The sequence below is a fragment of the Pristiophorus japonicus genome, chromosome 6 (assembly GCF_044704955.1).
Source record: "Pristiophorus japonicus isolate sPriJap1 chromosome 6, sPriJap1.hap1, whole genome shotgun sequence".
Classification (NCBI taxonomy): domain Eukaryota; kingdom Metazoa; phylum Chordata; class Chondrichthyes; family Pristiophoridae; genus Pristiophorus; species Pristiophorus japonicus.
In genome coordinates this window covers 115227249-115299337 of record NC_091982.1, presented here as the reverse complement: position 1 = coordinate 115299337, position 72089 = coordinate 115227249, and the positions used below count along the sequence as shown (strand labels likewise).

Here is a 72089-nt window from a genome sequence, read left to right as displayed (position 1 = left end):
ATTATGAAAGAGCTCCTTAAAAGTCCTCCACTGTTCCTCAATTGTGCCACCATTTAGTCCTTGTTTCCAGTCTACTTTAGCCAACTCTGCCCTCATCCCACTGTAGTCCCCTTTTTGATTACTTTTTTTACCTGTGCACTAGCTATTAACAATTTGTGTACATGGACACTCAAATTCCTTTGCTCCTCCACAGTTCCTAATCTCTCCTCATTAAGCAAATATTACGATTTGCCATTCTTGATCCAGAATGGATGGCTTCACACTTCCCCATGTTGAACTCTATCTGCCACAGTTTTGCCCATTCACTTAATCTGTCTATGTCCCTATGGAACTTCCTGCTCCCATCTACACAATGTACTGTGCCTCCGAACAAAGTGTCATCTACAAACTTGGGTATGCAACTCTATATCCCTTCATTCAAGTCAAAAGTTAAGGGCCCAGAACAAAACTTTGGGGAGCACCACTTGTCACATTCCTAAATCCCTATTCTCTGTCTCCTACCTTCCAACTAATTACCGGACAATTGGAGCACTCGCCATGTTTGGCAAAGTCAACTAAAAGCAGAGGCTGAAGCCAAGGTTTGTATTGGTTTGATCAAAATAGCTATGCAGGATTTAAATTCGTAAGAGCAACCTACATTGAAGCAAATCCTTTCATGCTGAAGGATTCCATTAAGAGGGGCAACCATTTCTGACTTTTTTGTATGAGGGCTTTTAAATTGCAGATTTTCAAGTCTAGGGGTTTTTACTCAAATCAGTGCTTCACTGATAGCATCCCCAAAATGGAGTATTCAAAACCATGCTGATGAACTTTCCAGGTGGTCTGTCAGCAGAAGTGTTTCATCAGTTACTGCAAGCCACAACGGATGACCAGTGCAATCACAGCTTCAATCTCTGATGCCAGCACACAGCATGCTGACTAAGCAGAAACCTACCAGGGACATGTTAGGTATATCAAATTTATACCTGGACTGGTGTGGAGTGCTTGGCTAATGGGTATTAATCTGAAATAAGAAACTGATGAAGCAGTTTTGCACATTCTATTCCACATTAGGACTGCAAATAACTGCGAGATGCCAGCCTGATTAAATACAGTTTCAAGTTTGAAACGACATGCTCTGTAAAATGTTAGAAACTGGAATGGATCTTTTAGTGAATTGCTTGATAAAAGATGATGTTCTTCAGGAGACCAGCAGTGGGGAACTATTTCAAAACTATAGGCAGATTTGAATCATTTTCCCCAGAAGAAAAGTGCTTTCTATTTTCCGCTCCCTATAATATACACCGACATATATAAGCCTACAAAAAGTGTTGTAGATTTAAAACATTCAAATAAGGAAAATAAATGGGTAATTCAGGATCTTGTTTAATATACACAGTATTGAAATGCTTAGCACAAGGTATTTACCAAGATAGGGCTTTTTCCCATTTGTTCAGGATGTGAATGACACCGGCAAGTTTGCACTTATTGTCCATCCCAAATTGCTCGGAGAAGGTAGGAGTCCTGGACCTAATCCTTGAACTGCTGTGGTCCTTGTAGTGACGATGCCAGGTGGAGAATTCCATGATACTGACCTAGAGACAATGAAGGAATGGTGATCTATCCAAGGAAAGCTGGTGTGTAGCTTGAACGTGATGGTGTTTCCATGACATTGCTGCTCTTTGTCATTCAGAGGTCGTGGAGCTGAGAGGTATTGTCAAGGTGAGCTTGGAGAGTTGCAGGAGTGCGTTCTATAGATAAACACACACAGTGTGCAGGGTGTGGATATTGTGTTCAGTGGCAGGGGCTCTGATCAAGCAGACTGCCTCGTTCTGCATGGAGTTTAGTGAGTATTGTGGCTGCACCCATCCAATTAAGTTTTGAGTATTCTTTCACACTCCTTACTATGTCAGCCCGACAATTATGCCCTCCTCTTGGGTGCCACCCTGGTGGACCATGGGCTGAAGTTTTAAAATCGCGAAGGCTCTCCCCTTTAAGTGGAGAGGAAAACCGTGGTGACACGGTTCCGTGATGACGTCATCGAGTCGGTCACTCCGCACCGCCCAACTTCCACCACCATATGTATCCACCCCTCTCGTGTAGTCACCGCCCCCATTAAGAGCGACTTCCGGATTCGAAGAAAAAACCCCAACAAAGAGCGGAATTTCGCTCGAGATGATCACAACCACAGCTGCAGTAAAAACCATTGAACTAGGGTGCGTGCACCCCTTTTCAGGCGGGGAGCAATTTCTACCCTAAATAGTGAAAATAAAAATTTTTAAATTACATCAACAACAATTAAATTCTGAAGGAATGAGACTCCACACTTGTAAAAGTAAATTTTCAGTGCCATAGCGGTTGTTTGGTAGTGATTAAGAATTATCACGCTGATTAAAAATTCATTTGCACTTGAATGGACAAGCCATAACTTTTTCTGGCTGGATTAGTCAGTATCCACCGTGCAAGTGCCCCAACTTCAGGCCATTCCACGTGTTTCACTGCCGAGACTCTCGGCGTGATACTATTACAGCAAAGCTGGAGGAGCAGGGCAACCCGAACAGCAATTTTTTGATTTCCGCCTTGAACTGTGCATGTGCAGTTGCTAGAACTTTTCTGTCGATTTGCTGTTTAATAACAGCACCGATAGTCTCACTGTTATTTTTACTGCAAAATGTGGGCCAAAATACAAGGTATGCGAGAAATGCATTGACGGATTGGTGAAAGCTTTCTGATGTGTATAATTTTAATTCTCTCTGAAATTGTAGCTTATCTTTTAGACAGACCTAATGAGCCTCTATAGAATTATTTTACTTTATAAATCATTGATGGGAATTTCCTTGGGGGTAGTCCCAATCATCCACCAGAACTTCGGCAGAAACAGTTTACATTTGTCTGAGATTGGTGTTGGAAAAGCTGACTTTTATCTTTTTAACTGCCCTTTTCCTGCCTCCAAGGGTCAGTGCTGGAGGGGAGATGGGGTGGAGGGGGGACTAAACGGAACATTAAAGGATTTAAATGTGATTTTGTTTTGCTTTTTTAAGAGATTTTTAAAGGTTAGAAAAGGTAGGATAGATTAGATTAGGTAAAACAAAAATAACATTCTAATGAGGATAAAAAGGACGGTAAAGTAAGCAAGAGTTTAAATTTTTTATTTTTGTATGTTTTTACTAATTGTATTAAGATTCATAATACATGAAGTGAAGTTATTCCTGATGATTTGAATGCGCTTTATCATTGCATTAGTTGAAAACATACAGAACTATTTTGCCCAGGGAAACTAGGATTTCCCTGGACCTGCGAGCAGTAGAGTTGATAAAGATCACGTTGTAAACATCGGATACTGCACGCAACATCTTTGCACTCTAGCTTCATTATAACAATCATTGGCATACTGGAAAATTCCTTTACATTAGAAATTAAGCACTATGACTGATTCTGTATGGTAGAAAATATGCAGGAAGTTGTAGTAATATAGCAATGATAACATCATCCATAGGCAGTCCCTCGGAATCGAGGAAGACTTGCTTCCACTCTTAGAATGAGTCCTTAGGTGGCTGAACAGTCCAATGTGAGAGCCACAGTCCCTGTCACGGGTGGGATAGACAGTCGTTGAGGGTAAGAGAGGGTGGGACAGGTTTGCTGCATGTTCCTTCCGCAGCCTGCGCTTGTCTTCCGCATGCACTCACTGACGAGTCTCGAGGTGCTTAGCACCCTCCTGGATCTGTCTCCTCCACCCAGGGTGGTCTTCGGCCAGGGACTCCCAGGAGTCGGTGGGGATGCTGCACTTTACCAGGGAGCTTTGAGGGTGTCCTTGTAAGGTTTCCTCTGTCCACCTTTGGCTCGTTTGCCACAAAGGAGTTCTGAGTAGAGCGCTTGTTTCGGGAGTCTCGTGTCTGGCATGTGGACAACGTGACCCGCCCCGTGGGGCTGATCAAGTGTAGTCAGTGCTTCAATGCTGGGTATGTTGGCCTGGTAAAGGACGTTAATGTTAGTGCGTCTATTCTGCCAGGGAATTTGTAGGATCTTGCGGAGGTATCGTTGGTGGTATTTCTCCAGCGACTTGAGGTGTCTACTATACATGGTCCATGTCTCTGAGCCATACAGGAGGGCAGGTATTACTACAGTCCTGTAGACCATGAGCTTGGTGGTAAATTTGAGGGCCTCGTTTTCGAACACACTTTTCCTCTGGCGGCCGAAGGCTGTGCTGGCACACTGGAGACGGTGTTGAATCTCCTCGTCAATGTCTGCTTTTGTTGATAAGAGGCTCCTGAGGTATGGGAAATGGTCCACGTTTTCCAGGGCCGCGCCATGAATCTTGATGACTGGGGGGCAGTGCTCTGCAGCGAGGACAGGCTGGTGGATGACCTTTGTCTTATGGATGTTTAGCGTAAGGCCCATACTTTCATACGCCTCAGTAAATACGTCGACATTGTCCTGGAGTTCAGCTCTGAGTGTGCGCAGACGCAGACGTCATCTGCATACTGTAGCTCGACGACAGAAGTTGGGGTGGTCTTGGACAGCGAAGGTTGAACAGTTTCCCACTGGTTCTGTAGTTTAGTTCCACTTCAGCGGAGAGCTTGTTAACTGTGAGGTGGAGCATGGCAGCGAGGAAGATTGAGAAGAGGGTTGGGACGATGACACAGCCCTGTTTGACCCCGGTCCGGTTCGAATGTAATAGATCCGTTGGTAAGGATCACGGCCTGCATGTCATCCTGGAGTAGGCGGAGGATGTTAATGAACTTTTGGGGGCATCCGAAACGGAGGAGGACGCTCCATAGACCCTCGCGGTTGACCGTGTCAAAGGTCTTTGTAAGGTCAAAGAAGACCATGTATAAGGGCTGGCGCTGCTCCCTGCATTTTTCCTGTAGCTGTCGTGCTGCAAAAATCATGTCTGTTGTGCCCCGTAGGGGAAGGAATCTGCACTGTGACTCCGGGAAGAGCTCCTTGGCCACAGGGAGAAAGCAGTTGAGGAGGACTCTTAACAACTTTCCCAGTGGCTGATAGCAGGGAGATTCCTCTGTAGCTGCCGCAGTCTGACCTGTCCCCTTTTTTTGAACCTGGTCACAATCACTGCATCTCTCAGATCTCCCGGCATGCTCTTCTCCCTCCAGTTGAGAGATGAGGTCATGTATCAGCGCCTCTCCGCCAAATTTTAGTGTCTCAGCAGGGATTCCATCCACGCCCGTAGCCTTGTTGTTTTGAGCTGTCTTGTAGCTTTTCCTATCTTGTGCAACGTTGGGGTTTCACTGAGGTGGTGGCGGGTCACATGCTGCGGGATGGAGTCAAGAACACTCGTGTTAAAGACAGAGTCTCGATTGAGGAGCTCTTCAAAGTGCTCCTTCCAGCGGGCCCTGATTGGCCAAGAATGGGGAAACACTCATCGAGGACACCAAGGCAGTGGTGGGATGGGGCCTTGGGAGTTTGGACCGTAGGTGGCCTTGACTGCGATGAAGAATCCTCGCACATCATGGCTGCCGGCCAGTTGTTGTATCTCCTGTGCTTTCTCCATCCACCACCACAGGTTCCGGGCTTTTTGTTGGACCTCGGCCTTGAGCCGCCTGTAATGTTGCTTTGTAGCTCTCGAGTCGGGTTGCTGCTTAAGGCTCAGAAATGCTCTGCGCTTGCAATCTATTAGTTCTTGGATCTCATCAAACCAGTCCTGGTGTTTTCTGGTTGAGTGACCAAGCTTCTCTTCACAGGCACTGGTTATGGAGGCCTGGAAGGCAGACCAAGCGCTGTGGGCATTCTGCGACCCGGATCATCAAGGCACGCCAAGTTAGCTGTGAGGCGCTGGCTGTATAGGGCTCTCTTAGCTGGGTCTTTTAAGTGCCCCGGCATTGACTTTTTTGCGGCACTGCTTCTGCTGCCCCCTCCACTTTGGGGCTATGTTGATGTCAATGAAGAATGGATTAGGCGGTGGTCCGTCCAGCAGTCATCAGCTCCTGTCATGGTGCGATTGCTGGCTCGGACGATGACATAGTCGAGCAGGTGCCAGTGTTTGGAGTGAGGGTGTTGCCATGATGCCTTGTATTTGTTCCTCTGGCGGAACAGGGTGCTGGTAATGAGAAGTTCATGTTCTCGGCATTTTGTCAGGAGTAGGGTACCATTGGAGTTGGCTTTCCCTACCCCGTCTCTGCCAATCACGCCTCCCCAGAGGGCTATGTCTTTGCCGACCTTGGCATTGAAGTCACCTCGGAGGATCAGTTTGGGGGACGCGGGACAGGGATTTTTCGAGGCTGGAGTAAAAGCCCTCTTTGGTCTTGTCCATAGCATCGAGTGTTGGGCCGTACGCACTGATGACTCTGGCGCATTGGTTCCGGGATAGGGTGAATCGAAGAGTCGTGAGGCATTCGTTAACCTCGCAGGGAGAGTCTTTGAGATAGTCAGCCAGTTCATTTTTGATGGCGAAGCCGACTTCGTGAAAGCTGCGTTCTTCCTCTGGTTTCCCTTTCCAGAAAAAGGTGTAACCCTCCACGTTGTTCCTTGAGCTGGCCCTCCCCTGCCCGCCGGGTCTCGCTTAGGGCGGCACTGTCGATGTCGAAACGTCTTAAGTTCCCAGGAAACTATGGCGGTGCGACATTCCGGCCTGTTGCTATTGCAGTTGTCCATAAGGGTCCTGACGTTCCAGGTCCCGAACTGCATTTTGAAGGGGTGGAAGATGCCTGTGCATGAGTTCTTTTAACGTGGGGTGGCCGTTGCACACCCGTTACCACACGGGCTTAGCTGAGCAAGGTCTCCAGTAGCAAGAAGGTCCAAAATGACTGGAGACCAGGCACTGCTGTATAAGCCTAATTACCTGCGGCAGGATGTTGGGCGCAAGCTCGGCACTGAATAGTGCTCTTGATGGTAGGTGGCCTGCTGCTTGATTGAGGTCCAGCTATCGTCAAGTGCATAATGCATTCTTGACTGCCTGATCAGCAGTAATCTGATGTGAATAACTAGCAACATATTTTGGAAAAAGATTAATTTGAGCATGTGGTCATTTTTACGGCTAGTCACTACGTAAGTGCCAGATAATCTGACTCCTGTTGTTTCAAAATAGCAATAAATTTTACTTGGTAACCCCAATTCAATTGGTTTGATACTAATGAAAAAGTAAAGTTTCCATGTACTTGTAAACGTCTGTTCTTCTCAAATGTTACAGCTGTTTGTGCTGGCTAATAAGCGAGTTTTGATAGAATGTTAATTCTGGCACCAGTTGATTCATGCATATAAATTAATTCTGATGGGTTTTGCTTCGTCTCTAATAAATAGACAGTTAGTTCCCACCAGCTTCTGTTGACAATTAAGTCAGCATCCGTTCTACTAAAATACTAAACGCTGTAGCAATAACTTTACTGTATGTAAGCTGACTCCTCGATGCATCAAATGTAACTTGGTTGTAAATCATGAAATGTATTTAATTACTGTATAGTGTTCAGGTTTTATTTCAGAGCACCCTTGGTATGCCAACGAAAAATAATACTGTATCCTGTGCAAATAGAAGTGAACACAGCACAAGTTTTGAAATTGGCCTATCGTATCAAAGAAATTGTTTATAAATTTTAATTGTCTAGTTTTTTAAATTGTGCCTCAGAATTGGCGTTCCAGCTTAGCAAGCTTATTTCCATCTATTTAATTTGGTGTATGATATTGTTTACATATATTTTAGTATAAGATTTTGTTTAATATCTTTTTACTCTTCAGAAAATATAAATCTTTAATTTATTGAATTTTAGAACAGTTTTTTTGGGGGGGGAATAATTACACCAGAATACACTGCAGCAAAGATTGCTTACATACACAGTAGAACATTTACAAATGATTAAAATTACTTTGGATAGACCATTGCAGATTAACATTAACATTGAAATTTGTTATCTATACACAACTTGAGCCTTGAATTTGAAAATTTCTGTTTTCAAACTAATCTCCATTTTACTGAATTTCTTTGGATGAGAATCTCAGTTATTGCAAGGAAAAAAACACACATGGATATTATCAGGACAGGAAATACAAGGCTGTATGTTAAAAAATCAGATTTGGAATGGAGCTAAACCTAACTCTTCAAGAAAAGAGACTGATTCGAGCTGTGTACAGGCAAGTTAGGCCCATCTTTAGTCTCTACTCTAAATGTGTGTGCTAAAATATACAGTCTCCCTTCCACAAACGTTTGACTCCATGTCAAACTATTGTGCCCAAATAAAACTTTGTTAATGCCTGTGTTCAACTACAGTCACTTTATATCTTCCAGCACAGTTTTTCACATTCCTTGAGAAACACTATTAACATAAATGGATGTTGGCTGTTAAATCAGATTCCTTTGCAAGAGCACCAGCCCTGAAAGTATTTAACATTACAGATTTAGGAGGTGGGGTGGGGGGGGGGGGGCGTGGGGAGGGTTGATAGGTATGTAATTCATAAGGTTTTGTTCTAGCTAAATGGAATCCGATTGTGAGTGAGATGTATATCACATTATAACAATAGCATGTGCTTTGTATTAATGTTTTTGAAATGTTGACATTTGCAGATTGCCAAATAACTGCAGAAGGATCTCTAATTTTGTAATCTATTTTCTTTGTACCTTTTCATGCAAGCGCATTTTTCCTGTGTAAATAGTTGGTGTTGTGAAATTAGTGGAGGGTAGTGTGATTAGTGAACATTTTTATGTTGCCAGAAGCATTTCTCCAAGCTTGGAGCACTTTTGTGAATATTTCATACAAAATAGGGAACAAATTTTGCACAGAAATAATAAACTGGATTTATTGTACTGTACTGTTAAGTTAGAGGCTAAGATTTCTTTGTAATTATTAGTTCTGCTTCAAAAACATTTTTCAGATGGGACACCACCAACTTTCAAAACAGAATAAAAATGTTGCTTGTAACAGGTTTTCAGTATTAATTTCCAGTTATGGATAATTTTAATCGTGAGTACAATTGTATAGATGTAAGCTTCAACTGGGAAAATGTGGCAATAGAATAAACGAGGCAAAGTGACTGACACTCTAGGGTTCTGGGTAATGCATAATGCACAATCAGATGCAAAAAATCAAATTATAAATCCCACATAGAACTCGGTATGCATATTTTATGTTGTGGTATTTAAACTTTGCTTTTCGTATATCAATCCCAAAAGTTTCAGATACATTAGCCAGTTTCCCCTACGGTAATTTCCGGGACATATATGCCCTATGATTCTTTTAATAGTCCAATGTACATAGAAATTTAATGTGTATATGGAACATGTTTGCAAACAAAATTTGTAAAAAAAAAAAACAATTTTTTGTAATTAGCATATTTTTATTCATTGAGAATACCTTCACGACACGGACTGCAGCGGTTCAATAAGGCGGCTCACCACCTCCTTCTCGAGGGCAATTTGGGATGGGCAATAAATGCTGGCCTTGCCAGAGACGCCCACATCCTGTGAATGAATTATAAAAAAAAAATACTGGTGGAAACTTGATAACTGCAACTGAAAAAAGGTTTTGAGCGATTAAGAATTTGGTGACGGCACATCATTGATGCAGTTATAAAGCAAAACAAGTATAAAGCTAGTTTGACATGGACATTTGTTCCTTGCAATACAATAGGATTGCCCAAAATCATGTGTAAATAAATGTAGTACAGATGTCCTATTTCCCTATTTTATTCCATTCAGGTAACTTCATGCAGTGTTTTATTTTCAAAACATTTTAATACAAAATTCTGTATATTTCTGTAATTTTAGTTGTGTGTACCATGAATTCAATTGTTAAACTTTCCCAAATATATGTTTTCTCTTATGAAGCCTACAAATGTCTGTAAATAATTTGTATTACATTTGGCATGCATGACCCAACCTGAAACTATGTACATATATGTATAATGTACAGTATGTTTCATAAACTGTTTCATGTTTAAGAAATAAATCGGTCTTTTCAGACAGCTGTGTTTTTTTTCTACTTTTTCTCATTATTCAGTACAGCAGTATTTAAAATGACTTCAAGATATATTCTATCCTTTTGTTGATTGTTCTGTGATTACACATTCCTTTCCTTGATCAAAATTCAGTTTATACCACCACCCATTACTGTGCGCGGGAGGCAGCAAAAGCCTACCTGCGACAGTAAGCGCCGTCGACACCTCGGCTGAAATTGAGTCGACTCTTTGGCAGAGGCACCAAGAGACAACGCTGCGCCGGCTAACGCCACCAGTGTGGTGATGGCACCCAGTGTACAACGCCTCCATCGCGATATTTGCTTTGTTTACCTGCCAGCAGGCGGCTGTACAGTCTGAAAAAAGTGGTGGTTAAACTGCGGTATTCGGGCAGAATTGGCCAGAGAGCAAGGTAAGTTTTTATCTTTATTTCTTCATTTTTTCATTAGTTTTAACAATGGGGAAGGTTGTGTGTGGGTCGGAGAAGTTTGAGGGTTTTTTTGTTCCCTTTTCTTCCCATTTTCCAGCTAGCATGGCGGCAGTCTCCCGATGCGAGATTCAGTGGGCTTCCTGAGCTCCAGCCCGGAGATGAATGTGCAACGCCACTTTTTAGCGCTGTTCTCTCATCTTTGGGTGTAAAAAAATGAATTTGGCAGTTGGAGACTGCACCTAACGCCTGGTGCTAAAATCAGCCTCAAAAACGGCGGTACCGAATTCCAGCACAAAAATTTAATTAACACATTCATTGCTTTATTTTTATTTAGTAAGAGTTTAAGGGGGGATGTAGATCATGGTTTTAAATAAAAAGATTGTTCACCATGGAACCTTGATCACCATTGAGCCTATCTGGATGAAGGACCACCATAAACACTAATCATTTCCTCTGCCGCCTTCCCACATTAGGGACTTTGTCCCATGTCACGGTATTAAGGAAGGAAAATTGGATCAAATACAGTTGGATTTACAATTATACAATGACTATTGGTTCAATTCTGCCGATATTAGGAAAAAAATAGGGTACCATTATCGGATTCCCAATATATGGGTGGGGGGGGGGGGGGGAAGTATGATAGACAACATACTACTGCAAGAAAGAAGGCTGCCTAAGAGTGCAACATTGCTCTTTTTCAGAAGTCTGGTTTAAGGAGTATGATAAGATTGCAGGCTGAATATGGTGAACTTTTTAAAAGAGCCTTGGAATATAAATAAATCTATCCCTTGAGTAGGTGGGATGTCTGTTGCAGTGAAATGTTAATTTAGGTCAATCATTCAGTATATCTAGGATGATGCTACAAAGACTACATTCATGTTGGTAACTTATCAACTTGGGGGAGGGCTTGTTTATTAGTCATATTGCCCACAGGATCATTTTGAAGTGCTTTGTTCATGAATGATGTAAAAACAAAATTCTATTTCTGAAAAAAATTAATTTAAAGATATCCTCGTCTGTTTTCATAGAGAATACAGGGACAGATTAAGGAGGGGGCAGTCGCCCGGGGCCCAAGCCCAGAGTGAGGCCCGTACAGGGTCGGATTAAGGGTAAACAGTATTGACATAAGAGCCGTAGCAAGAGCAGAGCGAGGGCTCCGGCGCATGTTATTCTCGACTTGATGTAAACAATCTTGAAGTACTTTCACCTCACCAATCTCGCTTCAAGAGACCGGCTTGAATCTAAATATCATGGTGTCTTTACTCGAGTCCCTTGTCAATTTTGTCAAGACCCAGCGGACAGCATTTGAGGACTTTGAAGACCAAGGGATTAAACTGTGGCCACAACGAGTACAATTCAACTCGGGCACGTCCGGGTACGCAACCGCCGCTATGATGATGGAGATGCTGAAAAGACTGCTGTCACCCAAGGAGAAATTCAAAACTGAAATGTTCCTTGACATCATTGATCAACTAATCAGTACCTTGAAACATCACCTTGAAGCATACAAGGAAATCAACTGTGAGTTTGGATTCCTGTCCAAGCAAGCCACTCTCTTGACTCGTGTCACACATCTTGCCGGCTCCTATCCCAAAGATCTGGAACTATGATTGAAAGTGAATTCATCCAGTTTTCTAGCTTGGTGACATCCTCAACAGAGCTTCAAACTAAGTCAACAAAGCTGAGAATGTACCAATTCCTCCATACACACGCCCTCACCCAAACATTTTCTAACATTGAAATAGCTCTTCGGATATATCAGTCGGTGGTGGTATCAAATTGCAGTGATGAGCGGTCCTTTTCGAAACTAAAACGCATCAAGGATGAGGTCAGGAACTGACTGGGACAAGATCAACTTAATCATCTTTCAATCAAGAGCGAAGTACTGAGAGGACTTGACTTCTCAAAAATCATTGAGGAGTTTAGCCGACACAAATCTAGGAAAGAGCAATGTAATGTTATACTTGTAGTTGCCTCTGTGGAGAAAATGGAATGGAAATGACAAATGATGGTCTTCCAAAAAAATTGTGTTGTCTTGTTCTAAATTGTTATCGATTTAGTTTCAAAATGTAAGGATTTCTTTTCGTTAAAGCGTGTTGTTTATTGTTTATACAGGGTTTCTTCAAGGTATTGGTTTGATTGTTGGAAACCTATTGGCCCAGAAATCACAGCCTTCCCGGGTCCGTACGAAGTTTCTACCGCCCGGGGCAGAAAAGCGGGTTTTCAGCGCACAAATCGTCATCATAGGTAGTCCCTTGAAATGCGGATGACTTGCTTCCACACCAAAAAGGGATGCGTTCACAGGTGTTTCAATGAAGGACCTGATATTCCAGATCCCGAACTACATCCTGAAGGGTGGAAGATGCCTGTGCATGGATTTTATTAATGTGTGGTTGCCGTTGCACACCAGGAACACACGGGCTTGACAGAGCTAGGTCTTGGTCCAGTGGCAAGGATTACCCACGATGACCGGAGACCTGCTCTGCTGCACGGACCTAGTGCACACACATATCGCAGTGTGGACTGGCCCGTGCTGCACCTGGGTCCTCGCCTCTTCTGGGCCCCAAACTCTCACCTCCTGGGCCCCGGTCACTTCCCTCTACAAACTCTTGCTGCTCCTTCGCCCCTCCTGCTATGTCTGCCCGCACTGCAATCAGCGACCTGGCTTCGCAGCTGTCGCCCTCCTGCAGCAGCACGCACTGCTCCCTGCAGTGGTATGCTGCTGCACGTTGCTCCCTCTAATGGCCCCGGCCTGCTGATGGTCTTGCAGGCCAGGACCGCGCCAATTTCCAGGCCTACAATTAAGGTACATGAAGATGTACAACGATGTCTAACTTTGTAAAGTGTGATATTGTTTAATTTTCTATGACGTAAACTATGCTTTCATATGTTGAAACCTCAACCTGTAACTGTCATGTGGTGTAAAGTAATTCCGCATTTGGGCCACCTAGTAATAGTGATTTTTAAAAAATACATCACCACATAGTGTGCATGCGCTGAAAACTGGCTTTTCCGATCTGTCAAGCTTGACAGATGATTCGCATCTCGGAAGCGAGGACATTTGCTAGGGTAAGATTGCGGGATTTACCCATATCGTATCCAGCAAATGTCCTCAAAATTCTTGTGCCTGATAAAGCACGTGCATAGCCTACTTTTACAGGCGTAAGTGTTTAAAAACACACACAAATATAATTAAATTAAATTAACATTTTATTGTTTAAAAACTCTGCCCACTAAGGTAAGTTCATTTTTAACCCGAATTACAAAACTTAAAAAAAAAATCGGAAAAATATTGTTTTTTTCCTAAGGCATTTATTAACTGTAATTTCAATTTTAATTATGTGAGTTCTGTTTTTTGTTTTTTTTTGGTTTTTTTTCTCATTAATAGCAATGATCTCATTGCTATTAATGGAAAGCTGTGGAATACAGTACTTGATTGGCTGAGCAGTCACAAGTGCCTGCATCTTCTGCGTGGGAACCCTCTGGACGGGAGCACGCTTTGCAGCGTGGGAAGAGAAGCTTCCCCAACGGAATCGCAGGCTCCTCCGGACCACCAGGTAATTTCGTTGAGTCGGAGGCAATTGCCCGCGGGAAGTCTCCGACCGCAATTTCCGGGCCAATAAAATATTAAGAGTGTCGTCATAGTATCAGTGAGAACATGACCTGAGTTGTAGACCCAACCTGACCTTGACCTGATTGATACTCCATATAGTGCCCTATGACTTAGATCACTAATGTCATTTACTGCAGGGTGTGAATGGGAGTAGGGGGCCTATGGCCGGGGTACTTCCCCGGGCCCGAGGCACTCTTAATCCGTCCCTGAGTGAACATGCTATCAAAATGCTATCTAAATGGAGTTTTTAGAAATGGTTTTAATCAGCATAATTTAGACAAATAAAACATATGTTTGTTGTTGATCTGTACTTATTGTTCCTGTACCATTTACCTTGACAAGTATGCACTACGCCAGTGTTTTCAGAGTTCAACAGCCATTTCACCTCTAGCGAGAAAGTCAATGAGGGTTTAAAAAGGGAAGAGGCACAACTGATACGGTCTTTGTAGTCAGACAGCTCCAAGAAAAATGTCGAGAGCAAAATGTAGACCTCAACTGGTCTTCATTGACTTGACGAAAACATTCAACACTCTCAGTAGAAAGGAAAGGGTCTCTGGAAAATCCTCTCCGATTTGGGTGCCCAGACATATTCATTGAAATGGTCAAACAATTCTTTGACTTGAGTGATGGAAGATAAGGCCAATTCCATCTCCTTTCCTATTACACATAGTGTCAAGCAAGGATGTGTCGTTGCACCATCACAACAGCTTTTTATTTGCTGAGACGACTAATGATAAGACAAGATCACTGACGAGTACTTTAAAAAGCTAACAATTTATGACTTGCAGGAATGAGACTCCACGGTTTAAATAGTTCCCTTTCTGGGTCGGAGAGATTGATTATCATTGCAGAAACATAAATCTCAATCCAAAAGGTACATGTGCTATTAAGTAGCACCCTAAGCTTCTGCGACAAGTTCAAGTGCCATTGGCCCTGAAATCCCAGTCCTCTGCTTCCCGCTGGCGCTCGCCAGAAAATGGCTAAAAAGATCTGCACCTATCTTTTGCTGCTGCGCCCACCAGCGATACCGGTCCTGAGACCACGACCTCTCTGCGTATCGGAGTGCGTGCACGTCGGGACGGACATAGAGCTGGAGCTGGAGTCACATGGCACTGGGCAGACAATCCAGGTCAAGTATTTTCTCATTCATAATAATGGGAACTCCGTAAGTAAGAGTTCTCATTATGATTGAGAAACACGTCCCCACCCCAACACCAAAATACCAATTAAAAAAAATAGAAAAAATACATCACATATTTAACATTAATTTAAATTAAAGTTAATAAATGTCTTAGGAAATAAAACATTCCTTCACTTTTTAAAAAATTATACTTTAAAATAAACTTACGGTGGTGGGCAGGGTTTTTAACATTAAAATGTGTTTTTTAAATTTTATTATGTTTTTGTATGTTTTAAAACTCTTACGCTGATAAAACATAGAAAATAGCTGCAGGAGTAGGCTATTCTGCCCTTCGAGCCTGCACCACCATTCAATATGATCATGGCTGATCATGCAACTTCAGTACCCCATTCCTGCTTTCTCTCCATACCCCTTGATCTCTTTAGCCGTAAGGGTCACATCTAACTCCCTTTTGAATATATCCAACTAACTGGCCTCGACAACTTTCTGTGTAGAGAATTCCACAGGTTCACAATTCTGAGTGAAGAAATTTCTCCTCATCTTGGTCCTAAATGACTTACCCCTTATCCTTAGCCTGTGACCCCTGGTTCTGGACTTCCCCAACATCGGGAAAATTCTTCCTGCATCTAACCTGTCCAATTTTGGCAGAATTTTATGTTTCTATGAGACCCCCTCTCATTCTTCTAAATTCCAGTGAATACAGGCCCAGTCGATCCAATCTTTCTTCAGAGTAGGCTATGCGCCTGCTTTTACCATGCGCAAGAGTTTTCAGGACATTTGCTGGGCAAGAGATAGTCAAATACCGCAATCTTGCCCTTGTGAATGGCCCTGAAATTGCGGTCGGAGGCTTCCCGCAGATGCCTCCGACCTGAAACATTTTTTCAAAAGTACCTGTTGGTCCCAGAGGAGCGTGGGATTCCGGTCGGGAGGCCTTCTCTTCCTGCGCTGCGGAGCGCGCTCCCGTCCTCGAGATTCCCACGCAGAAGGTGCAGTCACGTGTGACTGTTCAGCCAATCAGGTACAGTATTAATTAATAGCAATGGGAACTCCGTATCATACGAGTTCTCATTGCTATTGAAAAAAAAACAAACACTAACATCAAATAAAAAAATACACCTCACATAATTAAAATCAATTGAAATTAAAGTTAGTAAATAGAGAAAAAAAGTTTTTAAAAATTATGGTTTTAAATAAATTTAACGTAGTGGGCAGGGTTTTTAAAAATACATTTTTTTTATTTTATTTTTTATGTTTTAAGTGTGTTTTAAAACTCTTACGCCTGTAAAGGTAGGCTATGCACCTGCTTTTATCAGGAGCAAGAGTTTTGAGGTCATTTGCCGGGCAAGATATGGGCAAGTCCCGCAATCTTACACATGCATATGTCCTGCCACCCATATGAGTGGGATGTGTCAAGTTGAAGCCTGACAGCTGGAAAGGCTGGTTTTCAGCGCATGTGCATTATGCACGGAGAACCTGCTTTTGCGTGCCTTCCCTGGTCCGTGCACACTCCGTACCGACCCGGGGAGGTCGGCATTTCAAGGATCAATCAATTCATACGCAAATACAGCAATTTCAGGAAACTCACGGTTGAGATCGCGCTGCAAGCCCCCAACATAATTCGCATTTCATGGGGCATCTCTTCCTGGTCGCAAGTTGCTGCACGATTTACGGATTAATTACACTCGCACTATTAAAATCGCCGTTATTTTAACAGCAACATCTGGGCCAATGTAAGATGTGAGCACGGTTCCTGAGATGTTGAATGCCTGAGTTAGCTTTGAAGTTTACTCTGCTGTTCAAGGACACTAGTCTTGTAGCATGTTTTAAGTTAAAAGATAACGGCATTTGGTGCATCTGATGCAAGTGGAGCAGGTATTCCGTCCATATACCAACAATCACTACATATGCAACAGATGCTTTCATTTTAAACCTGTCAGATACCACCTTTGTATCCAAGGTAAGAACCATATTTAAATTCGTATTACCTGTAACTTATTCTAGACCCAGCAATACTAGGGTGGCGCGCAGTAGTTTTTATATAGCCCCTCCTATACTTTATATTGTAGTTATGGTAGCCTGAACCATTGGCTAAGATAATCGTTAAAAAGTATTGCCACCAACGACTAGATTATATTGCTGCTGCTCATACTCTCTAGTTAACATGCTCAGAACTGACGGAGCTTATATAATTGTTTTAATTGCATTTGCACGTTAATAACCTATTGCTGTGGTGCTACAATCTTCAAATGTGACCCTTTCATAATTGGATTTTCCATAATGAGTCTCGGTATGAATAGATGAAACATGAATTGATTCAATTATAAACTAGATTCACTTTTAATTAGACATTCATTTAACTTTTAAGTTTTTAAGAAAATCACCAATTCAAAGTGGCACATCGCAACAAACATGATGTGGGCGAATAGGAAATGGCAGTCTGGTTAAGTATTCGCTAGACCATGTTTGTCAACAACAAAAATCACCCACAACCGGAAGCCCAGTGGCCAGTGCAAGTAGATTGGAGAGAATGTTCTTCGCCGTGGCTGGGGAAGGGGGCTGCAAACCACGAACATAAAGGTTATATTTTAAGGTAGGTATGTTCTGTATATATATTTTAGAGGATCATTTAAACTAGGGTGCGCCTAATAACACTCAAAAAATCTTGACACCAAAATGGTCCATCATTTGAAATAAAAAGAAAGGGTGTCTTCCTGATGTCTCAATACCACCTGGTTTGACACCAAACCAGACCGATTAGGGTGGGGCCGGAAGGGGGCGAGGGAGGGGGAGGAATGGGGGTGCAGGGACCACCACAGTTGCCTGCTCCTGGTTCTGGTTCAGTGACCCTGCAATATTGAAAAGCCTTTGAGTTGCTCAATTACTTAAGGATAGGCAGGGCATTGGAGGCTGCTGTCTCTAATGAATCACTGCCTTTAAAGGTTGAAGGGAGACGATATAAAGTGCTGCAGTAGGAGGCTCCTGTGTTTTTTGGGGAAGGGAAGGTAGTGGGGTGATTTTAGGACAATCCGTTGTTAATAGATCGACTATGTTGTAAAGCAGCGGAAGATGGTGAACAATTGATGCTCCTGATAAAGCGATAATCTTTCCAAACCGCTTAATACATTTCGTAACTAGTTACGTTAAAATCAGTGGAAGAGATCAGATGAAGTTTTAGGCTTGACGAGAGATACGGATTGCAATTCAAGTTAAAATCAGGGAGGCGGGGAGCCCCACATAACTGTCACGTCCTGTGTGTACAGTGAGATGGACTGACTGACAGCGCGCAGAGGGGCCAGCATTGCTGCACCAACAGCAGACAAGGTGAGGCGCCAGTACACAGCCGGCACATTGTGCATGTTAGTGGTTTCGCGCCCTCATTGCTACTTTTATTTTCTGACCCATATATTCCTGAGGCAGAATCGGTGCAATAGTTGTCTGAATTGTAAATATGTTATCTTAAAGTACTTAATTGGTTGTGAAGCGCTTTGAGACGTCCGGTGGTCGTGAAAGGCGCTATATAAGCGTAAGTTTTTCTTTTTCTTTATTTGATATCAGTCAAGTTGGGGTGTAATGAAATGTCAAAGCAGTGGATCTGCAGTGTATTAATACCTTTTTTGAATAGTGAGGATTTTTTTTTGTTTATCTGTCTCTGATGAGATATACATGGAATGTGGGTCCATAATTTGATACAAACCAATGTTCCCCTGGCTACTCTTCCCCTTTATAGTTTATTATGCACAGTATATGTTTCTTCTAAGGAATCACTTAGATAAGCGGGCACTTAGCATCAGCACGTTTTTCCCTCATTGTCTTGCTTTGTGTGTCGAATGCACCAGTTTATCAGCCTAAAATATTCCTAACAATTTCTGAAGCCCAATAAAAATCCTTTATTACTTTCCAGTCCGATATTTGCGCCTCCGCTGTTTAAAGTTAGGTGTATATTGATGGTGTTTCCAGTTTGTCCAACACGTACTGTTGGTACTGTACCATGTAATTCTATCATTCAAAGAAAATGATTGTGGTGGGTTATGTAGGGTGAAAGGACTATTGCATGTCGCCTCGGAGAAAGGAATTGACTGGCGGCGTTGTCCCACGTTTGGCTGGAAGCTGAGTTTCTAGACAATCTTAGTATTCAGTCCTGCCAGACACGTTTAATTCAGTTTATAAAATTAAGCAAAACCTCCCTGATCCTATTCACGCCTCTGTACCCACAGGTGTGCGAAGCATTGTTGCACTACTCCCATGAAAGGAGAATTTGTTCGTTTTACTATTTATACTATTTCTATCGAATTGTGAATGTCTGTTTTTGTTAAAGAGCTGACGGCTGGAATATTCGTTGTGTTGGCACTCGCACTTTATCGGTGTAAAGTTCTCGTGTGAGCTGCAGAGCGAAAAGAGCGTGTGTCCCAAACGCAGCTGGATATACTGATCACTGGGGTGAAAATCGGGCTGTTTGTACAGCAGGCTCGCTCAGAAAATTAGCAGCTCTTCCTCCACCGTGTTTAACCAATTCTCCATTTTATACCATGCCAGATTGAATGTTGTCAATGTTCAGACCCGGGATATGCATCCATAATATCCAAATTATTGTTCACGCAAAAAAAAAATTAATTCTAAGCAAAACATACAAAATCAGTGCATTTCCTGTCCCTTAATGAGCCCAAGTTTCGGGTGGAGTTGCTCCTATTTTTTTTGGAGCAACTTGTTTAGTTTGGTATATGTTAGAAATTGCAATTCTCGGCACTTACTTTGCTTCAGTTCTAGTGAGTTAGTTTAGGTTGGTTTTAGTTCAAGTATTTTTTTTTCCAAAGGGGGTGTGTCCAGCCACTCGAACCTGTTTTGCAAGTTTCGGCAGTGAAAACTTGCTCCAAACTAACTTAGAATGGAGTAAGTGCCCACTTTTGTAAGTTCTGAACAACCTTACCGAGAGTTAAACTCAGTGCAGGCACAGCCAGAGACGGGGAGTGGGAAGCATTAAACACAAAAAGGACTGAAGCATTAAACACATCACTTAAAATGGCCTAAAACCTCTTTCGATGATATTTTGCATTATATCTGCTGAATGAGGATAGTCGGTTCTCTTTTTATAAATAAACAAGTGTAGGCTCCCAGCTGAGGCAGGCACATCACCTAATTATGGCTAATTTGATCCTTTGGAAATCATCATACCCCATTAGTCCAACCTATTACTTGAATGACTCACCTCATTTGTAAAACTAATTGTGCCTCTGTCAGGGACTGACTGTTAAAGAACGTGTTGTAAGCCACCCTAACCCACCATTGTCTCCCACACCCCCAGCAGCACTCTTGAATGGTGACAGATTAGGAAAAGGGGAGGTGCAACGAGACCTGGGTGTCATGGTACATCAGTCATTGAAGGTTGGCATGCAGGTACAGCAGGCGGTTAAGAAAGCAAATGGCATGTTGGCCTTCATAGCAAGGGGATTTGAGTACAGGAGCAGGGAGGTGTTACTAGTTGTGCAGGGCCTTGGTGAGGCCACACCTGGAGTATTGTGTACAGTTTTGGTCTCCTAACTTGAGGAAGGACATTCTTGCTATTGAGGGAGTGCAGCGAAGGTTCACCAGATTGATTCCTGGAATGGCGCGACTGACATATATCAAGAAAAACTGGATCAAGTGGGCTTGTAGTCACTGGAGTTCAAAAGAATGAGAGGGGATCTCATAGAAACGTTTAAAATTCTGATGGGTTTAGATAGGTTAGATGCAGGAAGAATGTTCCCAATGTTGGGGAAGTCCAGAACCAGGGGTCACAGTCTAAGGATAAGGGGTAAGCCATTTAGGACCGAGATGAGGAGAAACTTCTTCACCCAGAGGGTGGTGAACCTGTGGAATTCTCAACCACAGAAAGTTGTTGAGGCCAATTTACTAAATATATTCAAAAAGGAGTTAGATGTAGTCCTTACTACTCGGGGGATCAAGGGGTATGGCGATAAAGCAGGAATGGGGTACTGAAGTTGCATGTTCAGCCATGAGCTCATTGAATGGCGGTGCAGGCTTGAAGGGCCGAATGGCCTACTCCTGCACCTATTTTCTATGTTTCTATGCCACGACACACCACACCAGCACGCCCCTCGGTCATGGCTAGGTGCAGGAGGCAGGCATGACTGAAGGGGTGAGGAATGTTGATCTTTTGCAGGTGTTCCTAAATGTTGAGTTTGGTATGATAATGGACCATGAATCAGTTGTAATGTGAAGTAATAAACTTTATTGAAACATTAACAATGTACTTTACTTTAGTGCAATAATAATAAAAGCATTCTTGTCATGATTCAGTTTCAATGTACAATGTATTTCATTGAAATCTTTACAATGTACATTACTTAACTGCAATAAAATCATTTTTGTATCAAATTTGATATGACTCTTTCCGATCACTGAACAACCCCAAAAACTTATAGTTTTAAAGTTAGAAAACTTAGTAAATAATTTCAATTTGTGAACAAAATCACTGAAAAACCTTAAGATAACTTTTAATGCAATACATTTAAACAACTTAAGATCACTTAAAAATTCTAAGATCACTTATATACTTGTAAAGTTACAAAACTTAGTACACAATTTCAATTTGAAAACAGTTACAACAGTGGCATCAAATCTACTACATCAACACCAACAGCAAAGAAAGGCTGCACCCAGCTCTCATCCACATCTCGGTGCATGTGCACTGCCTCATGAGGGGGGGAGGTGTAGGGGAAGAGAAGGGATGAGGAGGTGTAGGGGCAGAGAGAGGATGGGGTGGGAGAGAGAGGGGTCCCAGCTTGGATCTCTACAGAGGCTGATACTGGGATTGCAGTGGGAGGGACATTTGATTGGCCGGGAGGTGTGCGCTTATTGCAGCAGCTAACTGCCTGATGGCCTCTGCTAGCATTTGTGCTGCCCCTGCGATTCCCGCACTCAGTTCATGTGGCATAACTGCTATTTGCCCAGACAGTGCTGTCAACTCATCACCAACCTCTCTGATGGTGCCCTCGAGTGAATGGGTAAGGTCATTGCCCTCCACACCCAATGCAATAACGTCAAGCACATTTGTTGAACGCTGCATCTCGGGAGAGCCTACTCGGGTTCTGCTTCCTCTCCCCTGACTCTGCCTCACGGCACCACTCCAGTGCGAGGCACAGGGTGGGACGATGGGGCCCTGGGTGTTCCACACTGCATTCCACCACCACCACCACCACCACCACTGGGACCCGCTTCCTCTGACAGTGGGGCCCTGGGTGTTACACACTGCATTCTACCTCCACCACCGTGACCCTCTACCTCTGATAATGAGGCCCCTGGATGTCCAATGCTGCATTCTGCCACCACCACTGTCACCCTCTAACTCTGATAATGGGGCCCTGGGTGCTACAAGCTGCATTCCACCATCACCACTATGACTCTCAATCTCGAAGGATGTGAAACCACGGAACGTCTTACCAGAACATAGATCACTAAGCTCGGATGGGTATGTGAGGAGACGATGAAATGTCGCATCAGAACTTAAAGCGCCACGAAAGGATGGGGGGGTGGATGAAGGAGTGGAATGTTGGAGGAGAACTCATGGTATTCTCTGGGATAGTGAGGCCCTGCACTATGGACTGATCCATATTACGATCGACATTCTTCCCTGAACAAACATCCATGATCTCATCCTCCCTCCCACCGCCTTGGTCTTGATCGCACGCATCCGACTCTTCCTCTGAATCTTCTGGATTGACATCATGTTCTGCAAAATATAACCGAACAGTCAAATGGTTAGCAGCACAGGAGTGGGCAGGATGGGTGACATGGATAGCCACGCACATAGCAGGCTAGGCAGCAGGATGATTTGAAGGGTCACAATGCATTTTCAAGACTTACCCTCTCCCAAGTGTGTGGGCCCAGTTTGTGCATCACTGATTGCCTTTCTCCAGGCACGACTCATCTTGGTAGCGACCCTCTGTTCCAAGTTGGTGCAGATTTGGCAGGCCTCCTCCTGTTCGTGTTTTTTCCCTTTTGTTGTGAGCCAATTTCTTCTGCAATGATGAAAATATAACTTTTTAGAGAGGGTGCCTTTCTGCCGGGTGAGACATATACAGCTGGTCACATTTACAATTGCAATTCCATTGAGAAAAGGATGATATTACTTACACTAATGACTTGACCAAGGTCCTGCCATTTCTTTTTACACTGGGCTCCAGATCTCCTGGTATTCACCATTGTGCAGTATTCGTCTGCAACTAGGTCCCAGCGTTTCTTGATTTCTTTGAGTGCGGCCTCTGTTGCTGGTGTCCAGCTCCTGCCATCTATCCTCAATGACATTAACGAGTGTCTCGACTTCATCATGCAAGAAGTTCTTCGTTCTCGCTGCATGTTCTTGCATTGCTGTACAGGTACTGAATTTCCACTCAGTGATTTTAAAAAACACAGTCCTTTCCTTGCATGCATGTGTGCAGCACTCCTTTGCACTCCAAGAATCACTTGAGACTTTTCACTCCTTCCCTTCCTGCACCCAAAAATCTCTCAGCTCGCTGTAACAGAGTGCCACGTTCTCCCTTTAAATGTCCTTGGTTGCAGCTATGCAGCATCTTTGCAGCACTCCTTTGCACAAGAATCAATAAAATAATGTTTAATCCTTTTCCTACCTGCAACCAAAAATCCCAGCTAGCTTTAAATGAGTGCCACGTTCTCCCTTTAAATGGGCGATTGCCAAGGTCGAGGTCTCATTGCGCATGCACACACATTGTAATGCGCACGCACAAGGAAGCCGGCTGTGAAAGACACGCAGGAGCTTAGCCCTGCCCCCCTGCAGACTGCGATAGGCTTGGTCCGCCCCAGGGAGACTACGCTGCGCCGCGCCACGCCACGCTCCAGGAGGATCGGAGAATTGCTCGGGAACATTCCGGCGCACTTTCGAGCCCAGGCAGGTCACGTAAGGCTCGGAGGTGCGCCGTTTTCGCCAGAACCGGAAACTTGGGCCATATGATTGGAATTGCAGTTTTCTGGCGTATAATGCTTTGAGCTGATGGCATGAACATGCTTGGAGATGATTGTATTTCCAATTGCAGGCAGAAGTCCCAAACAAGCACAAGCACTAAGATATGAGATATAGGAATAGTAGTGAGTAAGTCAATAATATTTGCATTCCTTAATTATCCATTTTCCATCTCCATATTGTAATATAAAGGTATGTTTGAAAATGGGAGAACTGGTATGTGTGCAAGAGCTTGGTACAGATTTTTATAATGCCCATTTCACATTGCACAATTGTATAAACAATCCTAAATACTATTTTTGTAATATTTTAATGTTTTACTGTTTAATAATAAAGATTGCAGCATGTTGCTATGTAACTCATGTGTAAATTGGGAATGGATAGTTGAATCTAGCCATATCTAATTGTGGAATAGAAACATAGAAAATAGGTGTGGGAGTAGGCCATTCGGTCCTTCGAGCCTGCACCACCATTCAATAAGATCATGGCTGATCATTCCCTCAGTACCCCTTTCCTGCTTTCTCTCCATACCCCTTGATCTATTTAGCCATAAGGGCCATATCTAACTCCCTCTTGAATATATCCAATGAACTGGCATCAACAACTCTCTGCAGCAGGCAATTCCACAGGTTAACAACTATGAGTGAAGAAGTTTCTCCTCATCTCATTCATAAATGGCCTACCCCTTATCCTAAGACTATGTCCCCTGGTTCTGGACTTCCCCAACATCGGGAACATTCTTCCCGCATCTAACCTGTCCAGTCCTGTCAGAATCTTATACGTTTCTATAAGATCCCCTCTCATCCTTCTAAACTCCAGTGAATACAGGCCCAGTTGATCCAGTCTCTCCTCATATGTCAGTCCAGCCATCCCTGGAATCAGTCTGGTGAACCTTTGCTGCACTCCCTCAATAGCAAGAACGTCCTTCCTCAGATTAGCAGCCCAAAACTGAACACAATATTCCAGGTGAGGCCTCACCAAGGCCCTGTACAACTGCAGTAAGACCTCCCTGCTCCTATACTCAAATCCCCTAGCTATGAAGGCCAACATACCATTTGCCGCCTTCACCGCCTGCTGTACCTGCATACCAACTTTCAATGACTGATGAACCATGACACCCAGGTCTCGTTGCACCTCCCCTTTTCCTAATCTGCCACCATTCAGATAATAATCTGCCTTCGTGTTTTTGCTTCCAAAATGGATAACCTCACACTTATCCACATTATACTGCATCTGCCATGCATTTACCCACTCACCTAACCTGTCCAAGTCACCCTGCAGCCTCTTAGTGTCCTCACAGCTCACATTGCCACCCAGTTTAGTGTCATCTACAAACTTGGAGATATTGCACTCAATTCCTTCATCTAAATCGTTAATGTATATTGTAAAGAGCTGGGGTCCCTGCGGCACTCCACTAGTCACTGCCTGCCATTCTGAAAAGGACCCGTTTATCCCGACTCTCTGCTTCCTGTCTGCCAACCAGTTCTCTATCCACGTCAATACATTACCCCCAATACCATGTGCTTTGATTTTGCACACCAATCTCTTGTGCGGGATCTTGTCAAAAGCCTTTTGAAAGTCCAAAAACACCACATCCACTGGTTCTCCCTTGTCCACTCTGCTAGTTACATCCTCAAAAAATTCCAGAAGATTCGTCAAGCATGATTTCCCTTGCATAAATCCAAGCTGACTTGGACCGATCCTGTCACTGCTTTCCAAATGCGCTGCTATTTCATCCTTAATGATTGATTCCAACATTTTCCCCACTACTGATGTCAGGCTAACCGGTCTATAATTACCCGTTTTCTCTCTCCCTCCTTTTTTATAAAGTGGTGTTACATTAGCTACCCTCCAGTCCATAGGAACTGATCCAAAGTCGATAGACTGTTGGAAAATGATCACCGATGCATCCACTATTTCTAGGGCCATGTCCTTAAGTACTCTGGGATGCAGACTATCAGGACCCGGGGATTTATCAACCTTCAATCCCATCAATTTCCCTAACACAATTTCCTGCTTTATAAGGATATCCTTCAGTTCCTCCTTCTCACTAGACTCACTGTCCCCTAGTACATTCGGAAGGTTATTTGTGTCTTCCTTTATGAAGACAGAGCCGAAGTATTTGTTCAATTGGTCTGCCATTTCCTTGTTCCCCATTATAAATTCACCTGAATCTGATTGCAAGGGACCTACGTTTGTCTTCACTGATCTTTTTCTCTTCACATATTTATAGAAGCTTTTGCAGTCAGTTTTTTATGTTCCCTGCAAGCTTCCTCTCGTATTCTATCTTCCCCCTCTTAATTAATCCCTTAGTCCTCCTCTGTTGAATTCTAAATTTCTCCAAGTCCTCAGGTTTGTTGCTTTTTCTAGCCAATTTATATGCCTCTTCCTTGTTTTTAACACTATCCTTAATTTCCCTTGTTAGCCACGATTGATCCCCATTTTATTTTTACTCCAGACAGGGATGTACAATTGCTGAAGTTCATCCATGTGATCTTTAAATGTTTGCCATTGTGTATCCACTGTCAACCCTTTAAGTATCCTTTGTCAGTCTATTCTAGCCAATTCACGCCTCATACCATCGAAGTTACCTTTCCTTAAGTTCAGGATCCTAGTTTCCGAATTAACTGTGTCACTCTCCATCTTAATAAAGAATTCTACCATATTATGGTCACTCTTCCCCAAGGGGCCTCGCACAATAAGTTTGCTAATTAGTCTCTTCTCAGTACACATCATCCAATCTAGGATGACAAGCTCTCTAGTTGGTTCCTCGACATATTGGTCGAGAAAACCATCCCTAATACACTCCAGGAAATCCTCCTCCACCGCATTGCTACCAGTTTGGTTAGCCCAATCAGTATGTAGATTAAAGTCGCCCATGATAACTGCTGTACCTAAATTGCACACATCCCTTATTTCTTGTTTGATGCTGTCCCCAACCTCATCATAGTCATCATCATCATACGCGGTCCCTCGAAACGACGATGACTTGCTTCCATGCCAAAAATGGATGAGTTCACAGATGTTTCAATGAAGGACCTAATATTCCAGATCCCGAACTACATGTTGAAGAGTGGAAGATGCCTGTGCATGGACATTTTTTAACGTGTGGTGACCGTTGCACACCAGCCACCACATGGGCTTGACACAGCTAATTTGTGGTATACTGCATAGTTAACTGGCTATATCGTGTATGGATTTATGTATATTTTTCTTCTTCAAGGTAATTGAGTTCTTGTGGGCACAACATCGATCAGCCAGCTTAGAACCATGGATCTGAACAGTGTTGCTGTTTTTCTTCTTGCTATATTTTTATGGCCAAGTGTTATATCAGAGATGCTGACATCAGGTACGACCACAAGAATGGGATGCTGTACACTTACTAAAACGTGTTATGTAACTCTTCAAAATCTTTTGATTTCAGAATTCCTCTTTTTGTTTTAAAAATGATGTTGTCTTGTTTCAGTTGATCCACCTACTGAGCTGCAGGTGACGGACCCTGGTCATCTAGGTCCACTTCACATACGTTGGAAAGCTCCACTCAGTTTAACCAGCAAGAACGTGTGTGTGGTCCGATACATGTTGTATTATTGCAACGTTGATTCAACAAATTGTAAGGTAAGTGAAGCTCATTGAATATGAAGCATGTCATTTTCAGACATGTAGTTTTAAAATACAGTAACTATTTCCATGTACAAGAAGGTAAACTTAGATCGGCGTAGAAAACCCAAAGTGATCTAAATCAGGATTTGTTTAAAAAGAAATGGCAACCAGCCGGACATTTCCTCTGTGTCTTAACTGTTTAAAATAAATTTTTTGAGGTAATTTTCTCACATTTGCACTACCCTGTACAGTTAGGAGGATATGATTGTCCAGTCCAGCAAGAGGTGTTGTAGATACCATTGATGAGATCATCAGTGTCAGCTGTGGCTCAGTGGGTAGCACTCTCACTTGTGAGTCAGAAGGTTGTGGGTTCAAGTCCCACATAAGCACATAAATCTAGGCTGATACTCCAGTGCAGTGCTGCACTGTTGGAGGTGACGTCTTTTGGATGTGACCTTAAACCGAGGCCCTGTCTGCCATCTCAGGTGGATATAAAAGATCCCATGGCACTATTTCGAAGAAGAGCAGGGGAGTTACCCCTGGTGTCTTGGCCAATATTTATCCCTCAATCAACATAACAAAAACAGAGTATCTGGTCATTATCACATTGCTGCTTGTGGGAGCTTGCTGTGCACAAATTGGCTGCTGTTTTTCCCACATTACAAGAGTGGCTACACTCCAAAAGTACTTAATTGTCTGTAAATGCTTTGAGACATCCGATGGTCATGGAAGGTGCTATATAAATCCAAGTCTTTCTTTCTAGTTGGTTGATTTTTGAGACCATCCTTGAGAAGTGTACGCAGGAATGACCTCATCAGTTTTTCTTCCCTTTGTTATTCTCCCAAGACCAGCTGAGGTTAATGAAACTTGTGCCTGGGAAAGCTAAAATATCTTTCTGTTCATTCAGTCCAACATTATAACTTGGATAGGAAGCTAAGCCAGTTGTTTTAATCTTTTTGGACAATTGATGACATCTTGAAATGAATGGAAAGCCACGCAGCAATATCAGAGTACTTTGAATGCATCATGTAATTGGCAAAAGTATATGAATTTGAAAAATCCAGCCATTTTGATGTGGTGGAAAACATAATCGGAAAAAGGACTTGGATAATGAACAACAAAACATTAAAAGGCAGATGGTTTAAACTATATTTGAAGTAATTTTTGTTTCTAGTTCCGCATTGCCCACCATAAAAAAAGGTTTCCTGCTTCTGTATTCGCTCCTTTGCTGTCAATACAGAGTTCTCTAATCGAGAGTTGGCTCACAGGACAGAGAGGTCAGAATGGGAGTGGGGCAGGGAATTAAAATGACTGGAGACCGGAAACTCGGGGTCACGCTTATGGATTGAATGAAGGTGTACCGCAACACGGTTACCCAATCTGCATCTGGTCTCCCCAATGTGGAGGAGACCACATCGTGAGCAGCAAATACAGTATACTAAATAGCAAAAAGTACAAGTAAAATCACTGTTTCAGCTGGAAGATGTGTTTGGGGCCCTGGACATTGGGAAGGGAGGAGGTAAAAGGATAGGTGTTGCATCTCCTGTGCTTGCTCAGGAAGATGTTGATGGTGATAGAGAAGTGGACCAGGGTGTTGTGGAGGAAACGGTCCTGGCAGAATGCTAGAAGGGGAGGGGGAAGATGTGTTTTATGGTGGGATCACACTGGAGGAGGTGGAAATGTCGGAGGGTGATCTGTTGAATGTGGAGACTGGTGGGGTTGGATGGTGAGGACAAGGGGAACCCTATCATGGTTCTGGGAGCAAGGGGAAGGGATGAGAGCAGAAGTGTGGGGAATGGAATGGAACAGACATGGTCAAGGGCCTTGTCAAACACGGTGCAGGTGAATCTTCGGTTGAGGAACAAGGAAGACTTATCAGAAGCAATGGTACGAAAGGTGGCATTGTCTGAACAGATGTAACAGAAACAGAGAAACTGGGAGAATGGAATAGAGTCCTTACAGAAAATGTAGTCAAGCTAGCTGTGGGAGTCAGTGGGCTTATGGTGACCCACTTTTCAGGAACATATCCTCAGAAATCGAGACAAAGAATCAAGGAAGGGAAGAGTCAGAGATGGACCATGTGAAGGCGAGGGAGGGTGGAAATTGGAAACAAAGTTGATTACATTTTCCAGTTCGTTACGAGATCAGGAAATGGCACCGATAGTCATCAATGTACCAGAAAAAGAGGTGAAGGAAGGGACCTGTAGAACAGGAACAAAAAAATATTCCACATATCTCATAGAAAGGCAGGCATGGCTGGGACCCAAACAGGTTCCCATAGCAAACACCCTTTTATGGAGGAAGTGATTGGTTTGAAAGGCAAAGTTGTTCAATGTGAGAACAAGTTCAGCCAGGCGGAGAACAGTGGTGGTGGGTGGATGCTAGTTGGGTCTATGTTCATGGAAGAAGCGGAGCGCATTCAGGCCATCCTGGTGCAGGATGGAAATGTGGAGGTATTGGATATCCATGGTGAAAAGGAGACGGTTAGAGCCAGAAAACTGAAAACTGCTAAAGTGGCGGAGAGCATCAGAAGAGTCGCTGATTGGACAAGGAGAGAAAAAAACAGTCGAGATGGGAAGAAATCAGTTTTGTGGGGCAAAAACAGGCTGAAATGGTGGGTCGACCAGAGCAGTCCTGTTTGTGGATCTTGAGAAGGAGGTAGAAGCGGGCTGTGTGGGGTTGGGGGACTCTGAGGTTGGAGGCCCATGGAGGGAAGATCTCCAGAGGAAATGAGGTGAGTGACCGTCTGGGAAACAATGGCTTCATGAGGAGGTGTCAGAGAGTTGGTATTCAGCCTTAGCAAGGTAGAGGTTGGTTCGCCCAACATGAACAGCAGCGGCATCCTTGTCAGCTGGTTTAATGACAAGGTTAGGGTTGGATCTGGGAGAATGGAGTGCTGCAAGTTCGGAGGCAGATAACTAATTGGAAACACTTCTCAAAGGAAGGCTAATGTGTGAAGTTTAGATATTCACACTGATGCAATAAAGGGTTCTCTTCTGAGGTTGGAGTTAAGGAACTAGTTAGGTTAGTTAGAGCAGGGTAAAGGAAGCCGACTGTGTTATACCTCACATGGGAGTGACATTGGGTGATCAAACTGGCAAGGAAAATCTTTCATTTCCTATCACTAATGTTGTTCATTTTGAAAAATGAAAAACAAATCCTCCCTTTGTTCTGGATCCTTCCTCACCCAGGGAAAAATCTCACAGCCATTCCGGTTTAAACAAAGAACTGAATTTATGAGGACAGTAAATTCAAATGTCTTCTATCACTCTTGAGAAGGGTTGAATGGGGGATATTTTTAACTTTTAAACTGTGATGGATTTGTTTCTTCTGACAGCGTGTAATCACCAAGCAACTGGAGTATACCGATGGATTTAACCTCAACAAGGGAATAAAGGTGACAATCCAGACGTGGGTAAAAGAACAATGTATGAATGGGACTGAGCTGCACAGTAACGAGGTTGAAATAGTATACTGGCCACCCATGGAAGGTAAACTGCTACATTCACAGGGAATCATGTTTCGATTCTGCTGTTGCTTTGTGAAGTGATGAATGCTAATTATATTTATTAGTTATAAAATATTTAATTGTGTTTATAGATAAATAACATGAAATACTGGATTATATTCAGTTTTTCCAATCTCCTTAATAAACAAGTGAAATAAGCAAATACCTTCACTACACGGACTGTAGTGATTCAGGAAGATGGCTCACCACCACCTTCTCAAGGACAACGAGGCCAATGACACCGCGTGCCAAGAATGTGTATTCTTTTCAAATTATGAGCTCCAACTGCTTTCGTGTCCCACCAAGACAGATGATCCACTGTAGCTTGAATGTATTCTTCAGGAGTCTGTTCTAACCAAACTGGTAAATATTATTGTTGCCCAAAACTCACTGTAGGTTTGTAGAAAGTTTACTCGGGGTATTAGTCACTACAGTCGCAACAATTTGGTGGGACTTCGAGTATTGAAAGAAAGTCTTCGACAAACGTTACATTTAAGCCAAATAAACTTTATTTCTCAGAATAGAATTTTAAAGTACAAACAATGTATAAAATAGCACACAAGCCTCACTATTTGTGCTCGTTAGCAGAGGTGCTCAATCTCCGCCACTGGTGTGCTGCTTTAAGTTTCCGGCTTAAGGTCCGGCTTCTCTCGAGGGTGGGTCCTAGGATCTCGCTGCCTAAGTGGGGTTTCCCCTCCTGGTTTATACTATTCTATAGTCTGTCCCATCTCTTTGATTACACATTCGCCTGTGCCCTGATGATTAGTTTATAATTGTTACTGGCTATGCTAAGGAAGGATTGACTAAACTTCAATTTCAATTACAATTAGTAATTAATTTCTATGTTCAAGGCACCTTAACCTTACCCTCAGGTTTTCCCATCTTATGTTGCCATAGCCTGCATATTTCAACAATTAAGGACCAACACAGATCTAGCATCTGTATACGGAAGGTCAATTATCTACTAACTGGCACAAGCCAACAACTCTGATGGATAGATTTTTAAGATGGCTGCTTAACTTGCCCAGACACTGACTCCCTCCAGAAGAGGAAGGATCACCAGCACTGGCGAGGAAGTGATGGGCCGAAATGTGTTGTAAATTTTCTGTGATTCTATGAACTGCATTGCAGATGTAAACATATGAACATATTTTATGATTAGTGCCATTATTGTGCAATTGTTGATGGTGGTCCCAATTATAGACAGATTGACCGCATTCAACACTCCAATCAGTACGACCAGGTCAAGTAAAGACAAACACCAGAGAAATTAGAATCATAGAATGGTTACAGCACAGAAGGAGGCCATTCGGCCCGTCGAGCCCATGCCAGCTCTCTGCAAGAGCACTTCAGCCAGTCCCACTCCCCCACCCTTTCCCCATAGCCCTGAATTTTCTTTTTCCTACAGGTACTTATCCAATTCCCTTTTGAAAGCCACGATTGAATCTGCCTCCACCACCCATTCCAGCAGTGCATTCCAGATTATAACCACTTGCTACGTTTATAAAAAAAAAAAAGATTTTGTCTCATGCCGCCTTTAGTTCTTTTGCCAATCACCTTTAACTCTGTGTCCTCTGGTTCTCGATCCTTCTGCCAATGGGAACAGTTTCTCTCTATCTACTCTGTCATGACACCCCATGATTTTGAACACGTCTATCAAATCTTCTCTGCTCTAAGGAGAACAACCCCAGCTTCTCCAGTCTATCCATGTAACTGAAGTCCCTCATCCCTGGAACCATTCTTGTAAATCTTTTCTTCCTAAAGTGCAATGTCCAGAATTAAACACAATACTCCAGTTGAGTCCCAACCAGTGATTTATAAAGTTTCTTCATCATTTCCTTGCGTTTGTACTCTATGCCGCTATTTATGAAGCCCAGGATCACGTTTGCTTTTTTTAACCGCTTTCGTAACCTGTCCTGCCACCTTCAATGATTTGTGCACATATGCCCCCAGGTCTCTCTGTTCATGCACCTTCTTTAGAATTGTACCCTTTAGTTTATATTGCCTCTCCTCATTCTTCACAATGCATCACTTCACAATTTCATCTGCCACGTGTCCGATCCTTCCACCAGCTTGTCTATGTCTTCTTAAAGTCAGACCATCGCTATTCTCCTCACTAATCACTATACTTCCAAGTTTTGTGTAATTTGCAAATGTTGAAATTGTGCCCTGTACACACCTAAAGTGTAAGTCATATCAATATATTTGGCCAGAACCTCCACAATTTCCGTCTTGCCTCAGCATCCTGGGATGCATCCCACCGGTCCTGGCGACCTATCTACTATAAGTATAGCCAGTCTTTCTAGTACCTCCTCCTTATCAATTTTTATCCCATCCAATATTTCCACGACCTCCTCTTTCACTATGACTTTGGCAGCATCTTCTTGGAGATGCACCGGTAAGTACATGTAATAGGTGAAAATTTGTGTTAGTATGTGTTGTACCATTGAAATGATGTAATACACAATGGTTGCTGCATCTGTACAGCAATGTTAGCTCTTGATGTTAAACTGAAGAACTGAAGAACGCCATCTAGCCCCTCGAGCCTGCTCCGCCATTCAACCAGATCATGGCTGATCTGGACGTGGACTCAGCTCCACTTACCCGCCCGCTCCCTGTAACCCTTAATTCCCTTATTGGTTAAAAATCTATCTATCTGTGACTTGAATACATTCAATGAGCTAGCCTCAACTGCTTCCTTGGGCAGAGAATTCCACAGATTCACAACCCTCTGGGAAAAGAAATTCCTTCTCAACTCGGTTTTAAATTGGCTCCCCCGTATTTTGAGGCTGTGCCCCCTAGTTCTAGTCTCCCCGACCAGTGGAAACAACCTCTCTGCCTCTATCTTGTCTATCCCTTTCATTATTTTAAATGTTTCTATAAGATCACCCCTCATCCTTCTGAACTCCATCAAGTAAAGACCCAGTCTACTCAATCTATCATCATAAGGTAACCCCCTCATCTCCGGAATCAGCCTAGTGAATCGTCTCTGTACCCCCTCCAAAGCTAGTATATCCTTCCTTAAGTAAGGTGACAAAAACTGCACGCAGTACTCCAGGTGTGGCCTCACCAATACCCTGTACAGTTGCAGCAGGACCTCCCTGCTTTTGTACTCCATCCCTCTCGCAATGAAGCTCATGCCGCATTCAGTGCCAGATACTCCAGATAGAACAGGGACTAGTGGGGATGTCTGAGGACTTTATTCGAATGTTAGTGTAACATTTCTGATCATTGATGTGAATGTGGCACTAAATGAGTCGATAGGGATGATCCAACTAAGATGCAACAACGTTTTGGTTATGTTAGGCTATAAGCTTTATAATTTTCCTTTAAACCTCGGTTCCAGTCCAGCACCAATACTTTCTCTACTTATAACTCATTGATGTGAGTTTGAATTACCTGTCCCAGTTATCCGTACTCTCATCTCATGGTTAAATATTTCGAAGCCAAAAATCTAGCTTTGTTACATACAACTTTAGCGTTAAAAAATGGCCGAAGGCACTTCACAGATAAGCCCAAGGAAAACTGCTGCTCCAGCCAGTTCGGAAGAAAATAATATTACTTGGTCAAAAAGATGGGTTTCAAGAAGTTTTTCAAAGATGGAAAGTCATAGAGGTTAGGAAGGAGTTTCAAAGTTAGGGTCCAGGCAGCTGAAAGCTCAAAATAGCAATGATGGGGCAAAGGGTGAGGTTGCACAAAAAGGTTGCGTCCGAAGTATGTCACGTTTGTGGAGGGATGGTGGGAGTGTTGGGCTGATTATCGTCAGGGAGAGGAGTGGAATCAAGTCCAAGTCATTAATATATATCAAGAAAATCAGCGGTCCTAGTACTGACTCCTGGGGAATACCACTGTGTACCTTACTCAAGTCCGATAAACAACCGTTCACCACTACTCTCTGTTTCAATAAAAGATGAGTCTAGAAGTGTAAATGAGTGGCAGAATTAACAGCTGCCATGTGAAAAAATCGAAGTGGAGGTTATGACCTGAAATTGTTGAACTCGATGTTGAGTCCAGAAGGCTGTAAAGTGCGTAATTGAAAGATGAGGTACTGTTGCTCGAGCTTGCGTTGAGCTTCATTGGAACAGTGTAAAAGGCCGAGGCCAGAGTGGAACTGGAGCATAGAATTAAAGTGACAGGCAACCAGAAGCTTGGGGTCACGCTTACAGACTGAATGGAGGTGTTCTGCAAAGCAGTCACCCAATCTGCGTTTGGTCTCCCCAATACAGTATACTAAATTGCATAAAGTACAAGTAAATCACTGTTTCACCTAGAAGGAGTATTTGTGGCCCTGGGAAAGGCAGCTGTTGCTTTCTGCGCTTGCACAGGATGGTGCTGTGGGAAGGGGAGGGGTGTTGGGGGTGATTGAAGAGTGGACCAGGGTGCTGCGGCGGGAGTGGTCCCTTCGGAATGCTGAGGGGAGGGGAAGATGTGATTGGTAGTGGGATCACGCTGGAGGTGGCAGAAATGGCGGAGCATGATCCATTGAATGTGGAGGCTGGAGGTGGAAAGGTGAGGACAAGGGGAACCCTATCGTGGTTCTGGGAGGGAGGAGAAGAGGTGAGAGCAGAAGTGCGGGAAATGGAATGGACACAGTAGAAGGGAATCCTTAGTTGAGAAAAAAGGAAGATGTATCGGAAGCGCTAATATGCTAGATAATTCGTCAGAACAGATGCGACGGAGAAGCTGGAAGAATGGAATAGAGTCCTTACAGTAAACTGAGTGGGAGGAAGTGTAGTCCAGGTAGCTGTGGGAGTCAGTGGGCTTATGGTGGATGTTTGTTGATAGCCTATCCCCAGAAATGGAGACAGAAGTCGTGGGAGGGAGGGGAAGAGTCGGAGATAGATCTTGTGAAGGTGAGGATAAGGTAGAAATCAGAAGCAAAGTAAATGAAATTTTCTAGTACAGAGTGGGATCAGGAAACTGCATCGATACAGTCATTGATATACTGGATAAAGAGGTGAGGAAGGGGAGCTGAGTCGGACTAGAGCAAAGAATGTTCCACATCTCTCAAGAAAAGGCAGGCATAGCTGAGACCCATGAGGTTGCCCATAGCAACACCTTTAATTTGGAGGAAGTGAGTGGCATCCAATAAGAAGTTGTTGAATATGATAACAAATTCAGCCAGGCGGATGGTGACCCTGGTTACGTGTATCAGACACCGTATTACTGTGAATAGAATGTGGGCATGTTTCAAAGAAAATAATGAGCTCTTGTTAATTCCCCTCTCAACGCAAGCCTTTGCGTGCCAGATATAACAAACAATGTTTTCTCTTTCCTCAAAGGGCATGCAGACTCCAAAATTAGGGACTTGCAATGCATAGTTTACAACCTGGAATATATGGACTGTATATGGCAGAATGGAACTAATGTTCCACGTGATATCAATTATGCACTCTATTATTGGTATGTATGGCAACGCTGACAGCTCAATAAAATAATAGATTCATGTAAAGGAATGTATAAGAACATAAGAAATAGGAGCAGGAGTTGGCCATTTGGCCCCATGAACCTGTTCAGCCATTCAGTAAGATCATGCTGAACTGATCATGGACTAGTTCCACTTCCCTGCCTGCTCCCTAGAACCCTTTACTCCCTTATCGCTCAAAAATATTTCTCTCTCCATCTTAAATATAATCAATGACCCAGCCTCCACAGCTCTCTGGGGCAAAGAATTACACAGATTTACAACCCTCTGAGAGAAGAAATTCCTCCTCATCTCAGTTTTAAATGGACAGTCCCTTATTCTAAGACTCTGTCTCCTACTTTTAGTTTCCCCGATTAGTGGAAATATCCTCTCTGCATCCACCTTCATTATCTTATATGTTTCAATCACCTCTCATTCTTCTGAACTCCAATGTGTATAGGGCCAACCTACTCAACCTATCTTCATAAGTCAACGCCCTCATCTCTGGAATCAATCTAGTGAACCTTCTCTGAACAGCCGCCAATGCAAGTATATCCTTCCTTAAATACGGAGACCAAAACAGTACGCAGTACTCTAGATGTGGCCTCACCAATACCCTGTACAATTGTAGCAGGATGTCTCTGCTTTTATACTATATCCCCCTTGCAATAAAGGGCAACATTCCATTTGCCTTCCTGATTACTTGCTGCACCTGCATGCTAATTTTTTGTGTTTCATGCACAAGGATCCCCAGGTCCCGCTGTACTGCAGCACTTTGCAATTTTTCTCCATTTAAATTATAATTTGCTTTTCTCTTTTTTTCTGCCAAAGTGGATAACCTCACATTTTCCCACATTATACTCCATCTGCCAAATTTTTGCCTACTCACTTAGTCTGTCTATATCCCTTTGCAGATTTTTTGTGTACTCCTCACAATTTGCTTTCCCACCCATCTTTATTTCAGCAGCAAACCTGGTTACATTACACTCGATCCCTTCATCCAAGTCCTTAATATAGATTGTAAATAGTTGAGGACCCAGCACCGATTCCTGCGGCACCCTATTAGTTACTGTTTGCCAACGAGAAAATGACCCATTCATCCACACTCTCTGTTTTCTGTTAGTTAGCCAATCCTCTATCCATGCTAATACATTACCCCAAACCCAGTGAAATTTTATCTTGTGCAGTAACCTTTTATGTGGCACCTTAAAACATGCCTTCTGGAAATCCAAATATACTATATCAACTGGTTCCCCCTTATCCACCCTCCTCAAAGAACTCCAGCAAATTTGTCAAACGTGATTTCCCCTTCATAAAACTATGTTGACTCTACTTGATTGAATTATGCTTTTCCAAATGTCCTGCTACTGCTTACTTAATAATGTACTCCAGCATTTTTCCAACGACAGATGTTAGGCTAACTGGTCTATAGTTTCCTGCTTTTTGTCTGCTTCCTTTTTTAAATAGAGGCATTACTTTTGTGATTTTCCAATCTGCTGGGACCGCCCCAAAATCCAGGGAATTTTGGTAGATTACAACCAATGTATCCACTATCTCTGCTGCCATTTCTTTTAAGACCCTAGGATGTAAGCCATCAAGTCCAGAGGACTTATCTGCCTTTAGTCCCATTATTTTACTGAGTACTACTTCAGTAGTGATAGTGATTGTATTAAAATCCTCCCTCCCTATAGCCCCTTGATTATCCACTATTGGGATGTTTTTAGTGTCTTTTACTGTGAGGACCATTACAAAATATTTGTTCAACGTCTCTGCCATTTCCCTGTTCCCCATTATTAATTCCACAGTCTCATCCTCTAGGGAATCAACATTTTCTTTAGCCACTCTTTTCCTTTTTATGTACCTGTAGAAATTCTTACTATCTTTTTATATTTTGTGTTAGTTTTCTTTCAAAATCTATCTTCTCTCTCTCTCTCTTTTTTTTTAGTCGTTCTTTGCTGGCTTTTAAAAGTTTCCCAATCCTCTGGCCTCCCACTAGTCTTTGTCACATTGTATGCCCTTGTTTTCAATTTGACACCATCCCATATTTCCTTAGTTATCCACGAATGGTTATCCCTTCCCTTAGTCTTTCCATCTCATTGGGATATATTTTTGTTGTGAGTTATGAAATATCTCCTTAAATGTCTGCCACTGCTCATCAATTGTCCCACACTTTAATCTATTTTTCCAGTCCACTTTAGACAACTCTGCTCTCATAGCTTTGTGGTCTCCTTTATTTACTGCTTTGAGATCCAACTTTCTCACCCTCCAACTGAATTTGAAATTCAACTATGTTATGGTCACGTGTTCCTAGAGGATCCTTTACTACGAGATCATTTATGAATCCTGTCTCATTACACAGTACCAGATCTAAGATAGCCTGCTCCCTGGTTGGTTCTGCAACATACTGTTCAAGGAAACTATCCCGGATACATTCTATGAACTCTTCCTCAAGGTTACCCTGGCCAATTTGCTTTGTCCAATCAATATGAAGGTTAAAATCACCCTTGATTATTGGCGTTCCTTTATTACAAGCCTCCATTATTTCTTGATTTATACTCCGTGCAACAGATTGCTACTGTTCGGGGGCCTAGAGACTGCGCCCACCAGTGACTTTTTCTCTTTATTCCTTATCTCCACCGACACATTTGCCACACAAGTTGTCACAGGTATAAAAAAGGAACACAGAATTACTCCGTTTATTAATATAGCAAATGAAATATAATCCATGTTGTTGACCTTATGTCAAGCAATCAATGGATGTTTATAATTAATGAGGAAATGTAAAGTGCTCCCCCAGTGTTGCTGTGAGGCAATATAAGAAAATATATACAATTTTAAAAATATCCACTTTAACAATAAAAGGACATTTTTAACTAATCTAATATGAACAAATTCAGTGGTACAAGATCTGTTCTTTTCAAAAGGGCTGACGTTTATGTGCCAATTTGAGAAAACCTAAGGACGTACACAATACTTGATAGATCGCCGCTAAAATTACTAAACAGAAATGATTGTTCAAAAATGTATACAACAGAATCAAAATATAGAAGCAGCTCACTGTTTTGAATTTAAATTACTCTTTAAAATTGTTATAGAAAGGCCTGCTTTTCAGAAAATGATGCACTAGGAAACCAGTAGGACTATTGTATACTGTTACATACTTTGGGGTGGAAATTCCTTCCTGCCTCTGTTACAGCGTTAGTCCAGGCGGAACAATAGATTTGGTGCCAGCAAATGGTTTGCGCCTGCTGTCACAGAATTCATCAGCTGGGCCCTGAGTGTGGGACGGAGCGCTAAGGGAGATGTTGCACACCTCTTTTAGTGGGGGCTAGGCCGGCTGCGCAAGTGAAAGTCCCGCGCTAAACAGCCAGCCTCGGAGCGCTCTAAGAGAGGGCTCGGGGTGAGGAAACCCGCCCCCACCCCAGCACCAAAAACATTCCCAATAAATAACTCACGCCACTACAACATAAATCACAAAAAAAAACAATCACATTTACCTGAGGTAGACATTACCAACCTCACTGCAGCCACTACAGCTCGGACTGCCAGCTTCCACAAGCATTCCCACCAGGGGGCGCTCTACAGAGCGCTACAGGTCAGGCACGATCCAAATATCGAGCCAATGTTGCAGCCAGGATGTTGCACACGGCTCGCCACTTCCGGACGGTAATGCTCCGCGCCCCCTCGAAACTAACACTGAATGTCCCAGCGGGGCGCTGGAAATTGGCCACCCCCATCCCCGGAAGTGGTTGCCGCCCCTCGGGTGCTAATGGGCAGCAGAAGACCGAAAATCCAGCCCTCCATTTTTCCCCATGCCTCGTACTCAGTGAACTCTACTGTAAGTAATGAACTTTTAAATTATTAACAGGCATGAAGAGCTGGAGCAAGCAGTGGAATGCAATAATTACATTAAAAATCAGGGGCACAGTATTGGCTGCCATTTTCAAAGTGATGAGATCATCGAGTTCACTGATTTCAACATATGCATAAATGGCTCCTCAGAAATGGGGCAGGTGAGGCCAGCATACTACACATTACAGCTTCAGGATCTAGGTAAGATAAGCTATACCTTTTATGAAGTTATTTTATTTTTGTCATTGCTAGTGATTCATGCTGAGTGTATGTCTGCAAGCATTAACAAGCCTTAAGCACTACACCCAAATAACCACATATGGCGCCTCCTCGCCTACATGTGCACTTTCATGGATCATTTGTAAAGTTTTTTTCCACTATTAATGTAGATACAGTTACATCAGTTTCCGTAGAAAAACAATTTGGCATTGGTCCAAAGTTATTGACTAACGCAGGGCTGCTAAACCTAATTGTTGATCCTTGGCTGACACCCTGGATGAGATCAGTTAACTTGGTGTAAACCAGAAAATAAATGTAGAATTTTCCTGGTCTGTGCTGCATTTACTCGCTTCATCTTTGGGGCAACCAAATTGTTTTTTTACAAAAACTGATGTAAATGTATCTACATTAATAGTGGAAGAAAACTTTACAAATAGTGCATTTCCGATCTGCAGCAGATCCCCCAAGCACTATTTGAAGAGGAGTAGAAAGTTCTCCTGGTGTCCTGGCCAACGTTTGGCTCTCAACCAATTTTTCCAGTTGCAGATGGGGGTGATTATCGCTTCTATGTTCTCTTCTGGGAACTCCAAAACCTTAATTATTTATAGAAATAGTGGGTGATTTTCATTTCTGACGTAAATTAGGCGAATGTGGATGAGTGTCTGCTCCAACTGCTTGATGAATTCGAAGGGAGACCTATTCAATTTTTGTGGTCGGATCTCATTAACATTGAAAAGGCGAGCTGCCCACGCTAATTGTGCTCCTTAGAGTCAGCTCGCCAATCGAGAGAAATCCAGTGGAGGAGCATTTTTCTAACCAATTCCCAGCGCTCTCCTCCAATCACAATGGTTAGATGCAGGAAGCCACCAGACCTGTCCAGATAGTGCAATAATTGGTTGAGGACTTCGAAGGCCTGCTTGGTGTGAGGGTTGTAGTTGAGCCGTAGATCTGATTGTAGTTCGACCATCGAGCCTTGGTGTCTGGGAGAAATCATAAGCTGAGTGGGGAGATGGAGGATTAGAAACATAGAAACATAGAAAATAGGAGCAGTAGTAGGCCCTTCGAGCCTGCACCGCCATTCAATATAATTATGGCTGATCCTCGTTCTCAACACCATATTCCCGCTTTCTCCCCATACTCCTTGATGCTTTTTGTGTCTAGAAATCTATCTATCTCCTTAAATATATTGGCCTCCATAGCCTTCTGTGGTAGAGAATTCCACAGGTTAGATAAAAGTTAGAACACAATAAAAACATGGTGGCAGCTGCCAGAAAAGCAGGCACACACCCATTGCACATTCATTTGAGTGGAAGCACTTGCAATTCATGAAGGCAGTGGGATTGTGTGAGGATGACATGGGTATAGTCAATGAGGCCTTGGACTTGGGGGAAGCCTGTAATCTGTGAGAACCCCAGAGTCCTACCCTGCTGCATCCGCAAGTCTACAGGGAAAGGGATGAAAGTGTTTGCTTTGGCAAACATGGCATCAGACAGCTGCTTAGTGTACACATGGACTGCAGACTTACTGATGTTGCAGGCCTGAATGGAGCCGGAGGCAAAGTTGAGGACTACCTTGACGTTGACTGCAACATGCAATACTGTGCTAGCTGTGGCAGCTGGTTGGAGGCCTTGTGACAGCGTTCCTAAAGAAGCACAGTTTCCTTATGTACTGCTCCTCACAGAACTCCAAACACATTGTCCTGGGCCAATAAACTCTGTTGGGAGGATGAGGATTTCTACAAACTAAATACTAAATGAATGTAATTTAACATCATCAAACTTTTTTCAGTCTCATTGATGTTTAACTTGTGGTTGTACTCATAAAGTGCAATTGTTACATTTTCAGTTGAGGCAGCAGCTCCTGACAAGGTCAACTTGACCTTCACAAGAACAGATACCATTTATGTCCAATGGGAGCCTCCTGCTGGCAAAATGAAGCCTCACTGTCTGGAATATGAAGTTCAAATCCGAGGAAAAGTCTCTGACTGGGAGGTAGGTAAATTATTCGCCTGAACCAACAACTTAAAACTCTACAGTCCCTTCTTGCTTGGCACAATAAGTTAGATATTCTGATGCAAGGCTTTTGGTAATAAAGTCTCACTCGGAGGGTGCATGGATCAAAGAATGAGGTGCGGGATCTATTGACCCCAGTCTCCCAATCATTATGATCGTGAATCTGGTAAACTGACCTTTGTGCCCTGATTCTTCATTCAGCACTCCCATCAACCGAGCCTCTGCAGCGATGGCCTCCACTTAATAGAACGTACAGCACAGAAACAGGCCATTTGGCACAAGTGGTATTTATGCACCGCACCAGCTTGCTTCATCTTGCCCTATCAGCATATCCTTCTATTCCTTTCTCCCTCAAGTACCTATCTAGCTTTACCTTGCAAAATTGGCTCCAATTAATTAGCCAATGGAACGGTGTTCAAGGATATATTGCTGCCCCCTGGTCCATCTGCTGCTTTCACTTCTCTGATTATTCTCTGTGTGACAGTGAAGCTACTTTAGTTGGAATGAAGGTTCCATAACTCACTCTTCCCCTCCCATCAGATCTGCTACTGTATCTAGGTTGGTGCGGCATTCTACTCTCGTAAAAATGCTACCATTCCATCTTGATTAATATGAAGAATTCTGAGCCAACTCCCAACTTCTGCAAATTTACTTCTGCAGCTCGCAATTTTATTGCTTCTCTAGCAGCTGCTCATTCTGATCCCTGGTCAAAGCTGCCTCTCGGATTTTATGAATACATCCATCATCTGCCCTAATAGTTCAGCTGTTATGTTCTCTTTGAGAAAGTTTGCCTTTTTGGTACACTTTCATGCTTTGTTTCCACTGTGATTGAGTCCATATTCAATCCTTGATTTGTATTAAATTAGCGGGTATAGTGCGAAGAGCCCTTCAATTAGAACACAAGGACATAAGGACATAAGAAATAGGAGCAGGAGTAGGCCATACAGCCCCTCGAGCCTGCTCCGCCATTCAATAAGATCATGGACTCTGTTTCACTTCCCTGCCCACTCTCCATAACCCCTTATCCCTTATTGTTTAATAAACTGTCTATTTCTGTCTTAAATTTATTTAATGTCCCAGCTTCCACAGCTCTCTGAGGCAGCGAATTCTATAGATCCACAACCCTCAGAGAAGAAATTTCTCCTCCTCTCAGTTTTAAATGGGCAGCCCATTATTCGAAGATAATGCCCTCTAGTTCTAGTCACCCCATCAGTGGCAACATCCTCTCTGCATCCACCTTGTCAAGCCTCCTCATAATCTTATACATTTTGATAAGATCACCCCTCATTCTTCTGAATTCCAATGAGTAGAGGCCAAACCTACTTAACCTTTCCTCATAAATCAACCCCCTCATCCCCGGAATCAACATAGTGAACCTTCTCTGAACTGCCTCCAAAGCAAGTATATCCTTTCGTAAATATGGAAACCAAAACTGCATACAGTATTCCAGGTGTGGTCTCACCAATACATTATATAGCTGTAGCAAGTCTTCCCTGCTTTTATACTCCATCCCTTTTGCAATAAAGACCAAGATACCATTGGGCTTCCTGATCACTTGCTGCACCTGCATACTATCCTTTTGTGTTTCATGCACAAGTACCCCCAGGTCTCGCTGTACTGTAGCACTTTGCAATCTTTCTCCATTTAAATAATAACTTGCTCTTTGATTTTTTTTTTCTGCCAAAGTACATGACCTCACACTTTCCAACATTATACTCCATCTGCCAAAGTTTTGACCACTCACTTAGCCTGTCTATGTCCTTTTGCAGATTTTTTGTGTCCTCCTCACACATTGCTTTTCCCCCCACCTTTGTATCATCAGCAAACTTGACTACGTTACACTCGGACCTTCTTCCAAGTCGTTAATATAGATTGTAAATAGTTGGGGTCCCAGCATTGATCCCTGCGGCACCCCACTAGTTACTGGTTACCAACCAGAGAATGAAACATTTATCCCGACTCTCTGTTCTCTGATAGTTAGCCAATCCTCTATCCATGCTAATATATTACCCCCAACCCCGTGAACTTTTATCTTATGCAGTAACCTTTTATGTGGCACCTTGTCAAATGCCTTCTGGAAGTCCAAATACACCACATCCACTGGTTCCCCTCTATCCATCTGTTTGTTACATCCTTGACCACAGTGCCCCTGGTTCATAGAGAGGAAAATCAGTTAGGGTTCCCACTTCTGGTTGCTTGCATGCAGACATCCGATGAAGACAAGACTGGGCTCAGCTCTGATATCCCCAGGACTGAACAGGTTGCTTGTCACAGCTCACAGATGAAGAATGACCACTTGGGTGATTTACTGGAGGGTAAATGGCATCCATGGAACTAGACCCTAGAAAGCAATCAACCTCGAGAAAGAGATGGAGAAAATTAGCGAGGGAAAAAGTTTGTTGCATTGTTCCATTCAGTTCCAACGTTATGCCCAATATTCAGTTTCATCTCTACCAGCTCTGTTGGTTGCTCTGCAATGTGTACACCAATAAGACCCAGTAGTATCCCTCGCATCATCCTCAACATGTGTGCCTCCTAATTTAATTTCATCCTGCGTATCAATATTTCTTGCTTCCCTGTCCAGCTTTCCTTTTCGTTTGAAATGTTCACCCTATCCCTAAGAATGGTTATTCCTCTTGCCCTGAAATCCCTCTTGCGCTTGCATTGGCACTTTCTAAAGTCCTGGAAGGTGTCGTCAGTTCTCAGCTTATCACCATTTGAACACATTGGGTTTTCTGTTATGGCCATTTTGCTGGTTAATAAATATAAACTGTAATGCAGTAAATACAAAATAAAAACAGAAACTGCTGGAAATGCACAACATATCCATTAGCATCTATGAAAGAAAAGCCAGGTTAACATTTCCGTTTGTCAGATCAGGAATATAGCATCAGTTTATTGTGCTTTACTTATCTGTGCACTAGATGTACAAGGAGCAATATAACTTTGCCACAATTTCTTGGGAAGATTTTAAATTGTATGCTACAATTCCTATTCTTGGAAGTTTTTTTTTTAAACTGTGTTTTGTTTTCAGTCTAAAATAATTCCTAAGGGAGCCACCTCTACTTTTCTAAATGTGACAGCGAAATCCATGTACTGTGTCCGTGTGAGAGCCACTGTTAATATGTTTTGTGCTGATGATAGCTTTTGGAGTGATTGGAGCTCTGTCCAGTGCTTACCAGGTACGCCTGCTACTTGAAAATTTCAGTCTAGCTTAAGAAATGTTTGTGACAATTCGGTGATAAATACACTGTACAAAAATTAATGCAAATCTTTCAAAAGGATTACATTTATATAGCATCTATCATGACCTCAGGACATCCCAAAGCGCTTTCCTTCCAATTAATTAATTTTGAAGTGTAGTCACTGTTGTAATGTAGGAAACATGGCAGCCAATGTGTGCACAGCAAGCTCCCACAAATAGCAATGTGATAAAGACCTGATGACCTCTTTGATAAATATTGGCCAGGACACCGGGGATAACTCCTCTGCTCTTCTTCGAAATAGTACCATGGGATCTTTTACATCCATCTGGGAGAATAGATGAGGCGCCAGTTTAACGCCTCATCTGAAAGATGGCACCTCCAACAGTGCAGCACTCCCTCAGTACTGCTCAAGTCTCGAGTGGGTTTTGAACCCACAACCTTCGGACTCCGAGGCGAGTGTGCTGCCCGCTGAGCCACAGCTGTCACTTAAATATAAAATACAAGTTGAGCATCCGAAATCCGGAGTTCCAAAATTCCCCCGCCTTGGCAACTCGACTTCGCCGCGACCTCGGCCCTGCCCTCGGTGGCCCGACCCCACCTACCTCAGCCCATGCAGAGACGTTCCAAAATTCGGAAATATCCGAAACAACCTCGGTCCCAAGTTTTCCAGATTTTGGACGCTCAACCTGTACTACATTGCAGTACCAGCATAACATGTAACATTCTTGGGTTGACTTGATTTGTTTCTTCAGCAATGCATTCTGATATTGGACTAAATTATCAAAAGTATCAGAATATATTTAAATTCATTGGGAGCAAAACTGCTTCAATGTAGATAGACCAGGTGGATTGAAATAAATAGCAACCATGGGGCTTGTTTCCGAGGACATCAGCATTCTGACTTGTGGGCGATTGATGAGAGTAGTGCCTCCATTTAGAAAGCTACGTTATCATTACTGTGAAATTAGAAAATGTTAAATTCCCAGACTGAGATAATTTGTTACGTGAAGAGCTCCAGCAGAAAAGAGCCTTTCATTTCAGTCCGTGAAAAGATCTATTTCCCCCACTTTTTCAATGACTTCAAATTATACTTAGGGGGCAAGGATACCATTGCCAAATTTAACCAACTACAAAATAACTATCACTTTATATTCACTGGCTAATGTAAAAGAATGATTTAAGACTAAACCCTTTGGAGATGTGAAGGTATCTTGCCTTTATTGTTTTTAAATTAAACCCCATTGAGGCAAAATATTTTTGCTGTTGACAGTTCAGATTGTGGAAATGAAAATGTTTGGACAAAGGAACCATTAATAATTAAATGAGCCATTCACAGCTTCTCTGTGCTGGCAAGGTGGCTTAACCTTGGAAAGGCAGACGATGGTGGTGGCAACATTTATGGAGCATTTTTTGGACTTAGAGGGTGGTTATATAAGTAATACAGAGTAGTGGTAAAATGGCATAATAACAGACAAATACTGCTGCTTGTGACTTGTGTTCAATGAAATATTGTTGATTCTTGACCTCTGAATTTTCAGGTCAATCAGAGGGAGGAAAAGATGTAATCATCAAACTTAACTTCTTGACAGAACTGATTGTCCTCATAGCTTTAGCATCAGTCGCATTGGTACTATGTATGAGTACTGTCTACTGTTGGATCAGATGGAAAAGGTAAGAGTGTTTAATGCAATGGAATATGGCCTGTGCTGAAAGTTTTACAGCAAATTAGTTATGGTTTTTAAAATACCATCAGTAACCTTAATAGCTCAAAAATATGGTAAAATATACTTATTTCTACAGGACAACAATAATCATCTTAGAAGCTAGCAATACCATAAATTGTAATATCCATTATTATTGCCGTCCCACTGCACAGCTACTTCTGTTGGATATTTACGTGATTTAATTATATTCTTTTCTGCTGCAATGTATCATATAATCAAATTCCACTCAGTTACTGGAAACAGAACTAATGAACCATGAGATGTGCACATTGATTCTAGTAAAGGTTGGCTGCATGTTTGAGCACAAAATGACTTGAACACATCTAACGTATAGCCTGTTTATTTCATATTGAAGTGCTGTACCATTTGTGTTAATGACTATTTTGCTGATGTTCGATTATTTTATTTTTTCTCTCTCAGATCAATTGCAAAGAAGTTTAACATGTTGCTCAATGACGACACCAAGAACATGGAAAAAAGCAGCAGTATTAACTGTTAAACATTGCTCATACTTTCTGAATGAGTATTGCTGAATATCAATAGTTCTCAACCACTGCATAGTAAATGTATATCTTTTAACTTGCATTTTCACTTATTCAAACAGCCTATGAAAATTCAGTAACTCCTTAAATATTTGTAGACTTATCAGGCATATTCTGTAAGTATTGGGAGAATATTCCAGGGAGCTAACACTGCAGCCTTTTTTTTAACTTCAATCAATTAGAACACGCTAGGGCAGCTCCCATTCCATCGCTCATGAATAGTTTGAGGTGTTGACTACAGTTAGAAACATTCTACATAAAGCCTGCCACACATGATGCCTGGAGCATGGTGTGGTCAGCTCCTAAGGATGATCTGTATTTATCCTAGGATGTCTTTTTAAGGTCCTCCATTGGGGAAGTAATCTAAATGGGCACAACTCATTTCAATAATAGCATTCAACCATGTGGCCCCTAGTTAAAAGGGCACAACCACTAGAATCTGCAAACTAACCAAAAACGTTGAAGGAATCCGAACAAATCAAATTAAAATTTGGTTTCTGAGGGTGATGATGCACACCAGCCCCTCCGGTGCCCACCGGTCGCAGAAGGCCTCTATCATGCCGATGGACACCGCGTGCTCCTTCTCCAGGGACACCCGGGCGCGAACGTAGCTGCGGAAGAGAGGCAGGCAGTCGAGCTGAATGTCCCCTTCGACCACCCGCTGCCTGGACCTGTTGATGGCCACCTTGGCCAGGCCCAGGAGCAGTCCCACGAGGAGATCCTCTGACCTGCCGCGCCCCCCCACCCAGCCGATGCACCGGGTGCCCAAAGATCAGGAGCGTGGGACAGAAGTGCAGCCAGAAATTAAGAGCAGTGCCTTCAAATAATGGAAGAGGGGCTGCAACCTCACACACCCTATAAAAACATGGACCACAGACTCCAATCTAAATGGGCACGTCGGGAGGTCATTTAGAAGCTAATTGATCTCGTTATTAGAAGTTGTGTGCCAGACTATCACAAGGTCAGAAAACAAATGGTTGGCTTTCTTTCTGTGTTTTATTTTTTTTGAAAACAATGTTCCGTTGTGATCTTCTTGGTGTTTTATAAAAAGTGCGATGTCTGAAGAATGCTCGACATCCAAGAATGTTTTTAAGAATATAACAACAATCTTCCATGTTGTTCATACATCAGAAGGTATGTTCTTCTATAAGAACCATTTTATACAATATAATGCAGAATGTACCACTTTTCCAAAGATGATGCTGTGTCGCTTTAAGGACACAAAGTATAATTACCATTAAGTAAACACCGTTAAGATGAGGTCAGAGCTTAATTGTTCAGGCTTTCGATCATGACCATGTTTTAAAAAAAATATAAGATCAAACCAAGGCCTTTGTTTCTTTAAACTGTTTTTTTTTTGAAGTGTGACACATAAATATGAATGTGTTGGATGGAAAATTTGCGCTTAATCATTTTTTATATGTATAGATAATTGTGGTTACGGTTTTGAAAACTACTTGCAGCTTTGGCAAGTCATTAATGAAAAGCACCTATGATTCAAAAATACCGAGTATTTTCATGTCTGTGTATGACTGTTTTTTCTATATGACATAATTTCTGCTGTAATCACTAACGAGTCTTGCAGCTAAAAAGCAATAGAAAAAGGTGAACAAAATAATCATTGATTCCTATTTATGGTTTTATAGCCATTGCAATTGCACCGTAATGCAGTTTGTGTGTGTATGTGTATCTATATATATATATATATATATATATATATAAAAAAATATTTCATTCCTGTGTTTAGTAATACTAAGTCAATAGTTTGCAGCACAAGACATTTCAGATACTGAATGTTTGTGTGTCCAACATTAGCAGCCAAAACTTCCAGGACGTTTGCTGACCCCTGTGAAATCATTTGATGCAGTCTCATGAATTAACAGGGTCACAATACTGTGTTGAACGTCTGTGTTGTGAAAGTGCAAAGTGCGAAAAACTGACCAAGGACTAGCACCCAATCAGGTCTTTCAGAAACATCCCAAATCGCTTCACATGGAGTGAATTCAGTTGTGCTGCTGGTGAAGTGGGTAAATGCAGAAGCCATTTTGTGCACAGCAAGGTCACAATGCAGCAATGAGATGAATGGCCAGTTAATGTTTTCAGTGATAGTGGAATGTTGAACAGGATACCAGGAAAACGCCATGCTCTTCTTCAAGTAGTGCCATGGGATCCACCTGAACGGCCAGAACAGGCAGATGAGACTGTGGTTTAACATCTTAGCCAAAACATTTAAAATACATTAAAATGCTTTACAAATGAATGTGCGAAGTGTCAGTAATCTTAATTGTATTTTTTAATTAATATTTGTTATGTCTGCCATTCAGATGTAAAACTTTGCTATTAAAATATATTTCTTCAATTCATCGGCTAATTGTGTGAATAAGAACGTTGTGAACTGGATCTCATGATGCAACATTTTGTAAGAGCACCAATTACAGTCTGGTTTATTTGGATGCAGAAAATAGTAAAGGAGACAGAATTCCATAAAATAGTTATCAATTTTAATGAAGATAGAGAGCAAGACACAACAAAAACTTTAATGTAACCATAGAAATATTGCCTAATATGTCAAGCTAGATGTAGCAGCTATCGCAGCGTTAAGAGAATAGCTTGAGTGCACTATTCTAGTGGGGAAAATAATGGAGGGATAAATGCTGAATTTCTATATTGTCATGAGTTTAGTTTTAACTCTGTTCTTCCTTTTAGCCCTGTGGCTGACCTAATTTATAATGACTGATATCCATTTCCTTATGTGCCAATTAATTTGTTTGTAAATTCTGCATGATTCTAAGCAAATTGGAATAACAGTTAAAATATTTACAGCACAGAAACAGGCCATTTGGACCAACAGGCTCATGCCAGTCTTTATGCACCGCATGAGCCTCCCCCCCTCTCTTTATCTAATCTTATCAACATAACTTCCTATTCTCCCTTATGTGCTTCTCTAGCTCCCTTTTAAATGCATCTATGCTATTCACCTCAACCACTCCCTGTGGCAGCAAGCTCCACATTCTCACCACTCTCAGGGTATTGAAAATTCCCCTGAATTCCCATGTTTTGAAATGTTCACAGAGTGCACTGCATGATGGGAACAGAGCTAGTCAGAGAATATACCTGCATGATTCTACTTCCTAAACTGCAGGGTGGGGGGTTTCTGTTGTTGATAAAGCATCATCCAAAACTATAAAGTTCCATTGTTCTGGTTCTTTCTATCTGGAATGAAAAAAAACTGTAGAAAGCCAATGGATCCATATCTATCCAGAGATTACTTTGTGCTCTAGTTTTATTTTCTCTCCTGCAGTAAATACTGAGGCAGATGTTGGGGTGGGTAGAGAGTACGCCATCATATCACCTTTGAAATTGACCAAGTTCAGCGTGTACACTGAACCCCCAACTTGCGATCTATCCAGGTATGCCTTGACATGATCCACACCGACAGGGGAAAACTAATTGCCAAGTATTTACGGCTGAAACTGGTACAGTTAGTTAAAAGGCGGTGCAGGAGCCTGTTTCACTGTGAAAGGAACCAGCTCTCCATTCTATAGCAGGTTAAGCTGCATTAATGGTGCAGATTATTTACAGCCAATGAAGTGCTGTTTTTGAAGGTAGTCATTGTTGTAATGTAGGAAATGCAGCAACCAAGTTGCACACAGCATGGATCCACAAACAGCAGAGATAATGATCAGATAATTTGTTTTGGCAATGTTGGCTGAGGGATAATTATTGGCCAGGACACTGGGGGGTGGAATTTCCCAGTTCTTCGAAATAGTGCCATGGAATCTTCTCAGATAGACCTCAGTTTAATATCTTATCTGAAAGGCAGTACAGGTAGAGCGTCTGAAATCCGGAGTTCCAAAAACCAGAATGTTCTGAAACCGGTGACCGTGCAGATCACAAGAGTCGACATCCGGAAACCAGAAATCTGTTCCGAATACCGGATATTTTTTTCACCAACAGTGATATAAATGGCATAAAATGGAAGTAGTAAAATTTCAGAAATGGATATTTGGTATTCTGATCGGTATTCTGTAAATAATCCCACCCCTCCCCGACACACACACACACACACCAAAAAAAATAGCAAAAAATAAAAAAAATCACAAAACATTTACAAGACACTTAATTATCGAACCGCTGCAAAATAATTAAAAAATAAAAACTTTAACTTATCTTTTTTGCAGGTCTTCATACCTACCGCTGTTCCAAAGGCTGCAACACGGATATTTCCCGGGCGCTTTTTTTCTGCTTAACTACGGGTTCGGTGTGAGGCAAATTTGTGACAAAAGCGTTATTTCGAGTCTTGCATGCCGGAGGTCCACTCCCCAGCAGTACTTAAAAACCGTCGGCACAAAACTTCTCCGAATCAATAGTAATCCAAAACAAGGATAATAAAGCACACTTTTTTGGGGGAATCACCCCTGCAGTGGCTCTCTCTGTCTCCAACATCCGTAAATACCCGAAACTTGGCCCAGGGGTTTCCGGATTTGGGACGTCAAATTTCGTCTCCGAAATCCGGAACTCGGCCCCGGGCTTTCCGGATTTGGGACGTCGGATTTCTGTTCCGAAATCTGGGAAAACCCAAAAAACGGAATGGCCTCAGTCCCGAGGTTTCCGGATTATGGAGCTTGTACCTATACCTCCAACAGTGCAACACTCCTTCAGTGATTCACTGAAGAGTCACACTGGATAATATGCTTAAATCTCTGGAGTGGGACTTAACCCACAACCTTCTGACTCAGAGGTGAGAGTGCTATCCACTGATTCACGGCTACAAAAACTGGATGGGTAGAGCGCACACTGCAGTGAATGTCACATCAAATTGATCAGGAACTCCCAAGGCAGGCAACTGTGCAGTTTTCATATTGTTGACTAGAAATGCCAGTTCCTTAAACTCTTTAAAATGTTAACAAAGCTACCTTCAAGAAAGCAGTGGTGACATTGAGCTAAACATTATCTACTGTCAATTGTAGTTTTTAAATTTTAGTTGTTTAGTTGTCTTTATGTGCCTTCAGTGCTTCCCAAGGATTCTTGTATTGAAAATCTGCTTTCGGAGCTGGCATAGACTAAGCATTAATCAAGGGAAAACCGATGTTGAACATCATAAACTAGCACTTATCATGAAGCAGGTGTGTGTGTGTGTTTTGGTGAGACATCTGCTTCAACTGGATGATTTTTCAAGTAAACAAGAAGATCCTACTCATAAATCAGAAATTGTGTGGTCACATCAAAAAGAAATGTAAAATCTGGTCTCAAATCACTGCATAGGTATGCAGGATGGGGCCAAACTGCTCTTGCTCACTCTCCCCCTGTTTTTCTTATTATCAGCAGTAAGTCATTGGAAATTTTTCAAACAGCCACCTCCCAAAACAAGTAGAAAGTGGTTTAATCTGATTCTCGGGCATAAAAATTATTTTATTCCAAATATTATTTACAAACTGATTATTTATGTCAAACCTTTCAACAAGCTCCAGCATACCCTTATTTAAAATCCATACCAATTAACTCCATATGCCTCCTCTATTGTATATATCTCAGTTTTAAGAACTGTTATGTTGTTATGGAAAACATGCAGTGCTAGGAAAAAGACTGAGCGTGCCAATGACCTCATGTTACATTATGATGAATATATGCTGCCTAAATTATAATGAGAAACCCTTAGGCAAGAATAGTTTCGATTTATTCAAATAATTCTATTTAACTTATAAATTATGAACAGTTGGTAGTCTTGCTAAATTTAAAAATAGAAAGAACTTTATATAACAACAACAACTTTTATTTATATAGCGCCTTTAACGTAGTAAAACATCCCAAGGCACTTCACAGCAGTGTTATAAGACAACACAGGTAAATTTGACACCGGGCCACACGAAAAAATTATGGCAGATGACCAAAAGCTTGGTTAAACAGAGGTTTTAAGGAGTTTCTTAAAGGAGGAAAGAGAGGTAGAGAGGCAAAGAGCTTAGGGCCCAGGCAGCTGAAGGCACGGCCACCAATGGTTGAGCAGTTATAATCAGGGATGCTCAAGAGGGCAGAATTTGAGGAGCGCTGTAAGAGGTGGTTTGCAGGGGGTCAGCTTTCCCTTCTGACCTTGTATGAGCGGTTCCGAATCGCTCCCACAGCCTTGGTTCTAGATATTGGAATTATGAAGGGAATGTGACAGACTTGGATAGACAATCGGTTTCAAGGTAGGAAGCAGGTATGGCTTTATTGTGTTTTTAAAAAAAAAATGAAAAAGGCACACCTTTAATAATACACACAGAATAGTAATACCAATACAACCTGGGGGGGGTACAACACATTGAATAAAGTGTCAAATTACAGCCTGTGGGGAAAGCAATACAGCTTAAACTCTAAATGGGGTAAAAAGGAGAATGCAGATACATTTACACAAGTTATCCCAGCCTCCCCCTTCCCAATTCCCCTAACTAACTCTGGGGGTTCAGGGGCTATGCTCACCAATCCCTTTAAACAGTTGCCGGTGAATCGGGGTTCGCTGCACTTGGCCTTCTAGGCGAGCCATACCCTGGACGGAGGAGAGGACTTCGGACTGCGTAGTCTTCGGTTGGGGTGCGTCCGTTGATGCGGTAAGTTGCGTTTTGGATGTATGAGGTAAGTACCCACTTTCTTTGATTAGGAATAGCTTTAGTTAGTCCCTTTTGGTAATTTCTCCCCCGTTGTGTCGTTCAGAAGTAGATTGTAGAGTGGTTGTCAGTTTGGTTGCTGACAACCTTCCGTTTCGTGGGCCTCGTGCTCAGTCAGTTCTTGATGAGTTCTGGTAGTTTCCTTCACTATTCCATTTCTTCACTGTAGAGGAAGCAGGCTGCTTGTGACTGTGTCTGTGTTCCAGTCTGTGTCCTTGTTCGAGTCTGTGCGAGTTCCAGTCTGTGTTCTGTTAGTTTCTGTGTGAGTTCCAGTCTATGTTCTGTTAGTTTTTCCTTGTAAAACTGGGGGATAGATATATCCCCCCAAAAAAGGCTTCGTTATCTCCCGTCAAATCTCTTGGGCTCTGTTTAAACTGTTCTGTCCATTGATTTTCAAACATCTCCTTTGTCAGCAGTAACTCGATTTGGGTGTGAGAATGTGCTATCACTGGTTTTGCATTGTTTTAGGATTGTCCAGTTTCCTGACCATGATTTCCATTGTGCTTGATTGGGTAATTCGATTATCTCTTAGGGGGTCAATAGTTCCCCCCCGACAGTCTGGGATCCTTAATACACGAATTTGCTTCACAGAGGTTAGCCCCACCTCCTGTATTTGGTAACTCTTTTTTATAGCCAAAATGTTGTAGAATCTTAAAATTGATATGCTCCTTCCCATAGATGTTTAGGGGATCTCGGGCTTCTATAATTTAGGTCCATTTTGAATTCTCTTTTCAAAAAGTCCAAACACTTAGAGGGGGGTTCTCCATGAATGCATCCCCTTTTATCCCCTGCAAGCGTTGTCTGCCCCTTTAAACTAATTTTATAAGTCCAGAAAGGGATTATTCTCCTCTGCAGGGGAAAGGTACCAGGAATCTTTGCAAAATATTGGTAAATTCTACAGCGCAGACATCTCGTGGAGTTATGAGCCTGAAATAGATTACAGAGATAGGGAGGGGCAAGTCCATGGAGGGATTTGTAAACAAGGATGAGAATTTTGAAATTGAGGCGTTGCTTAACCGGGAGCCAATGTACATCACCGAGCACAGGGGTGATGGGTAATCATGATTTGGTGCGAGTTAGGACACGGGCTGCCGAATTTTGGATGACCTCCTCAAGTTTACGTAGTGTAGAATGTGGGAGGCCAACCAGGAGTGCTTTGGAGTAGTCAAGTCTAGAGGTAACAAAGGCATGGAGGAGGGTTTCAGCAGCAGAAGGGCTGAGGCAGTGGCAGAGTCGGGCAATGTTACGGAGGTGGAAATAGGCGGTTTTAGTTATGCCGCGGATATGTGGCCGGAAGCACATTTCAGGGTCAAATATGACGTCTAGGTTGCGAACAGTCTGGTTTAGCCTCAGATAGATGCTCGGGAGAGGGGTGGAGTTGATGGTTAGGAGTTGCAGTTTGTGGCGGGGACCAAAGACAATGGCTTTAGTCTTCCCAATATTTAATTGGAGAAAATTTCTTCTCATCCAGTACTGGTTGTCGGACAATCAGTCTGACAATATAGAGACCGTGGAGGGGTCGAGAGAAGTGGTGGAGAGTTAGAGCTGTGTGTTGTCAGTGTACATGTGGAAACTGACTGTGTTTTTGGATGATATCACCAAGGGGCAGCATATAGATGAGAAATAGGAGGGAGCCAAGGATAGATCCTTGGGGGACGCTAGAGGTAATGATGCTGGAGTGGGAAGAGAAGCCATTGCAGGAGATTTCCTGGCTACGATTGGATAGATAAGAATGCAGTCCCACCCAGCTGGACAATGGTGGAGAGGCGATGGAGGAGGATGAAGAGGTCAACTGTGTCAAAGGTTACAGACAGGTCCAGGAGGATGAGGAGGGATAGTTTACCTTTGTCACAGTCACAAAGGATGGCATTTGAGACTTTGATGAGAGCCGTTTCGGTACTGTGACACGGGCGAAAACCAGATTGAAGGGATTCAAACATTGAGTGCCAGGAAACATATAGTGTCTTTCACAACCTCAGGTCATCGCAAAGTGCTTTACAGCCAATGAAGTTCTTTTTCAAGTGAAGTCTCTGTGGTTTGTTAGCTTTTGTTACAAAGGGATTAGATTATAAGAGTAAGAAGTCTTACTACAATTATACAGGGCATTGGTGAGGCCACTCCCGGAGCACTGTGTACAGTTGTGGTCTCCTTACCTAAGGAACGATATACTTGCCTGAGAGGGAGTGCAACAAAGGTTCGCTAGACTGGTTCCTGGGATGAGGGGGTTTCCCTATAAGGAGAAATTGAGTGGACTAGGCCTTTCCCTGGAGTTTAGAAGAATGAGAGGTGACCTAATTGAAACATATAAATTCTTAAGGGGCTTGAAGGTATGATGCTGAGAAAATGTTTCCCCTGGCTGGGGAATCGAGAACACAAAGTCACAGTTTCAGAATAAGGGATCGGCCATTTAGGACTGAGATGAGGAGAAACTTCTTCACTCAAAGGATTGTGATTCTATAGATTTCTCTACCCCAGAGAGCTGTGGATGCTCAGTCATTAAGTATATTCAAGACAGAGGTCAATAAATTTTGGAGAACGAAGGGAATTAAGGGATATGGGGATAGTGCGACAAGGTGGAGTTGAGGTGGAAGATCAGCCATGATCTTGTTAAATGGTGGAGCAGGTTCGAAGGGCCAATTGGCCTACTCCAGCTCATTTTTGTTATGTTCTTAAGTAGGAAATTCAGCAACCACTTTGTGCACAAGAGTCTCACAAACAGCAGTAAAGTAAATGACTAGATCATCTATTTTTTGGTGTTTTTTAAGTGATCAATGTTGGCCAGGACGTTAGGAAAACTTCCCAGATCTTCAAATAGTGCCATAGGATCTTTTACATCCACCTGTGAGGGCAAATGGGGCCTCAGCTTAGCACCTGCAGAAGTGCAGCACTCCCTTAGTTGTCCACTGGATTATGGGCTCAAGCCTCTGTAGTGGAGCTTGAACCCATAACCTTCTGACTCAGGGGTGAGAGTGCTACCAGTGAGCCTAAATCTTGATGCATTTAATACTGTATCTGATAATGGAAATTACCCGGGAGAGGCAAGAAGAATGAGAATCTTGCATCATAGATATCTGGCTTTAGGGTGCAGCTTCTTTAAGATTTATGGATTTCCACTTTGTAGATTCTGCCTTAGTTCATGAATTATGGGAGGGTTTGAGCAGGAAGGAGTAAGAGTCATCAAAAGTTCACAAGATAATTATGGACGATGAAGTCCATTTGGCCTATTTTAATTTATTCATCCAGAATTACCCTAAAGTTCTCCCATTGGAGCATCTAATCCCTTAAATGATTCCAGTTTTTTCACCTCTACTACTCTCTCTGGGAGTTTATTCCATGTATTGATCAGTCTCTGTGAAGAAAAATTCCTGAAATCCTTAAAGTTTTGAACTTGTGTCCCCTTGTTCTACTCTCTCAAGTTAATTCAAAGTAAGATTGTAGATTTACCTTTTCTATAATATCCCTTTGAGATTACCTCTTCGATCTTTAAGGCTGAAAAGCCCAAGTTTCTCCGGTCTTCTCTCATAACTCCGAGCATGACACTGGGGATCAGCCTCATAGCTGCACTGCCTCCAGTGTTAGATTGTCACCCTTGTACCTTATGTCCTGTTTGGCATCAAGTCCCACTCCCCCATCACACCTGCCCTCACTAACCTCCACTGGTACTTAGTGCACATTTCAAATTCTTCCCCTTGTCTTTAGATCTCTGCATGGTCTTTCCCACTTTCATTCCTGCTGAAGCCCTACCACTCCCTCCCTACCCACCTGCAATTCTCTGCCCCTGTGACTCTGGCCTTTTGTGTATTTTTCTCTCCCTTCAACCCATTATTAGAGGTTGTGCCTTTAAATGTTTTGGTCCTATACTCTGGAATTGCCTCCCTAAACCTCTCCTCTTTAAGATTCTCACAACAACAACAACGACTTGCATTTGTATAGCACCTTTAATGTCCCAAGGCGCTTCACAAGAGTATTATGAGATTTTAAAATTTGACACCGAGCCGCATAAGTAGAAATTAGGGCAGGTGACCAAAAACTTGGTCGAAGAGGTAGGTTTTAAGGAGCGTCTTGAAGGAGGAAAGAGAGGTAAAGAGGCGGAGAGGTTAGGCAGGGAGTTCCAGAGCTTGGGGCCCAGGCAACAGAAGGCACGGCCACAAATGGTTGAGTGACTATAATCAGGGCTGCTCAAGAGGGAAGAATTAGAGGAGCGCAGACATCTCGGGGGATTGTGGGGCTGGAGGAGACCTCCTTAAAACATACCTCTTTCAACAAACTTTTGGTTACCCCTCATAATCCCTTCCTTCATTGGCTCAGCAACCATTCCCCCCCCTCCCCCACCCCGACACCTTTTCCTTCATCAAGAAGCTATATAAATGCACATTGTCATCTTATCAACAAGTACACCTAAGCTAAACTGGAAAGCAAGATTTTTGTTTTATATATTCATTCACAGGACGTGGGTGTCACTGGCAAGGCCAGCATTTATTGCCCGTCCCTAGTTGCCCTTGAGAAGGTGGTGGTGAACAATGATCTCATTAAGCTGCACGTCCGCGCAGTGGTCTGGAGCTGCCCTGCAGGCTGCTCACTGGCTTTACAACAGTAATAACTGCGCATGCGCGGAAAATTGAATGGGCTGCGGAGCCAGTTAAAGGGCCCTCGCTCTAAAAAAATAAATTGCAGGGAACACTGGTGGTGAACCGCCTTTAATATGTTGGAACTAATTTAATACTCCATTAACTATTTCCTGCAACAGTACAGAATGTATAAAAGCAAGAAAATGTAACAGCTCAAGTGATCCTGAAATATAATGTAATTTCACTCTCTGCGTACCAGTTGCAATTCAGTTGCAAATTTGTTCTCAAAACCTTTCAAAATATAAAGAGGTAAGGGAGTTACTTGTCTGTCAGCATATGAGTGTTTGACAAGCTACTTTCAAAAAGAGGTCTTTAGCATGACAGCTCAACATTTACACTAAGCATAAGCTTGATCTCAAAGGAGTTTAACAGAGCTGTCACAAAGCCAGATGTGCTGTTTAATATGATTTACATTTTGTCTTTTTCACGCAGAATCTTGCAGTTATAATTTAAACAAGCAATCATTATTTTTCATCGACTATTGATGTCTCTTTTGCTGTCTCTAATTTTATAAAGAGCCAAAAGGTCATATTTTATGCTTCATAAGTTGCAGGACTGGAAATATTTATACGTAAGCCTGTAAAATATTTTAAATTTTGCATGAACCAAATATTAATGGGTTTACTGTGCAATGTCATTTTCGACATTGCACCAGTATTGTATACAATTTAAAAAAACCTGACCTGTATCCTCACTTACAGGGATTCAAGATGACCACGTGAACATGTTCATTAAGTAAAAGTCTGTGACCTGACCATCGAAACAGACACCAGTGAACCTCTGTGCCTTCAAAAAGGAGGTTATTTTATTCTATGCATCCCCTAATATTCTACCCTCACTCGTGGACATTCTCTCAGGTGTGTGTGAACCTAGTCAGTGATTGTTGGCAGGCTCTTCGACTGTGGAGAGGATTGTGGCCAGACCCAACACTGCCCTCACTCAGTGTTGGCATGGATGCCTTCACCAGCAGGTGGCAGTACATAGTAACCAGCAGCAGGAATCTTGACTTTTTCCACAGTCTCACCGAGGAGCACGCAGGCCTATTATCTCCAGCCTGTAGAGATTTATTGAATGAAACAACTAAAGGGAAATGTTGAATGACAGTATGCTGGAGCATGATGGCATATTTGGCTGGTTGTCCTCAACCAAGTTGAGCAAGCAAAATGTTTTGCAAATCCAACTGTAACGTTGCCTTTGAACTATCCTGTGGAAACTTAATGCGAGACAGATGAACAAAAGATGAAAGGGACCACCGATGTGTTAAGGATAATAAATATGTGAAGTGATGAACCAGCACGATAGACTTCAGGGAAAAATGTGTTGAACTAAGGAACATAATTAACTGTCTGAGGCTGTGTCACCAATGCCAAGAGAACACATACGCAGACACAGGATGGGATGGGCAGATTCAAACAACAATGTAGGGGAACTAAGAGACAAGGAGTGACAAAGTGGATGGATATAAGGAGGCCGCTGGGCCCACCCAGGTTGTTAACTGATGGTGGAATTGAAGAAAGCATCTCCCAGGAGGAAGAGCACAGACATGCGTGGGGGACACGGAGCGGGTCACTTCTTCATTCAATCCAAAGATTCTGTGCATTTGGCTTCTGAATTTTATAGTAAATTTAGTTACGAAGTCCTGTTTACCTCGGTAGTAAAAATTGGGATTGAGTAGTGAATATTCATTTTTGTTTTAATAAAGTGAACAAAAAGAGAACTACTCTTTGTGCCTGTGCCTAAGTTTATCTCTCCACTCAGAGTTTCTTTAAGCCAAGCCTCACAGGGTCAATGTGAAAACACTAGAAGCCCTAACTGTGATCTGCAAACTTAGTCAATACAGACCAGTGAGCCTGCTTATCTGCATGGTTCAGTAACACATGCTGTGGCACATTTAGTCTATGAGCCAATATAAAAAATTATATTTGACCAGTTTACAAAGGATGACAAATGTATTTCAATATAATGTTTTGAATACAGATAACGCAATATAAATACCTCACCTACTCAATCAACATGGCATGGCTCACTCGAGAGAGAGCGACAGAGGGAGGAGCAGCTGCAGTGTCGGAGGTTCTGTCTTTCAGCTGAGACACTAAACTGAGGCCCTCTCTCAGGCGGACGTAAAAGATCCCATGGCACTATTTTGAAGAAGAGCAGGGAGTTATCCCCGATGTCCTGGCCAATATTTATCCCTCAATCAGCATAGTAAAAACAGATTATCTAGTTATCATCACATTACTGTTTGTGGGAGCTTGCTGTGCACAAATTGGTGCTAGATAAATGCAAGTAGTTCTTTCGTATTAAAAGGAATGGGCAAGGCTCAACCTTCTGAGGTGAGTTCTGTTCGTATCTACGGTGCAAATGCAGCAAGTTCATAATCATTCAATGCATTTTAATGGTGAGCCAGACAACGAGATGCTGTTTTTGATAAGCTAACAGCGGAGTGGCACATCTTGGGCAGCAACTTTGGATTTACGCATTCAACCTAATTTGGAACGGAGTTGGCAGCACGAAGGCGGCAGACCATAAATACAGAGACAGAGCGAACCTGCGAGCAGGCAGGACAAATCCAGCGAATTCTAAAACAACAAAAAAGCATAAGAAGTAACATCACAGGACAGCAGGTATGTGATTGGTGGGTGAGTATTAAAAAAAATGCTCTTTAAGCTAGGACAGTGGTTTAAACTAAGAGTGGGAAACTTTATTAAATTTAAAAATTAACTAGATAAACTAATTAATATAACTAGAAATAATCATTGAATAAAGATTTTAACTAAGATTTTAACTAATTAAATAACTAAAAGAATGATAGACTAAGATATGGCAGAGCAGGTTGTGTGTCTGGACTGCAGTATGTGAGAGTTTGTAGACAACGAGTCCAAATTGAGCACATCTGCAGTAGATGTATCCATCTTAAATCTTTTTTTTCAGCCAAACACACCAATTCTGGCCATTTAGGCAAGTTTGGCCAGCTGAGAGTTAATTCAGTTTTTCTTAGGCCAGCGTATATGGCCTTGCAGAAAAACCTTCTGGGGAGTTAAGGAAATTGGCGCAGGTAAGGAAATTGGCACAGGTAAGTGCAGCAGATACCCGGACAGCAGCAGCAGGAAAGGTAAGAGAGAGAGAGAGAGGTGGGGGGAGGTGTAACGGTGGAGGGGTGGGGGGAGAGAGGGGGTTGAGGGAAATCTTTCAGGTGTAGTTAGGTGCGGGGACCGGGAGGGAGGAAGCCTTTCGGGCAAGGATATGGGCAGGGGAGTGGACTGGAGGCCACTCGGCCTGGGCTGGGGTGGGGGAGCGGGATTGGCAAGGCACTCGGGGGTGGGGGAGCTGCAGCTGGACCGGCATCGGCAAGGGTCTCGGGGCGGGCTACGCAAGCGGACCGGTAAGCCCTGCGTCTAGGGCTAGAGGCGGGGAGCGGGACCGGCTTTAATAATTGGAGGTAAGTTGCTGCAATATATTTTAATGTGTTGTTAAGTTGCTGCAATATATTTGAATGTGTTGAGAGCTGACTGTGTGTTTCACTTTCCAGCCTCAGCTCGCATTGGTTACCATGGCAACCGGTCTTTTTGGTGCAGATCAAGGCTCAAAGCCCCAAAACTAAAGGTCGGGTTAGGCCACGCCAAAATGAAGAAATCCAACGGGGAAACTTAGAACATTTTTTTTTGGCGTACTTGGGCCAAAAAAAGCTTTGGGGAAAATTGAGCCCACAGAGCTGGAGTGTGAATTGGAGACACTGCGACACATAAGGGAGGGGGAAGAGTATCTGCACAGTTTGCTCCAGACCTCGGTCACACCTCGCAGAGAGGTGCAGGATCTGAACGGGGTTGGTGTGACTGGTAGTGTGCAGAGTAAGGGGAACCCAGGTGAGAAAGAGAATGAAGATCCACAGAAACTGATCCTATCCAACAGGTACTTGCTACCTGTGAGGATAAGGGATGTCGGAAGGACAGCCAGAGTGCGGACCATGGCACTTTGGAGCAGGAGGCTGTGAGGGAGGTGGATGAGGAAAGGATGCGTAATGTGATAGTTGTAGGGGATTCTATAATTAGGGGGACAGATAGCATCCTTTGTAAGCAGGATCGAGAGTCCCACATGGTACATTGCCTACCTGGTGTAAGGGTGAGGGATATCTTGGACCAGCTTGAAAGTATACTGAAGGGGTTGGATCCAGTCATTGTGGTCTATGTTGGGACCAACAACATAGGGAAGAGGTCCTGTTTGGAGAGTACCAGGAACAAGGAGCTAAATTAAAGATTAGGACCTCAAGGGTTATAATTTCCAGATTATTAACTGAGCCACATGCAAATTGGCATAGGGATAAGCTGATTAGGGAAGTAAACACGTGGAAAAGAGAGATTCCATTTCATGGGGACAGGAAGCAACTGTACCACTGGGACGGGCTACACCTGAACCAGTCTGGGACCAGGGTCCTAGCGGAAAGGATAAGTAGGGCGTTCACGAGGACTTTAAACTAGTAAATGGGGGGGGGGAGGAGGGCTCAGGTGGAAACTGTAGTAAAAATAGTAGTTCAAAAACAAACAAAAGGGAAGAGAGTAGAGTAACAGAAATTGTGCTGTAGGTACTACAGGTTGAGGGAAGTCTAAAAGATGCAAAGTGATTAAACCAGGTGAGAGAGATAAGAAACAAGTGAGAAAAATATTGAAGCCGAAGGACAGGGTAGGGTGTGTTCTTTATACAAAAGCACAGAGTATAAGGAATAAATTGAATGAACTGCAGGTTGGTATGAAATGGTAGCCATTGCTGAGACATGGCTGAAGGATGGTCAGGACTGGGAACGAAATATACCCGGTTAGAAGATCTACAGCAAAGATGGGGGATATGGCAGAGGGGGAGGAGCAGCCTTCGTGAATAAGGATGAAATCACTTCAATGATAAGAGGGGATAATGGCAGGCAGTGGTGACTTTATGGATAGAATTAAGAAATAGGAAAGGATTAACGACTGTAGTGGGAGATGTGTATAGGTCCCCTGTGAAGTGCTAGATTGTATTAATGCAAATAATAGATAAGAGTGTAGCAAAGGCAGAGTGGTTTTAATGAGGCATTTTAACTTACAAATAGATTGGGAGAAGCAGACTAGCACCTGTCAGAAAGGTAGTGAATTCTTGAGTGTGTTTAGATTTAGTAATCAGTAATGAGCCAGATTTGGTTAACAGCGTAACTGTGTGTGAACATTTACCCAATAGCGATCATAACATGATCGAGTTCAACGTCACATTTGAAAAGGAGAAATGCGAAACAACTGCTAAAATTCTAGATTTATGTCAGGCTGACTTCAATATGATGAGACAGAGACTGTCCACAGTAAACTGGGCAAATCTGTTAATAGGTAAAACAATAGAAGATTAGTGGGAGATGATTTCCATCCCAGGGTTTAAAGGAAGTAGCTGAGCACATTACAGATGTCCAAACTATAATCTTCCAAAGTTCTCTCTTTTCGGAACCGGCCCTTTAGATTGGATAAATGCGCATGTTACTCCACTATTTAAACATGGTGAGAGGGGGAAACCTGGGAATTATAGACCAGTTAGTCCATCATCTGTTGTCAGGAAATTGCTGGAGTCTATAGTTAAGGATAAGGTGACTGAACACCTCAACGTTTTTTAGAATTTGTGAAAGGCAGGTCATTCCTGACAAACCTGATTGAATTTTTTGAGGAGGTGACTAAAGTAGTGGACAGGGGAATGTCTATGGCTGTTATTTATATGGACTTCCAGAGGCATTTTATAAAGTCTCACATAAGGGACTGTTTTCTGAGCTAGAAGCCCACGGATTTGAGGGAAAATTGTCGACCTAGTTAGGGAATTAGCTGAGCGGCAGGAGTCCGAGAGTAGGGGTAATGGGCAGGTACTCTAATTGGCAGTAGTGTCCCGCAGGGATCTGTGTTGGGGCCTCAACTATTCATTGTATTTATTAATGACTTAGATGATGGGATAGAAAGCCACATATCCAAATTTGCCATTGACACAAAGATAGGCGGCATTATAGGCAGTGTAGATGGAAACATTAAATTACAAAGGGATATCGACAGATTAAGTGAATGGGAAAAACGGTGGCAAATGGATTTCAATTAAGGCAAATGTGAGGTCATCCACTCACTTTGGACCTAAACGGGATAGAACAGGGCACTTTCTAAATGGTGAAAGGGGAGGTCCAAAGAAACCTGGGGGTCCAGGTACATAGATCATTAAACTGTCATGAACAGGTACAGAAAATAATCAAAAAGGCTCATGGCATGCTGGCCTTTGTATCTAGAGGACTAGAATACAAGGGGGTAGAAGATATTGTACAGTTACACAAAGCCCTGGTTAGACCACACCTGGAGCACTGTGAGCAATTCTGGGCACCACACCTTCGGGAGGATATATTGGCCTTGGAGGGAGTGCAGCGTAGGTTTACCAGAATGATACCCGCATTTCAAGGGTTTCAAGGGTTAAGTTACGAGGAGAGATTACACAAATTAGGGTAGCAATCCCTAGAATTTAGAAGGATAAGGAGTAATCTGATGGAAGTTTACAAGATATTGGGCTCAATTTTCCCCAGTGATTTGCGCTAATCTTTTGCCACGCGCTGCTTTTTTTGGCCTAAATTTAAAAATCCACATTTTCCCAAAGATTGTGCTCCAATGTACCTCAGTTACAATTTTTATTAGTTTTTTTTTTTGCAGCATAGCGGGTGTAACCTGATGTCTCTGCCAGTTTTTCACATTTAAACAAGTTTGGCCAACTTACATTTCTTCTAGGACGGCGTATATGACCACTCCCAAAAAAACCTACTGGGCACTTAAGAAAAAAACATCGCACATCAAAAAATTGGCGAGAAAGACGCCATTGTTTTATGCAAAGTTTTGGAGGGGGTCAAGAACACATTAAATATGCATCATGAAGCTTAATTTTTTCCAACTGAAAATGAAGAAAATGGAAGTTTTATGCAATTCTTTAATTTGGGATTTTTAAAAAAGTGTCCCGCCACCACTGCATGTTTCCAAACCGGGCTCGAGGGTCGGAACGTTGGCTGGCAGAATTGGTCCCTCGCCCGGACACTGGTTCGGGGGTGGTTGGCGGGGTGGGTAGAAGCCGAACTGAAGGCATGAGAACCCTTACACTATACAACAAGCAGCATCAAATGAAGCCCGGGTGGGAGCAGGGTGGCTGGGGGGGTGGTGTTTCCCGATCTAAGCAAGCCTATTGCACATGCGCAGACCTGGGCGTCGACCTTGGGGAGAGAGACATCAAAGAAGCTTGTCCTGCTGTTTTGAGCTTCTTGCAAAGCAACAATTTAATTATGGGGGCAATACTGACAATGCCATACCGCATGCAAGCCTTCAGCATGATGGTGCTGTGGAGGAGACAATTGATTCGACATCATCGCATGAGGAACCTCAGAGCATGTAGGTTGATGGGCAGGAGGTCTTACCCATATCGGATATATCAAGACAGGCATTCATAGCTGCAACTGAGTGATGCAGACCGTGTGAGAAGACTGTGTTGCCGCAAATAAGTCGTAACCGAGATCTGTGAGTTATAACAACATAAGAAATAGGAGTAAGAGTAGGACACCTGGCCCCTCGAACTTGCTCCGCCATTTCATAAGATCATGGCTGACCTGATCATGGACTCAGTTCCACTTCCCTGCTGTAATGACTCAAGAGTCGGGTGTAAACCTGATCCATCTTTATTCGTGCCCAAAGTACCCGTGTGACATAGTACCCGCACTTATATATACCCATGACTGTGCACACGCGCATACAGCCCGATGACCTCTGACAGTAGCGACCTCCGACAGTTGCACCCTCTGGTGTCTGGTGACCCCAGGCATCATAACATCCCCCTTTCAAGATCTTAATATCAATCTTTTTACAACTTAAGATAGTCTGGGACGTTCTGCTCACGAGTTGATTGTCTCAGTTCTGGGCGAGCGTTCTGAGTCAGTTGTGACTGAAGGCTGAGTAACTGATCTGGTGGGAGTGGTGATGACCACATCAGAGACTGAAGGTTCAGGTTCAGGAATGACAGCAGAGTCCTCTGATGAATGAACATTGGTTGGTTGGTCACTGACTGCATCTTCCTCAAACGTTTCCAGTTCGTCCATGTGCCGCAGTTTTACTTGGTCAACATGTTTCCTGCATGTTTGCCCATTGTTGAACATGACAATAAACACTCTGTTACCCTCCTTGGCTGTAACAGTACCGTCGATCCACTTTGGACTTTGACCATAGTTCAGTGCATAAACCGGATTGTTGACCGAGATGTCACGTGACACAGCAGCACGATCATGATACCATTGCTGACTTTGAGGTCTGTTTTCAACACGATCATTCAAATCAGGATGAACAACAGAAAGCCTGGTCTTGAGATTACTCTTCATCAGTAGTTCAGCAGGAGGAACCCCAGTAAGCGTATGAGGTCTTGTCCTGTAACTGAGCAATATACAGGACAAACAAGTCTGCAGTGAACCCGGAGTTACACGTTTCATACTTTGCTTGATCGTTTGAACAGCACGCTCTGCTTGACCATTAGGAACAGGTTTGAATGGAGCTGACCTCATGTCTAATACCATTGAGCTTCATGAACTCCTGAAACTCAAGACTTAAGAAACAAGATCCGTTGTCGCTCACAATAATGTCAGGGAAGCCATGAGTAGCAAACATGACATCATGGCTCTCAATAGTAGCTGTAGATGTACTGGATGACATAATAATACATTCTATCCACTTTGAATATGCATCCACCACAACAAAAAACATTTTTCCTAGGAAAGGACTCGCAAAATAAATGTGGATCCTCGATCATGGTTTAGATGGCCACGACCAAAGACTCAGTGGAGATTCTGCTGGTACTTTACTTAGCTGCATGCAAGTATTGCACTGATGCACACATGATTCCAGATCAGAGTCAATTCCAGGCCATCATATATGAGACCTAGCCATGGCTTTCATCATGCCCTAAGTGAGATCCAACGGGCAGGGGAAGGCTAGCTCAAGGAACAAGATGGAGGTTACACCTTTTTCTGAAAAAGTAAACCAGAGGAAGAACGCTGCCTTCATGGAGTCGGCATCGATGTCAAAAATGAACTGGTTGGCCGTCTCAAAGACTCCCCCTGCAGGGTTAACGAACACCTCATGACTCTTTGCCTTACACTATCCCAGAACCAATGCGCCACAGTCATCAGTGCGTACACCCCAACACTCGATGCAACGGATGAGGCTAAAGAGGGTTTATATTCGAACCTCGAGACATCCCTGTCCCGCGTCCCCACGGACGACAAATTGATCCTCCTAGGTGACTTTAATGCCAGGGTCAGCAAAGACACAGCCCTCTGGGGAGGCGTGATTGGCAGAGAATGGGGAGAGAAATCCAACTCCAACGGCACCCTACTCCTGACAAAATGTCTAGAACACGAACGCCTCATCACTAACACCCTGTTTCGCCAGAGGGACAAATACAAGGCATCGTGGCAACACCCTCGCTCCAAACACTGGCACCTGCTGGACTGTGTCATTATCTGAGCCAGGGATCGCAAGGATGTGCGTATCACCCACGCCATGACAGGAGCTGATGACTGCTGGACGGACCACCGCCTAATCCGATCCATCATCAATATAAACATAGTCCAAAAGCAGAGAGGACAGCAGAAGCAGTGCTGCAAAAAAGTTAACACCGGGGCACTTAAAGACCCAGCTAAGAGAGCCCTATATAGCCAGTGCCTCACAGCCATTCTGGTGTGCCTTGATGACCCTGAGATACTCAATGTCCACAGCACTTGGTCTGTCCTCCAGGCCTCCATAACCAGTGCCTGTGAAGAGACATTTGGTTAGTCAACCAGAAAACACCAGAACTGGTTTGATGAAAATGATCAGGAGATCCAAGAACTAATAGATCGCAAGCGCAGAGCATTTCTGAGCCTGAAGCAACAACCCAACTCGGGAGCTGCAAAGCAACGTTACAGATGGCTCAAGGCTGAGGTCAAACAAAAAACCTGGGACCTAAAGAACACTGGAGGATGGAGAAAGCACAGGAGATGCGACAACTCGTCAACAGCCATGACACACAAGGATTTTTCATTGCAATCAAGGCCATCTACGGTCCAAACTTCCAAGGCCCCGCCCTACTCCTGGCCAAGAACGGGGAAACACTCATCAAGGACACCGAGGCTGTCAGGGCCCGCTGGAAGGAGCACTTTGAAGATCTCCTCAATCGAGACTCTGCCTTTAATTCGAGAGTTCTCGACTCCATCCCGCAGCATGCGACCTGCCATCACCTCAGAGAAACCCCAACGCTGCACGAGGTAGGCAAAGCCATAAAACAGCTTAAGAGCAACAAGGCTACGGGAGCAGATGGAATCCCTGCTGAGGCGCTATAATAAGGCGGAGAGGCGCTGCTGGCACGGATACATGACCTCATCTCTCTCATTTGGAGGGAGATCTCAGAGATGCAGTGATCGTGTCCATTTTTAAAAAGGGGAACAAATCCGACTGCGGCAACTATGGGGGAATCTCTCTTCTATCAACCACTGGGAAGGTTGTCGCTAGAGTTCTCCTCAACCGTCTTCTCCCTGTGGCCGAGGAGCTTCTCCCGGAGTCACAGTGCGGATTTCGTCCCCTACGGAGAAGATCGAACATGATCTTTGCAGCACGACTATTGCACGAAAAATGTAGGGAGCAGTGCCAGTCCTTATATATGACCTTTTTCGACCTTACAAAGGCCTTTGACACTGTCGACCGTGAGGGGTTATGGAGCGTCCTCCTCCATTTTGGATGCCCCCAAAAGTTTGGCAACAAACTTCACCTGCTCCACGACGACATGCAGGCCGTGATCCTTACCAATGGATCCATTACAGACCCAATTCACGTCCAGACCGAGGTCAAACAGGGCTGTGTCATCGCTCCAACCCTCTTCTCAATCTTTCTCGCTGCCATGGTCCATCTCACAGTCAACAAGTTCCCCGCTGGAGTGGAACTAAACTACAGAACCAGTGGGAAGCTGTTTAATCTACGCCACCTCCAGGCAAGGTCCAGGATCACCCTAACCTCCATCGTTGAACTGTAGTACACGGACGACGCCTGCGTCTGCGCACATTCTGAGGCTGAACTCCAGGATATAGTCGATGTATTCACCGAGGCATATGAAAGCATAGGCCTTACGCTTAACATCCTTAAGACAAAGGTCCTCCACCAGCCTGTCCTCGCTGCATAGCACTGCCCCCCAGTCATCAAGATTCACGACACGGCCTTCGACAATGTGGACCGTTTCCCATACCACGGGAGCCTTTGTCAACAAAGGCAGACATTGATGCGGAGATTCAACATCGCCTCCAGTATGCCAGTGCAACCTTCGGCCACCTGAGGAAAACAGTGTTCGAAGACCAGGCTCTCAAACCGACCACCAAGCTTATAGTCTACAGGGCTGTAGTAATACTCGCCCTCCTGTATGGATCAGAGGCATGGACGATGTACAGAAGACACATCAAGTCACTGGAGATATATCACCAACGATGTCTCTGCAAGATCCTGCAAATCCCCTGGGAGGACAGACGCATCAACATCAGTGTCCTCGCCCAGGCTAACATTCCCAGCATTGAAGCACTGACCACACTCAATCAGCTTCGCTGGGCAGGCCACTTAGTTCGCATGCCAGACACGAAACTCTCTAAGCAATTGCTCTACGCGGAGCTCCTTCATGGCAAACGAGCCAAAGGTGGGCAGCGGAAACATTACAAGGGCACCCTCAAAGCCTCCCTGTGAAGTGTGACATCACCACTGACACCTGGGAGACTCTGGCCGAATACCGCCCTAGGTGGAGAAAGCACATCGGGGAGGGCGTTGAACTACTTGAATCTCAATGCGGCGAGCGTGAAGAGGGCAAGCGCAGGCAACGGAAGGAGCATGCGGTAAATCAGTGCCACCACCCCCTTCCCCCGACGCATATCTGTGACAGGGTCTGTGGCTCTCATGTTGGACTGTTCAGCCACCAAAGAACTCACTTTAGGAGTGGTAGCAAGTCTTCCTCGATTTCGAGGGACCGCCTATGATGATGGTGGACCGGGATGAGTGCTATGTAGTTCACGTAAAAAATTTTCTCTACCTTTTAGGCATGATGACACAATTACCCCACAGTAAACAATCTGACTGAATGGACAGCTCATCTTTGCAACGGTTGTAAGGTTTCGTCTCATCAGATGTCTCCATAGATATTACAGACCAATCACCACTGAAGACACATTGTTTCACAACCGATAAGATAGGGTCATGACTGGTCCAGATCCTAACTTGTTGAGCAATAACAGGAGTTCCTTCACTCTCAAAAGCATTCATTACTAACAGTAGATCTGCAGGTTGAAGCATCTTCGTATCAGGTGTGGGCAAAGGCAGACGACTCAGTGCATTGGCTCAATTCTCAGTACTGGGTCTGTGACGAATAACATATTCAAAGGCAGACAATGTCAATGCCCACTTCTAAATATGGGACGATGCATTGGTATTAATACCTATGTTTTCAGAAAACAATGAAATGAGTGGCTTGTGATCCGTTTCGAGTTCAAAACGAAGACCAAACAGGTACTGATGCATCTTTTTTACCCCATACACACAGGCCAAAGCTTCTTTTTATATCATGCTGTAAGCTCTTTCTGCTTTTGATAAACTTCTTGAAGCTTACGCAACAGGTTGTAGCTTACCTGACTCAATTGCTTGTAGGAG

The 72089-nt window shown here is 43.1% G+C and overlaps 2 protein-coding genes across 4 annotated transcripts in view; both read left to right on the top strand.

The window, feature by feature from the left end:
• Positions 1 to 1357, top strand: part of lrch2 (leucine-rich repeats and calponin homology (CH) domain containing 2) — a 199244-nt gene extending 197887 nt beyond the window's left edge. For all 3 annotated transcript variants that reach the window (XM_070883131.1, XM_070883130.1, XM_070883133.1), the window contains one exon: positions 1 to 1357. This exon is cut by the window's left edge and continues 5292 nt beyond it. The gene's annotated coding sequence lies outside the window, so the exon portion shown is untranslated.
• Positions 1358 to 18529: 17172 nt separating this feature from the next.
• LOC139266154 (interleukin-13 receptor subunit alpha-2-like) lies at positions 18530 to 48061 on the top strand. Its single transcript, XM_070883998.1, has 10 exons — positions 18530 to 18583; positions 27258 to 27383; positions 27501 to 27652; positions 30975 to 31128; positions 36428 to 36548; positions 40418 to 40602; positions 42466 to 42611; positions 45667 to 45814; positions 47377 to 47509; positions 47983 to 48061. The coding sequence occupies exons 2-10, from the start codon at positions 27305 to 27307 to the stop codon at positions 48059 to 48061; spliced, it is 1197 nt and encodes a 398-aa protein (XP_070740099.1). The 5' UTR covers positions 18530 to 18583; positions 27258 to 27304.
• Positions 48062 to 72089: the final 24028 nt, after the last annotated feature.

Coding starts and splice junctions, on each gene's coding strand:
- LOC139266154 (XM_070883998.1), top strand. CDS start 27,305: ATGGATCTGAACAGTGTTGCTGTTTTTCTTCTTGCTATATTTTTATGG. Junction 36,549..40,417: donor AATTATGCACTCTATTATTG/GTATGTATGGCA, acceptor AATTATTAACAG/GCATGAAGAGCTGGAGCAAG. Junction 40,603..42,465: donor ATTACAGCTTCAGGATCTAG/GTAAGATAAGCT, acceptor TTACATTTTCAG/TTGAGGCAGCAGCTCCTGAC.